At 46.2% G+C, this 71,701-nt stretch overlaps 1 protein-coding gene across 1 annotated transcript; it reads left to right on the forward strand.

Annotated features, from left to right (window-relative positions):
- Positions 1–3,669: 3,669 nt before the first annotated feature.
- CMTM7 (CKLF like MARVEL transmembrane domain containing 7) lies at positions 3,670–54,773 on the forward strand. Its single transcript, XM_047769448.1, has 5 exons — positions 3,670–3,899; positions 42,986–43,159; positions 48,296–48,394; positions 51,754–51,835; positions 54,176–54,773. The coding sequence occupies exons 1-5, from the start codon at positions 3,741–3,743 to the stop codon at positions 54,187–54,189; spliced, it is 528 nt and encodes a 175-aa protein (XP_047625404.1). The 5' UTR covers positions 3,670–3,740; the 3' UTR covers positions 54,190–54,773.
- Positions 54,774–71,701: the final 16,928 nt, after the last annotated feature.

Below are 71,701 nucleotides of genomic sequence, written 5' to 3' on the forward strand. Positions count from 1 at the left end.
CATGGGATCCAAAGGATTGGAAGCTCCTAGATGTGACTGGAGGGGTAGCAAGACAACATGGCAGAGGTGGGTGGGACCTTCATTCTTGTGAGTGCACCCCACCTAAGCCTTTACTCCCTGAGGGGCAGCCCTTCACACCAAGAAGGCATCACACCATGTAGACATCTTCATGTACTTGGCTGCAGGTCTGGTCAATGGAGCCTCTTATACTCCAAGGCAGCACCTAGCTCTTCCGCAGCCAAGCTTCTCATTCAAGCTTTTTTTTTTTCCTTCATCTTTTTGTTTTTTTAGGGCTGCACCCATGGCATATTGAGGTTTCCAGTCTAAGAGTCTAATTTGAGCTGAAGCCACCAGCCTATGCCACAGCCACGGCAACACCAGATCCAAGCCACGTCTGCGATCTACACCACAGCTCACAGCAACGCTGGATCCTCAACCCACTGAGTGAGGCCAGGGATCAAACCCCCAACCTCATGGTTCCCAGTCGGATTCATTTCCACTGGGCCATGACGGGAAATCCTCTTGCTCAAGCTTTTAAGTGATCATGATAAAGTGATTAACACAGAGTGGCCATCACCAGTGACTACTTCACATCTAGGCTGGGATTTTGGCCAACAGTGTTCAGAGAAAACCAGCAAAATCTCAACTCTAGTGGACTCAGGAGATGACAGTTGTTCTCAAACTCTGACCCGCATCAGAATCATACAGGAGGTGGAGGGCCAACTTGTTGAAACACAGATTGTTGAGCCTCACCTCTGGAGGTTCTTTTTTTTCCCCCATATATAGCTGTGTGTATGTGTGTGTACATAAATACACGCATATATATATATTAGTTGATTTACAGTTTTGTGTCAGTTTCCTCTGTGTTGCATCATGACCCAATCATACATATATATACATTCTTTTTCTCATACTCTCTTCTATCATGTTCTATCCCAAGAGATTGGATATAGTTCCCTATGCTGTAGGACCTCATTGCTTATCCATTCAAAATGTAATAGTTTGCACCTACTAATGCCGAACTCCCAGTCCATCCCACTCCCTCCCCCTCCCCCTTGGCAACCACAGGTCTGTTCTCTGTGAGTCTGTTTCTGTTTTGTAGATAGGTTCATTTGTGCCATATTTTAGATTCCACATATAAGTGATATCATATGGTATTTGTCTTTCTCATTCTGGCTTCCTTCACTCAGTATGAGACTCTCTAGTTGCATCCATATTGCTGCAAATGGCATTATTTTGTCTTTTTTTGTGGCTGAGTAGTATTCCATTGTATATGTGTACCATATCTTAATGCATTCATCTGTCAATGAACACTTAGCTTATTTCCAAGTCTTGGCTATTGTGAATAGTGCTGCAATAAACACAGGGTGCATGTATCTTTTTGAATTATAGTTTAGTCCAGATAGATGCCCAGGAGTGGGATTGCTAGATTATATGGTAGTTCTGTATTTAGTTTTCTGAGGAGGTTCTGATTCAGCAGGTCTGGTGTGGATGACAACGAGGGGGAGGAATATATGCTAAGAATTTGTATTTCTTGAGGTTCCCCTCGTGGCTCAGCGGTAACAAACCGACTAATATCCATGAGGACGCAGGTTCAATCCCTGGCCTAGCTCAGTGGGTTAAGGATCCAGCGTTGCCGTGAGCTGTGGTGTAGATTGCAGATGTGGCTTGGATCCTGCGTTGGCCGGCAGCTGCAGCTCCAATTTGACCCCTAGCTTGGGAACCTCCATATGCCATGGGTGTGGCCCTAAAAAGACAAAAAGAAAAAAGGAAAAAATCACCAGTTTGCTGGAGAATTAGATGAAGTCTCCCATAAAGAGGAGAAATTGTCCAGTGCTGGGTTTTTCTGCTTCCCTGAAGCCTTCACTTCAACAAAGACCCCCTATGATCTCCATGGTGGGTTCCAAAGCCTTGGAAAGGTCCAGAAGTGACGTAAGTTTACATGGAAAGTAATGTGCTATTCCAAAATCCATGCTTGTGGCATCTGAAACAGTCACAGACCTCCTGCTCTGCTCATTGTCACTGCAGCCCCGAGGTGCAATTATCTTTGTTTTACAGAGAAGGAAACTGAACTACCAGGCACTGTGACTGCTGTCTAAAGAGAACACAGATACTGGGAGCATTTTTTTTTTTTTTTGATCATAGAAATTTTCTTTCTTTCTTTCTTTTTTTTTTTTTTTTAGGGCCACACCCATGGCATATGGAGGTTCCCAGGCTAGGAGTCAAATTGGAGCTGCAGCTGCCAGCCTACACCACAGCTCACGGCAACACTGGATCCTTAACCCACTGAGCGAGGCCAGGGATGGAACCTGAAACCTCATGGTTCCTAGTCGGATTCATTTCTGCTGTGCCAAGATGGGAACTTCTTTCAAATGTACACAAAAGTGGAGAAAATAGTGTAGTGAAACCCCAACTGCCTCAACTTTGGCAATGACTGGTGCTCAAACTTGAGTTTTTATCAGAATCACCTGGGGAACTTATCAAAGCAGAGATTGCATGAGTATCTCCACTTTCTAGAATCATCAAGACAGTCTCCTGATGACAGCACAGCCCTGGCATCCAGTGATCTCTTAGAGATAGATTTTTGCATTATCTCCAAGTTTTTTGAGAAATAACAAGATTGGCCACAGGGACACTCTGCTCAAAGAGAACACCGATAACATCTCACTTCAGTAGTCCTGCTTGCACCTGTCTTCAATTTAAAAGTAACCCAGGGAGTTCCTGCTGTGGCTCAGCGGATTAAGAACCAGACCTAGTGTCCATGAGGATGCCAGTTTGATCCCTGGTCTCGCCCAGTGGGTTAAGGATCCAGTGTTGCCATGAGCTGTGGTGTAGGCCAGCAGCAACAGCTCCAATTAAACCTCTAGCCTGGGAACTTGATATGCCACGGGTGCAGCCCTAAAAAGACAAAAAATAAAATGAAAGTAACCCCAAAGGAGGGCAACATGGCTTGGATAACTGGCCGCTCCTATTAGAGGTAAACCTATGCTCTCCATGTGACTCAGCAAACCCACTCATAGGTATTTACCCAAAGAATTGAGAGCTTGTTTATGTCCACCAAAAAATCTCAGCAGAATATTCACCACAGTTTTATTGGGCACACAGAATTCATCTCAATGTGTTGTACTGAGTGAAAGAAGCCAGACACAAATGAGAATATTGCTGTATTATTTCAAGTATATCAAGTCTGAGAAGAGAGGATACGAATCTGTAGTGACACAAAGGGGAAAGCACAAGTATTGGCATGTTCTATTGGTTGCTGGGGCGGGGGGGTTACACAGGTGTACGTACACATACAGAACAATTAACGGAGGTGAACACGGAGGGTTTGGGCATTTCAGTGTATGCGAGTTACACTTCAATCAAGCGCTCTTAGCACACATTCGCAGCCGCGCCCACACCAAATCCCAGGAGGCCCAAACCCAGCTGTGCCCGGGCCTCGCCCACCTCGGAAAGGCCACGGCCCAGGGCGTTGGTTTCCCTCCTCCCTCCAGCCCGACTTCCGCGCCTCCCCGAGGGCTAGGGGGTGCAGCCACCTTTCCGGAGATCGCGAACCGGGCCCTCCCCGGCCAGGTCCCGCCAAGGCTGGGTGAGCGTCCCCGCGCGGGCCCGGGGCGCGAGCGCCTCTCCCGGACGCTAGGGTCCCGCCCCGCTGCCCCGCCCCGCGGCCCCACTCCGCCCCTTCGCAGCTGGCCTTCGGCCCCGGCCGGAGGAGGCGGCGGGCAGGCAGGGGCTGCGAGATGTCGCACGGAGCTGGGCTCGTTCGCACCACGTGCAGCAGCGGCAGCTCCTCGGGACCCGGTGCTGGCGCGGGGCAGCCGGCCGCGGGCTCGTCGGAAGGGCTGCTGGACCCCTTCTACCCCCGCACCCACGCGGCGCTGCTGAAAGTGGCGCAGATGGTGAGAGAGGCTCGGGAGCGGGCCGGGGGTCACACGGGGAGACCTGGAGGGCAGAGTCCGGGGAGGGATCGCGCCCGCCGCCGAAGCATCCCGCCCCCCCGGGCGGAGAGCGTACCGCCCAAGTCAAGTCGGAGGGGGCTTCCTCGGGCGAGTTGAGCGTGCAGCTCCCGCGCTGGAACTCCGCCCCACTTGGTCTGCTCCAGCAGCCCCCGCTCCGGGGTCCCAAGTGTTTCCAGCAGTTCTGAGGGGCCTGCCCGCTCGTGACCGAAGCCACCGCCAAAGTTCCTGTGCGTCTTCCTTCCTTTTCTCGGGCCGCGCAGCTTCGGACCCCAGCCGGGAGGGGAGAGTGCCCGGGCGGCGGCACTCAGGCCGCGGAACCCGACCTCTTCTCGGCCGCGGCCGCCTCTTTTCTGGAGCCGCGCGCCGCGGGGCTTCCTGCTCTGGGGCGCAGCTTCGCCCGAGTGCGGAGTCCGAAGGCCTGGCTTCCCCGAGCGGGGCGGGGAGAGAAAGCATCCATGCGGCAGCCGTTAAGCTTCAAAGGGGGTCTCGCGGCCGTTGGACGGCAGCGGTCACTGGGGAACGTCGATTTTGTGGAGTCGGGGTCGCCAGACTGGGGGTCATTTTGGAGACGGGCAGGACGAAAGCCCAGGCGCCGAGTGCGACCAGAGCTGCAGGAACCTCCACCAGGGCAGACCTTCCCGGCCTGAGCCCTTGTTCCGCACTGTTTTCTCCCTTCCCGTTTTTTTTCTTCCTTAAAATGTTTAAATCTTAAGGGAAACACCTTTCCCGTTTGTTGGATATGTTTTGAAACTGAGCTGGGCTGTTTTGTGACTCCACTCATTGTAATGTTTGCAGCCAGAATGGTGGACGGGGAAGTGGTAATTTTGAAAGGGGGTGTGAAGGAAGGGATGTGGGTTAGTCACCCGGTCACAGAGCCAGAGCCAGGGCCAGGGCAGCTGCATCTGCCCCAGGGATGGACGCGGGATGAGGTCTGTCGAAGTATCCATAGCGCTGTTGCTCTGGATGCTGAGTGTGTACAGAGGTCTCTGGTTTTCTGCTTGGCCAGATCTGAAAGGAAGGGGGATTGAGTTCCCTTTTCTCGAAGAGCATTGAAGTGGACCAAAAATTAGAAAGTAGGGGCATTTTAGCTATTAACAAAAAAAATTATGTTGAGCTGTGTTGGTTTTGAGCAAGGCTTTTTTTTTTTTCTTTCTTTTTTTTTTTTTGATTTAGGCTAAGTGGTCTGATCAGTCAAATTGAGGGGGCTAGCCTACCTCCGCATCCTTAAAAAAATGGGCGGGGGTGGGTCAGGCCCCAGCTGAGCTGTATGGTGAATTTGGTGGACAAAGATTGTAATCAGAGCCTCCATCTTGGTCCATGAGTTTAATGGACAAAGATTGTGAAGACAAACCTCCATTTCAATTTAAGCTCCTAAGCTAGCCTCTTAACTGTGATTCGTGTGCCAAGTTGCAGGTGATGATCTGGTTGTTTCAAAGAGAACAAAGACTTGGAGAATAGCTCCTCTGTGTGCCCAGAGGATTCTGACACCTTCTTCCTGCACAGGGGACCCCCCTATGACTGCAGGCTGGTTTGAGCAGACCCCTTGGGAGTGAAGTTGCCTTTGCAGGATGGTCGTATTACAACAGCGAGACCATTTAAGACTGTTCACTTGGGCCCCTTCTCTAGCTCCTCCCCATTCTCTTTTCTGGGAGTCTTCCCAAGCACCCTATTGGAATGTCCATCTGGAACCTCACAAGAGCCTGACCTAAAGAGCCAGGTCTCCTGGCATCACTTGGGTCCCTGAGGGACCTGAGGTGGAAGGGTGCCTCAGTTATTCAGGGGTCCAGGGACCCTTGCTCCTGTTCCACCAGCACTCCTGGTCAGTGTGTTCATGAGTGTGTTTGTGAGTGCCATATTCATCTCTGTTTCTGTTGACAAAGCCCTTGCCTTCAGGAAGCCTATGGTTCTGCTGAGGAGGCAGAGAAGTCCCCAAACTGCCTGGTCAGGGAGATGAAAGCCTGGTGATTGCCCACATAAGGGAGGAAGGATGGAAGGAAGACGAAGGTGACATTTGAGCTGAATCTTGCGAGTTGAGTGTAGATATGTCTGTTTGGGAGTGCCCCACTGGCCTCTCAGTGTCTTTAATCAATATGCCTAAGTCAAGAGGTAGGTGATGCTGGGTGGGGCGGGGAGGAAGGAAAGAGGGTGGAAAGGAAGGAGAGAGAGAACAACATGGGCCAGTACTGGGCAATTCAATATAATCTTCCCATCCTGACATTTAGAAGGAGGCTTCATCTCACTTACTGAACATCTACTCTGGTCTTACCTCTGTGCAAGTGAGGTGTGTGGAAATACAGCCCTTAACAAGATGGATCCTTTCACCAGAGACTATATATAACATTTATAGAACCATGATATGGAAGGAGAATCAAAATTAGTTTCTTTTTTTTTCAAGGTTTTTTTTTTTCTTTTTTTTTCTTGGCTGTGGCATGTAGTGGCTTTATGTGGGATATCAGTTCCCAGACCAAGGATTGAATTCAAGCCTTGGCAGTGAAATCACTGAATCCTAACTGCTAGACCACCAGGGAACCCCCCCCCCCCCAATGTAGTTTCCATAAGCAATAAAGGTTGAAATCTAAAAGTCTTTCAGAAGGTTCATTTGTTTACTCAGTAAATATTGAGTACCTACTGTTTTCTAGGCAAGTATGGAAACAGTAAACAAGACAGATTAGTCTCTGTCTTCTTGATACTCTAATAGGGAAAATAAACATTAATAAAATGATTATAAGTATAAAAAGCTATGAAAGGTCCTCAGTACACAGAAAATTAACTAGGGTTGGAGTTCCTCTTGTGGCTCAGCAGGTTAAGAACCCAACTAGGATCCATGAGAATGGGGGTTCAATCCCTGGCTTTGCTCAGTGGGTTAGAAATCCAGCATTGCTGCAAGCTGTAGCGTAGGTTGTACCTTTGGCTCCATTCTGGCATAGGCCGGCAGCTGCAGCTCTGATTTGACCCTTAGCCTGGGAACTTCCATATGCTGCAGGTGCCATTGTAAAAAAAAAAAAAAATTAACTGGGGGCCTGCACTGTCCAGAAGGTAAGGATGGGCATTTCTGAGGAAGGGATATTTAAAGGATGAGAGAACAGCTCTTACCAGAAGAGCGAGCACAGACGATGGCTCAGAGACTGGAGGAAGGAATATTGGTAATGATTGGAGGGGAGGGAGCGGGGCCAGGAGTAGTGTGAGTGAGTTAGGAGAAATATGCCCTGACTGTACCCTCCAAGGCTTGCTTAATCATGGTTGAGGGTATGGTCCTTTTTCTAGGACTATCCCAGAAGCATCCTGTAGTGTCAACCCACCATTGAAGTGGTGGTTCTCAGCCTGGGGCTGTACAGCCCCCTAGGGGTCATTTTGGAAACTTTGTGAAAACTTCTTTTGATTATCACAGGGATTCGTTTGGATCAAACTTGGTTACCATTTTATTCATTTCTGCATAGTAATGAGTGCATTGCAAATACTTAACTATCCTATAGAGATATGTTGTCTGAAACAGGATTGAAGGAGCCTGTCCAAGCTGAGTGGATCCTAAGTGGTTGTGAGTCTGGGGAAAGTGCCTGAGTTCTCCGGTGGGAGGGTGCGGCCCGAAGGCCTTGGAGCCAAGGGCAAGTTAGCACTTCACTCGGATATTCACAGCCCAGACCCCACAGGGAATTAGACCGTGGGAGATACAACCGTGGATGGACCTGTGAGTGGAGAATGAACCAGCAAAGCTCAGAATGGCCCACCCCAGTGTGTTCTCTTCCAGACCATTGTAGAGAAGGGAGCCCCAGTTTGGTTCCCAAATGCAGTCCGCATACCCATGTCCTATTTCCTTGAAGCTGGAGAGTTAAGGGCAGCCAAGAACCTCACTGTTAAGAGTCTCTGACCCCAGAGTTCCCGTCATGGCTCAGCAGTTAGCGAACCTGACTAGCATACATGAGATTGTGGGTTCGATCCCTGGCTTTGCTCAGTGGGTTAAGTATCCAGCATTGCCATGAGCTGTGGTTTAGGTTGCAGATGCGGCTTGGATCCCTTGTTGCTGTGGCTGTGGTGTAGGCCAGTGGCTACAGCTCCAGTTTGACCCCTAGCCTGGGAACCTCCATATGCCGCAGGTATGGCCCTGAAAAGACAAAAAAAAAAAAAAAAAAGACCAAAAAAAGAAAAAAGAGTCTCTGACCCCAACCTAATCCTGATCCAAGAATAAGAATCTGCTGTCCATCACTGGTCAAGTGGGGAGTTGCCTGGTGGCTCAGTGGGTTAAGGCTATGGCATTGTCACTGCTACAGCACAGGTTCAATGCCTGGCCCCAGAACTTCTGCATGCCGAGGGTGAGGCCAAAAAGAAAACAAAAGTTATGGATGTTATTCCTGATGACAGAGGTAATAGTTCACTGTAGAAACTTCAGGAGACACAAAGAAGACAACAGACTCTCCCACTCCCTCTTCCCCAGTTTTTTTTTTTTTTTTTTTTTGTTGTTGTTGTTTTGGCTATGCCCACAACATGAGGAAGTTCTCTAGCCAGGGATGGAACCCACACTACAGCCTCCACCCAAGCCACAGCAGTGACAACACCAGATCCTTAACCCCATGCGGCACAAAGGAACTCCCCCAAGATTACTATTTAGAGTAAGATTTTATACTGTTTCATAATGGACACATATAATTTTCGGTTATTGCTTTTGTTTTGTTTTTACCAAAGTAGGATGATACTATACAGTTTGTAAAATGCATATTTTGCTTAATATGCGATGAATGATTTCTTGTGTGGCTGACTGTTCCTGTGTAATTGGTTTTTGTAGCCAGTCACAGATGTACCATGGTCTTTGTGAGCAGCCCCCTCCCCCTTTTTGTGTCTCAAGAAGCTTCCGCTTCTGCCCTTTCACGAACAAGGCTGTGCTGAACGCCCGTGCAGAGAAGTTTTGGTGTACAAAGCTATAAATACTTCCCCAGGATAAATGGCTGTGACCTTTCCCTGAGAGAGCAATGGAGTGCCTCTTGCCCTTCTGAGCATGGTGGCATTAAACAATCTTCTAGACTTTTTAACCTCTGGAAATTAACGGATGCCCCTGTATCACCCAGAAACAATGTGATAGTAATGATATTTTAAGCCATAATAGTATTTTTTTGTGTCTGCTGGTTTGGAAAAGAAACAGTGACATTGGTGGGATGGAAGATTATTTTTATTTATTTATTATTTTTACTTATTTTTAAATTTTATTTTATTTTATTTTTGGCCCTGCCCATGGCATGTGGAAGTTCCAGGGCCAAGGACCAGACCTGCGCCACAGCAGTGATAGTGCTGGATCCTTAGCTGACCGAGCCACAAGGGAACTCCATTTTCGTGCTGTTTTGAATGCATTTGCAGTTAAGTGATGGCAACAGCCTGTGCAGATAATGGAAGGATGATAGGACTACACAGTTGTCGGGTCTTATTTATTCAGGCTGCAGAGTGTGTGGATTTCCTAACTACTAGCAAGAATCCCTCTCCAGAACACCCCAAATGACCGCCTTCAACCCAGATCCAGAGCCACTGGCCAGAGAAGCTTGTACTGATAAAAACAGGAGCTGAGGGATCCACAAGGCAGGGGGACCAGGGTGCAGCTGAGAGGGGGTATGGGTTGGTGCCCCATGAGTCTGAACAGAGTCCACAGGGTTTCTGGCATGACAGTGAGTCCTGGAGGCCCTCCAGCCAATCCCTGGGCCTCCGTGTATAGGTCAATGCATTTATTTCAGTTCTGTATCAGGGATGGCATCTTCTCTCCTCCCTTCCTCCTGCTCTCAGCGATGGAGCTTCCTGCTCTGGCCCCTGGCCGTCCATCTGTTTCCTCCCCCTGCCACCCGCCCGCTGTGCTGGCCCCGGCGTGCTGCCCAGCGTCCTCCCTCTGACCCGCCGCCTGCCACATGCTCTCCTTCTTTGTCACTCATTTGGCTCAGCAGTTCCCTTGCCTGCTGCATTCCTCTCTGGGGTCCTTAGCAACTCCTGGCATCGGTGGCCTGGCTCAGGGCCCAGCACTGGCTGCTGGTCCTCTAGCCCCGGGTCTTCGGGAGGGAGGAGGGCTCACAGGGAGCATGGGCTCTCTCTCCAGCCAGCCCATCTCGCTCCGTTCCCTGGCAGAAATCAGAACCAAGAAGCTTCTCAGCCCCCTTGCAGAGAATTTCTTTCACCTGATTTGTCTTAATCAGCAGAGGCAGTGACAAGGCTGTTCCTTTTACTTTAGATGGATAGAGGGATAGATGGATGGGTAAAGGGAAATATGGTTTCCACATATTACCCACAAAAAGAACTGCTGTGAAACTTAGAGTGTAACAGATAACGTCCTCATTTTTAGAGATGGAAAAAGTGAAATTCCTTCAGAAGGGAATGGGAAAAGGGAGAAATGGAAAAATTAATTAGGTGCTTTCAGGTGCTTATTTTTCAGAATAAGTTGGACCTTCTGAAAAGTGGAGAGTTACTAAATATAGCATGACCTCCATATCTTTTTACTTTTCTCTTAGGTTTTTTTTTATTATTATTCCTCTAAGGAGGAAGCAACAATGCTAAAATTGTTTATAAACAAGTATTTTTTTAAACTTTTCCTCTCAAATGTTGAAAGTGATACTTAACTAATATTATTATTATTGTCTATCATGTATTGAGTTCCCATTAGGTGACAGCAACTGGGCTAGGTGTTACACGTGTGTGACCTCATTTAATCCTCATGATAGGTAGGTAGGTCTTATCATTAGCTACATTTTACAGGTGAGGAAATGTAGAGAAATTAGATGACTTGTCCCAAAGTCACAAAGTTATAAGTAGTGAAACTGGCTTTTTGGCCAGGCCATTTGAGTCCAGATCTTGAGCTCATGAAAGGGCAGTTTGGAGTCTTTTTTTTTTTTTCCCCCCATTATCAATATGTCATGAGTATTTTCTCATGTCATTTGATTTTTTTCTTCAGGTCCACACCTGTGGCATATGGAAGTTCCCAGACTAGGGGTTGAATCAGTGTAGATGCCAGCCTACACCACAGTCACAGCGACACCAGATCCGAGCCGAATCTGTGACCTATACCACAGCTCACAGCGATGCTGGATTCTTAACCTACTGAGCAAGGCCAGGGATCGAACCTGTGTCCTCGTGGATGCTAGCAGGTTCATTTCCGCTGAGCCATGACAGGAACTCCTTAAACCTCATTCGAAAATGATGCTGTGGAGTTCCCGTCTTGGCTCAGGAAATGAACCTGACTAGTATGGATGAGTACGTAGGTTCGATCCCTGGCGTTGCTTAGTAGGTTAAGGATCCGGCATTGCTGTGTGCTTTGGTGTAGGTCAAAGACAAGGCTAGGATCTGGCATTGCTGTGGCTGTGGTGTAAGCAGCATCTGCAGCTCCAATTCAGTCCCTAGCTTGGGAACCTCCATATGCCACAGGAGCAGCCCTAAAAAGACAAAAAGAAAGAAAGAAAAGAAAAGAAAATGATGCTGTGATAATGACATATGAGTTTATTATTTGGTTGGTCCACAATTTATACATTTGGCTCCTCACTAGTGGGTAGGTAGCTAATCTAAAAGGAGGCGCTCTGAGATGTCACAGCAGGTGCAAATGGCAATTTCACTCTTTGCCAGAGACGAAAACCCTTTGCAGAGTGGGGAAAACCCCTCCTGGGTGTGTAGGCCAGACAGCATGTGTAGTATTTTAGAAAGCGTTTCACATGTTACTGACTGGGCTGCTGGAAGGCTTGAGACCATTAGTATCATTCTTCTGTTTAAGTGCTAAGTTCCTCCAGAGAGGAGAACTATGGTTTGAGTGTCTGGTCTCTTATATCAGGCCATTTTACATGCAGTTTCCTTAGAGTAACCCTTAATGACTCTGTTCGTTATTTATTTCCCCCTTCTTTTGGTTGAATGAAGACTGAGAGATCTTGTAACTTGCCCAAGGTCCAAACATTCCATTAAATTCTGGAGTTGGCCTTCAAACCCAGTTGTGGCCAAGGCCTGACCCTCCCACCCCCATGGTGTGCTGTCTCTCTGTGTATGACAAACTGGTTCCCAGGCTAGCCCACTGTGGCAGGCACACCCTAGGAACTGCCTAGGGGGACCCCCAGTGAGTCACAACCTTATGTAATTCCATCCTCTTGAGTGTGGGTGGGACGTGTGACTTGTTCTAACCAATAGAATGTAGCCAAGGTGATGGGATGTCATTCCTGTGGTTATGTTGTGTGTCAAGGTGAAGGGATGCTGCAGATGTCATTAACGTTCCAAATCAGTTGATTCTGGGTTGGTCAAAAGGACATCATCTCCAGATAGACCTGACCAAATCAGGTGACAGCACTTAAAAGAGGTACTGGCTTCTTCCCAAGAGGAGAGAGTCTCTTGCTGGCCCTGGAGAAGTAAACTCCTGCCTTGCTGAGAGAAGGCCTGGCATAGGGCTACGTGGCAGATACCTATGAATCATGTCTAGAAGCTGAGAGCAGCCCTCAGCTAAAAGCCAGCCAGAAAATAAAGACCTTGGTCCTACAGCTGCAACAAATGAGCTTGATCCAGGCCTCAGATTAAAGCCCCAGCTTGGCCAACATCTAGATTGTAGCCATGTGAGGCCGTGAGCAGGGATGTTTACTGGGGTTCCAGACCAGTGGGAACTGGGAGATGATAAATTAGTGTTGGTTTAAGCTACTGACTTGGGGTAATTTGTTATGTAGGTATCTAATACACCCACAGAAGCCTCTGCCTCCTGCATCAGATCTGGGGCTCTCATGGTTGCTTTTTAGCAAGAAAAGCTTGGGCAATACCAGTGCAGGAGGCAGGAAAAACCGTGTCTTTTTTTTTTTTTTTTTTTTTGGCTATGCCCACAGTATACAGAAGTTCCTGGGCCAGGGATCAAACCAATGCCACAGCAGCGACCTGAGCTGCTGCAGTGACAGCACCCAACCCACTGTGTCACAAGAGAACTCCTACAGTGCCATTTTTATTTTATTTTATTTCTGCTTTTTAGGGCCACACACACAGCATATAGAAGTTCCCAGGCTAGGGATCGAATTGGACCTACAGCTGCCAGCCTACACCACAGCCACAGCAATGCAAGATCTGAGCAGCATCTGTGACCTACACCACAGTTCGTGGCAACGCTGGATCCTTAACCCACTGAGTGAGGCCAGGGATCGAACCCACATCCTCATGGATACTAGTCAGATTCGTTTCCACTGCTTCACAACGGGAACTCCATTTTTATAAAAATTACACAATTTTTATCTGGGCTGTGGTCATAGGTCATCGAATTCCTCTGGAGTAAATCTGTTGGTTGAGTTCTTGCTCTGGGCATCATGCTGAATGCTTTGTATGTGAGAACTCACTCATCATTACATCTCCAAGAGGTGTCAGTATTTCCATTTTACAGATGGGGAAACTGTGTGGGAGTTTAAATACCTTCTGTGCAGCCGCCACTCGGCTTGTAAAACTGCCTCTAAGGCCCAGCAGTCTGGCTGCCCTCTGAGTCCCTCCCCAGAGCTATTTGAAAAAAATAAAAATCCATATGTAAACAATAACTGTGTTTGTACAGTTGTTAAACTGGTATTTACTTTTTTTGAATAGATAACATTCACATGATCAAGATTTTAAAAGTAGGAGTTCCTTTCGTGGCTCAGTGGTTAACGAACCCAACTAGGATCCATGAGGATGCGGGTTCAATCCCTGGCCTCACTCAGTGGGTTAAGGATCCAGCACTGCCGTGGGCTGTGGTGTAGGTCACAGACATGGCTTGGATCCCATGTTGCTGTGTCTCTGGTATAGGCCAGCAGCTGCAGCTCCAATTTGACCCCTAGCCTGGGAACTTCCATATGCTACTGTCTAAAAAGACAAAAAAAAAAGTCCTCCCAGTTCACCCTTTTCCCTTCCTGGAGGCCACCAGTAGTATCAGTTTCTTGTATATCCTTCAAGAGTAGTTTTATGTTTCTCTTTGTGTTTGTCTGCTTTCCATCTTAATCATTCCGTATGCATTCAGAGTGTTCTCATTCTCATTTTCCTTAACAGCTGCATATGTCCCAAAGAATGGATTTACCATGATTTATATGACCTGTCCCTGTTTACAGACATTTAGATTATTTCACATCTTTTGTTACCTCCTAATGCTGTTGTGGGCAGCTTTGTGTATATCATAGTTTTGTGTGTGTAAAAGATTATCAGAAAGAGAAATTCCTGAAAGTAGAATGGCTAGGCCAGATGTTGGCTGTTCTTAGAAATTTTTTCATCTGGCCTATAACTCAGATTCTCAAACATCACCTGTGGTTTCCTTACAGTTTCAGGGATCTTCTGCATCCACTGTCATTGAGAGGCTCTCCTTAGTGTTCAGAGCTCAGAGTTCCACTGCTTTGGTCTCCCACTTGACTTTATTTAAGATGTTAGGGAGTACCCTGGTGGTTCAGCCGGTAAAGGGTTCGAGGTTGTCACTGTTGTGGCTGCTGTGGTGCGGGTTCAGTCCCTGGTGGGAGATCTTTTGCAGGCTGTGGACATGACCAAAAAAAAAATTTTTTTTTTAATGTCAAGAACCAGAAAAGTCTAGGGAACAAGAAGACCTGCGTGACCAGAATTTTTCTTAGAATTTCCCAACACCTGGGGTTCCCGTTGTGCCTCTGCAGATTAAGAATCCACTGTAGTCTCCCTGAGGATGGGGGTTTGATCCCTGGCCCCTCTCCGTGGGTTGAGGAGCGGGAGTAGCAGCAGGCTACATATAGGTCACAGATGTGGCTCAGATCCGGTGTTTCCGTGGCTATGGGATAGGCCTCAGCTGCTACTCTGTTTAGACCCCTAGCCTGGGAATTTGCATATGCCACAGGAGTGGCCCTAAAAAGCAAAAAAAATTCCCAACATCCATCACAGGAAGTGTTGAAGTCAGCTTCCCGAAAAGCAGAGCTGGAGCTGGGGAGTCTCATGCGATGGTTTCTAGAGTGAGGGCAGCAGGCAAGGGCAGGAGGAAGACTAGACCAGACCCAGCGTTTGAGAAGGATCCTTCCGCCTAATCGTGTGGGTGCTCTGGCGGGTGAGGTGGACCACAGAGATGCCCCTGTTTTGGCAGTGTGCATTGATTTTTGTTCTGTGCATTGGCTACAGACCAGAGAGGGGACCCCTGAGCCGGACAGCTGTGCAAAGGACATTATTCAAAGAAGTTTGCAGGTGTGAGGAATTAGTAGCGCCTTCTGCAGTCACTGGGGTCTGGATACACTGCCTCCGTTAAAGGAGGCCGGATTGAACTAGGCGCTGAAGAGCGCCAGCCTGTGTCTCTCAGGAGCCTTTGGGATGACTTTCTCATTGATCTGACCTCTTCTCAGGCTTTCAGTGGGTTCACTTTGGGGGGAGTGGGAGGAGGCGGGCAGCAAACCGACTCTAGCCTCCTTCCACCTGTCAAACTGGTTTATCTGTCTTCTTACCCAGGCGCTCCCTGGATCTGTGGGGCCAGGCAGCTGCCTTATAGGCAGCGAAGGACTTCTGTTGTGACTTTTTGCGGTTTTGTTATTTTTTTCAACTTAAACAGTTTTGTTATTTTGTTCAACTCCTATTTGAAGCAAGGAGGGAAGAAAACAAATCAATGTTTGTTGAATGAAAAAAAATCAAATCAATAGAGAGCAAAATTATTTCTGTAACTTTTAAAAATTTATTTATTTTGGCCATGGCCTGCAGTAGCTTTCATTTTCCAGACCAGGGACTGAACCCAGGACACAGCAGTGAAAGTGATGAATACTAACCACTGGACCACTAGGGAACTCCCTCTATAACCTGTTAGGGAAGAATTATAAGCAATGTCAGCATGCTATAAATAACTTTTTTTTTCTTTTTACAAGTTGCGCCTGTGGCATATGGAGGTTCCCAGGCTAGGGATTGAATCGCAGCTGCATCTACCATCCTATGCCACAGCAACACAGGATCTCAGTTGAGTCTGTGACCTACACTGCAGCTTGCAGCAATGCCACATCCTTAACCCACTAAGCAAGGCCAGGGATCAAACCCACATCCTTATGGACACTATGTCAGGTTTTTACCACTGAGCCACAATGGGAACTTCAATAAATAACTTGACTATATCTGCTTTAACTCCTTGGAAGGATCTATTGATCAGAGATGGGGGCCTGATTGACACATACTCTAGTGAGTTTCACTTGGCAAAGGTAGGGGAGGCACCACTGACCCTTGTATTGATGACATGACATGGGTTTTACAAGGGCCCTTGAGTGTCATTATTGACAGTATGTCCTGACTACTGGCTGCCGCTTTGGGCAGAGGAAAAATGAGAGCATGTAGTTACCATGCATCCCATGAACCTGATGGGCGTCCCCTTGCTGAGTACAGTTCACGATGACAGCAGTCCTGTACAGGCATCTTCAGAGAGATCACTGATTCAGTTCCAGATCAACACAGTGAAGCAAATATCCGAATATCCCGGTAAAAATGAGACACAAATTTTTTTATTTCCTAGTGTATATAAAAGTTACATTTACACTATAGTCTATTAAGTGTGCAATAGCATTATGTCTAAAAAAAGAAAAATTTTTTTAAATACATACCTTAGTATAAAAAGACTTTCTCTTTTTTATTTTATTTTTTTGTCTATTTGCCTTTTCTAGGGCCACACTCGCAGCATATGGAGGTTCCCAGGCTAGGGGTCTAATCGGAGCTGTAGTCACCGGCCTACACCAGAGCCACAGCAACTCGGGATCTGAGCCTCGTCTGCGACCTACGCCACAGCTCACGGCAACACCAGATCCTTAACCCACTGAGCGAAGCCAGGGATCAAACCCGCAACCTCATGGTTCCTAGTTGGATTTGTTAACCACCGAGCCATGACGGAAACTCCTAAAAATACTTTCTCTTTTTTAAAGTGTAGTTGATTTACAATGTTGTGCTAATTTCTGTTGTACAGCAAAGGACTTAGTTACACATGTATATATATATGTGTGTGTGTGTGTGTGTGTATATGTGTGTGTGTGTGTGTATACATTCTTTTTTTTTTTTTCCTTCTTTTTACAGAAGTGTATGGAAGTTCCTAGGCTAGGGGTTGAATCAGAGCTGCAGCTGCCCGCCTACACCAATCCACAGCAACACCACTTCTGAGCTGCATCTGTGACCTACACTACAGCTTGCAGCAATGCTGGATCCTTAACCCACTGAGCAGGACCTAGGATCAAGCTCACATCCTCATGGAAACCGTGTCAGGTTCTTAACCCACTGAGCCACAATGGAAACTCCCTATTTCATCATTTTTTAATTGATATACATGTTGTTACTGTTTTCTCTGAGTCATCTGAGAGGAAGTTGCAGTTCCTCCAGCAGTACTTCAGTGTGTATTTCCTAAGAAGAACTTTCTCTTACAAATTGAGGTACAGTTCTCTCCATCAGGAGGTGAATAACACCAGTCTTACCGTCTAATGTAGCAGCCTTACTCACATTTCACCAAGTGACCCACTAGTGTCCTTTCTCTGGTCTAGAGCCCCATCCCAGGTCAGTGTTGCCTTCTGTAGTCATGTGTCTTTAATCTCTTCAATCTTTTTAATTTAATTTTTAATTTTATTGGAGTACAGTTGATTTACAATATTGTGTTAGTTTCAGGTGTACACAAAAATGATTCAATTATACATACATGTAAATCTATTCTTTTCCATAGAGGTTATTACAGAATATTGAGTAGATTTCCTTGTGTTATACACTAGGTCCTTGTTGATTATCTGTTTTATATATATTAGTGTGTAAATGTTAATCCCAAACTCCTGATTTATCTCTTCCCCCCACATTTACCCTTTGATAACCATAAGTTTGTTTTTTTGTTTTTTTTGGGGTTTTTTTGGTTTTTTTTTTTTTGTCTTTTTGCTATTTCTTGGGCCGCTCCCGCGGCATATGGAGGTTCTCAGGCTAGGGGTCCAATCGGAGCTGTAGTCGCCGGCCTATGCCAGAGCCACAGCAACGCGGGATCCGAGCCGCGTCTGCAACCTACACCACAGCTCACTGGCAACGCCGGATCGTTAACCCACTGAGCAAGTGCAGGGACCGAACCAGCAACCTCATGGTTCCTAGTCGGATTCGTTAACCACTGCGCCATGACGGGAACTCCAAGTTTGTTTTTTGAAGTCTGTGAGTCCGTTTCTGTTTAGTAAGTTATTCGCATTACTTTTTAAATTATATTCCACATATAAGTGATATCATATGATATTTGTCTTTCTCTGACTTACTTCACTTAGTATAATCATCTCTAGGTCCATCCATATTCCTGCACATGGCATTATTTCATTCTTTTTTATGGCTGTGTAGTATTCTATTGTATATATGTATCTTGTCTTCTTTCTCTCTCTCTCTTTTTTTTTTCTTGGCCATGCCCATGGCATGTGGAAATTCCCAGGCCAGGGACCAATCCCACGCAGCTCCCAAACTGCTGCAGTGACAACACTGGATCCTTAACCTGCTGGGCCGCAGGAGAACTCTTGGATCACATCCTTATCCATTCCTCTGTTAGTTGACATTTAGGTTGCTTTCATATCTTGGCTCTTGTGAATAGTGCTGCAGTGAATACTGAGGTATGTATATCTTTTCAAATTATAGTTTTGTCTGGATATATGCCAGGAGCAAGATTGCTGGATCATAAATGGTAGCTCTATTTTTAGTTTTTTAAGAAACCTTCATACTGTTCGCCATAGTGGTGCACCAATTTACATGAATCAGTCTTACTTATCTTTCCTGACCTTGATGTTTGTGAAGAGTCCAGGACAGCAGGCCCCATCACTGGAGTTTAAAGTCAGTTTGGAGAGACCCTCTGATTCTCAATATTTTGTAACTACAGTAGAGGCAAAGGGAAAGGAAAAAAAAAGAAAAGAAAATGTTTTTGGACCATTGTGACCTTATCTCAATTTTAATGCTTTTGTTTTCACAAATGTCCTTTTTGCAAACTTCCTATCTGAAGGTAACTGTTCTAGCTGAGCTTTAACTACCCTGTTCTGTTAAGAAAACCAAAAAAACATCTCAAAGTTCCCATGCTTGGGACAAAGGCTGAAATTGATTGAGGGGTTCTTATCTACCAAGTCCTGTTCTGTGAACGTGCATGAATTACCTCGCTTAATCCTCACAACAGCCTCACATTTAGGTGCTATTAGCTTTCATATTTTTTGCCCGGCATCTGAGTACACTGTCGGATACAGAGTTCAGCAGAGGTCTTAGCTATTCTCCAGAAGGCGTGCTCCATCTCCCAGGGTGAAGGCTTGTTTCCAGTTGACACCTATACAACCCCAGCCTTTGTATTTGAGTGGCCATGCGTCTAGTTGTCACCAGAGCAGTGAGCGTAGAAGTGCCATCATCACTTCCTGTTTGAGGCTTTAAAGAGGCAGAATTCTCTCGTCATTGTCTGCTGTATGAAGAGGACTCTAAGACCCTATTGTTCATATTTAAAAATAAGGAAACAGGGAGTTCTCTGGTGACTCAGTGGGTTGAAGATCTGGTGTTACTGCTGTGGCATGGGTTCAATCCCTGGCCCAGGAACTTTGGCATGGGGTGGGCACGACCAAAAAAAATAAATAAATAAGGAAACAGAAACCATCTTAGGGCTAGCGACAGCCTGCTTCTCCTGGTCCTGCCTCTGAAGAGCCTTCTCTAGCTCCCCCATCTAAAGTGTTTCCCCCAACTCCACCCTAACCACCCCATCACCCTGTTCCATTCTGCTTTCTTCCCAGAACTTCTTTAGCTGAAACCCCCTTGCTCATGTCATCATTACCCGCTGATGGTGAGTCTTTTCTGCCAGGACCTGAACTGTGAAAGGGCAGTGGCCATCCTGTCGAGGTCACTGCAGGGTGCCTGAAATTTAGAAAGCACTCCCAACCTTTTTTTTTTTTTTAACCACTTTAAAAAAATTAAAGAGTAGTTGGAGTTCCCATTGTGGCTCAGTGGGTTAAGAACCTGACTAATATCCATAAGGATGCAGGTTTGATCCCTGGCTTTGCTCAGTGGTTAAGGATCTGACGTTGCTGCAAGCTGTGGCATAGGTCACTGATGCTGCTCAAATCCAGTGTTGCTGCTGTGGCTATTGCGTAGGCTGGCAGCTGCAACTCCAGTTGCATCTCTAGTCCAGGAACTTCCATATGCTGCAGGCTTGTCTGTAAAAAGAAAAAAAAATTAAAAGTATAGTTGATTTACAAATGTTGTGCCAATTTCTGCTATACAGCAAAGTGACTCGGTTATACATATATATACGTTCTTTTTTTATATTCTTTTCCATCATGTTCTATCCCAGGAGACTGGATATAGTACCCTGTGCTAGTCAGTTTCTCTTTTGTGGATAGGTTCATTTGTGCCATTTTTTTAGCTTCCAAATATTAGTGATACCATATGCTTGTCTTTCTCTTTCTGACTTACTTCACTTAGTAGGATCGTCTCTAGGTTCATCCATGTTGCTACAAATGGCATTATCTCATTCTTCTTTATGGCTGAGTAATATTCCATTGTATATATGTATGACATATTCTTTATCCATTCCTCTCTTGGTGGGCATTTAGGTTGCGTCCATGTCTTGGCTGTTTGAATAAATAAATGGCCCTCCTCTTCTAAATTCCTTTTTTTTTTTTTAAGTATCTTTGCCCACTTTCCTCCACTGTGTCATCAAGAGCATGAGCAATGCATCATTCCGTAGAAGAACCCATGAAAGAACTAAAAGTGAGTGCTGGCTGCTGGGCTCATAAGCTGGCCTTTGGCTCCTCCGTCTAGGAATGATGCTAAATGTGCCTGTTTCACTTTCTTACCACCTTAGCCCCACAATCTCAGGTTCCCAGGGCTTCAAAGACTTATCTCCTGTAGTCTCTGAGATTTTCTTCTGTGTGTAGACACCCATTCCCAAGTTTGGATGCTGACATGTCGCAGGCACTAGTAATTGCTCCACAACTGCTGTCTTGTCTGGCCGGCATCCATTGCATATCTGGCCCTGGCTTGAGGGAAGTGAAAATGTGAAAAAGGGAGCATCTTTGAATCAGTGAAGTGTGGTTAGTATGAGGGTGATAAGTATGATGCAGACAGAGGATGCTGTGAGCACAGCAAATGGATCCTCCCCAGCCTAAGTTTCAGACCTTCCTGGGAAAGGAATCTCCAGGCTGAGACCTGATCTTGGGAAGGGGAGGCAGGGATAAAGGTAGGAAGAGCATTCTGGAGGAGGAAACAGCCTGTGCAAAGGCCCAGAGTTGAGAGAGAAGGTAGGATTTGAAAATATTCTTGATCCAGTTTGCAAAATGGGCTTTTTGGTCATGGTGCAATATGGAAGCAGCTGTTAGCCACAGAAATAAGTTAGTCATGGTTCTGTTAGGTTTCACCATCATCAGTTTCATGGAAACTGAGGGTGTTAATTTACCTGTTTCATCTAGATCTTCCACTGAAAACATTTTATAGGCCTAGTCTTTTATTTTTGTGGTTTTATGTTATTACACAAATATGATTGTTGCAATGTTAATATAATTAGGTCCAAAAATTATTAAAAAAACAAAATTTACAAGGGACAGGAGGAATTAAGTTGGGAATAACATATTCATGCTACTGTATAAAATAAATAACAAGAGCCTACTGTAGAGCACAGGGAAATTTACTCAGTATTCTGTAATAACCTATATGGGAAAAGAATCTAAAAAGGAATGGATAGGAGTTCCCGTTGTGGCGCAGTGGTTAACGAATCCCACTAGGAACCATGAGGTTGTGGGTTCGATCCCTGCCCTTGCTCAGTAGGTTAACGATCCGGCGTTGCCGTGAGCTGTGGTGTATGTTGCAGACGCGGCTCGGATCCCGCGTTGCTGTGGCTCTGGCGTAGGCCAGTGGCTGCAGCTCCGATTCGACCCCTAGCCTGGAAACCTCCATATGCCGCGGGAGCGGCCCAAGAAATAGCAACAACAACAAAAAAGCAATTTTGACTTATTTTGTTATTAGTACTTGTTTATGCAAGTGTACTAATTTATATCACCATTGTAATGGGCTAGTAGCACCCAGTTCATTCACGGAATTTCTCACAGTTCTTAATTGTATTAGTGTAGCACTGGCAGCTGTAACAAATAAACCCTCAAATTTCTGTGGTTTAACACTGTAGCCTTTCCCCTGCCATGTTCCCTGGTTGAGTAACACTTCTCAGCTACAGTGCTGTACCTTGGGAAGGTGGAGCACAGGTTTTCATATGGCTCTGTTAGCTCTGCTATAATTACTGTTTTTTAATTTTAAATTATTTTTTAAATGCATAATATATATAACATTTTCAAATATAATATTTATAAATATGTATTATATATAATACATATTTATGTAGTTCAGTTCAAAAAACCACAAAGTCTAAAAGGGATAAACTAAGAAAAGTTTCTCCACACCTCCGTTCAGCTTTCCCTGATGGCAACATTATTTCCATGGTTTGGATCTGCTCACAGTTCTATAACTTACTTTTTAAAGTTTTTATTATGGGAAATTTTCAACATAAACATACTGAGAGTATTATAATAATCCCACACCCATCACCCAGATAAAACAATTATCAACACATGGCCAAACTTATTTCATCTGCGTCTCCCACACAACCCCATGGATTATTACTGTTAATTTTTTGGCCACGCCCACTGCATTCACAGTTCCTGAGTCAGGAATTGAACCTGTATCACAGCAGTGACAACGCCAGATCCTTAACTTCTAGGCCACCAGGGAACTCGTACAATTTATTTCTCCAATAAAGCTGATCATTCATTCCTATGGTTCACTCCTGTGGAGATGTGTCTGACTGCATCCCTGTGCTGTCCTTAACAAGTTCTCCAGTCCCAGGAGTTCCTGTTGTGGCACAGTGGTTAACGAATCCGACTAGGAACCATGAGGTTGCGGGTTCAATCCCTGCCCTTGCTCAGTGGGTTAACGATCCGGCATTGCCGTGAGCTGTGGTGTAGGTTGCAGATGCGGCTCAGATCCCGAGTTGCTGTGGCTCTAGCGTACGCCGGTGGCTACAGCTCCTATTAGACCCATAGCCTGGGAACCTCCATATGCCGCGGCAGCGGCCCAAGAAATGGCAAAAAAGACAAAAAACAAAAAACAAAAAAAAACACAAGTTCTCCAGTCCCAGAACTTCCTACCAATTGGCAGTTGGATCTAGAGGTTCATTAGACTCAGATTTATCTGTTTGTTGCAAGACCACTTCACAGATGGTGATGTGTATTCCTACCAGGGGATACATGATGTCTGGTTATCTCTCTTTCATGGTGTTACAGTTGATCAGTGGGCTCAGGTGTTATTAGCCTCTTCCCTCCATTATAAAGTGGATATCTTAGAATTCCCTGGTGGCTCAGCAGGTTAAGGATCCAGCATTGTCACTGTTGTGGCTCGGGTTCAATCCCTGGCTCGGGAACTTCTGCATGCTGCAGGTACAGCCAAAAAAATAAAGTTAGCATCTTGCTTTTTTGATGGTTTTCATCTTGCTATTTTCATTTATAGTATATATCTGAAGTCATAGCTTGGATTTCTTTTTCCTTACTTGTGTGTCCCTTGACTGCCATGGGGTTGGGAATGTGTTCAGAGTCTATTTCTAGGGACCTCCCTCTTCCCCTCCATCCTAATGGCCAACCCACGCTTTCTTGGTTCAGTTTTCATTCTTTTTGCTTTTTAGGGCTGCACCTGTGGCATATGGAAGTTCCCAGGTCAGGAGTCAAATCAGAGCTGCGGCTGCTGGCCTACGACACAGCCGCAACAATGCAGAATCCGAGTCAAGCCTGTGAAGTACACCACAGCTTGCAGCAATGCCAATTCCTTAACCCATTTACTGAGGCCAGGAATCAAACCCACATCATGCATACTAGTCAGGTTGTTTCCGCTGAGCCATAGCAGGACCTCCTGGTTTTCATTATTTGCATTGACTTTGACAGTTCACACCTTCTGTGTAGTTCTTCATGGTGATCCTTGAACACTGCATTTATAGCTCCTACTGGGTGCAAATCTCTGCTCTGTCCTTCATCTTTGACATTTCTTACAGAGGCCCCTTTTATTGACTTCTTACTTTAGGAGGAGGTACTTCCAAAGTACTAAAATAATGAATATTCACATTGTGCAGGCCATCTGCCCTGAACAGATGTCCACTTTAAGTCAACAGTTTCCGTTCCTCGGGGCCAAGCGGGGCAAGGAAGAAAACTCAAGGCTATGCAGTGCAGGAAGGGAGGGACCAGGAGGCTGATGAAGTGACTGCTTCTATCTAGTTTCTGACTCACTTGCAGAAAGAGGCTCCTTTCAGAAAATTGAGTTAAGGAAGAGGAAATGGTAACTCAAGAATGTTCAGATATGGGGCCTGCCGGTTGCTTACCATAGTAGATGGTTGCATGGACCCAATGAAGGTTTTATTCTGCATTTAATGCATGTAGAGCCATGTAACACATCCTGGGCACCGGCTTAGTGCCTTTCCATTATTTCAGATAGGAGAACCCTCCAAAGGGGGATATTGTGTATCATCTCTACTTTCCAGATTGGAAAACTGAGACTCTGGGAAGTTAAGTAGCTTTTCCAGGTCACACTGCTAGGAAGAAACAGTGGGGCTCCCTAGGTTACAGTGTGATCTTAGAAAAGCCACCTAACGTCTCTGTGCCTGTTTCCTCATCTGTGAAGGGGGGATGACAACGTGACCTGGTCACGGCGGTTACTGAGCGGACAGATCCTGTGTGAAGTCCTCTGAGGAAGTGTGGCTGTTACTCTGTTAGCTCCTTTCAGTGATTAGTGAGAGCATTCATCTTTAAACCTCTGCCCAGAAATCAACTGGCTCTGTTCGTAGTATTCACAGTAGTCATAGTTCCTACAAAGTCCCAGTCTTATTTCCAAGAGTCTGTTTGGTCCAGTGAGGAGAATGGAGGTTGGCACAGCTCAGTGTCTGAAGGAGGAGAGAGCCTGCCTTTGCTCAAGGTGCTGCACAGGCTTTATTTTGCATGTAGCTTCCAGGTATGGGGCATGCACTTGCGCCAGGAAGAGGAGAGGCATTGAGGTGACGAAAGGACATCAGGTTGACTCTCAGCTCTGCTGCCCCTCAGCTGTGAGAGCCTGGGAAAACCACATCCCTTCTCTTTGTCTCAGGTTTCTACCCTGTGAACTAGGGGAGAAAACTTCTCAAAATCACACTTGTTCTAGTCGTTATGCATGAATGCACAGGACCAGAAAATAAACTGCTGGGCAAGCTGAGAAAAGCCTGGGTGCTGGTGTAGGTGTGCTGTGCCTATGCGAGAGCTGGGCCATTCCTGCATCGGGAGCTTTGGGGAAATGTTTTTCTGTTCAAGAAATTCTAGGGTTGGAGTTCCTGTCATGGCTCCGTGGTTAATGAACCCGACTAGTATCCATAAGAATGCAGGTTCAATCCCTGGCCTCAATCAGTGGGTTAAGGATCCGGGTTGCTGTGAGCTGCTATGTCAGGTCACAGGCATGGCTTGGATCTGGCATTGTTGTGGTTGTGGTGTAGGCTGGCAGCTGCAGCTCCAATTCGACCCCTAGCCTGGGAACCTCCATATGCCATAGGTGCAGCCCTAAAAAGCAAAAAAAAAGAAAAAAGAAATTCCAGGACAAGTTGTTCCCTGATGGCCTAGTGGTTAAGGGTCCAGTGTTGTCACTGCTGTGGCTCGGGTTCGATCCCTGGCCAGGGAACTTGTGCATGCTGCCAGTGCCACCAAAAAAGAGACATTCCAGGGCAGAGAAAGTCACTGGAAAAAACCCAGTGGAAGTGCTGCAGGGAAGTTTTTACCGAGTATAGTGAGGGCTGGGGCCTCACGTTGTCTTTGCAACTCCTCACTCCATAATTCAGTATCATCAAACCATCTCTCTGCAGATGGCTTTTTAAAAAGTTTTTAATTTTTTTTTTTTTGGTGAGCTATATAATTTGCATACCATACAGTTCATCCATTTAAACTGCCCTGTTGAGTGTTTTGTTTGTTTGTTTTGGCTGCACCCATGGCATGCAGAAGTTCCTGGGTCAGGAACTGAATCCAAGCCACGGCAGTAACAATGCCAGATCCTTAACTGCTAGGCCACCAGGGAACTCGTGATCATAGTTCACTGAAAGTTTTTATCTTGAGTGGATATTGAATTTTGTCAGATGCCTTTTCTGTATCTCTTGATAGGAGTATTTGAGTTTTCTTCTTCAGTCTCTTACTATGATGCATTCATTGATTTTCAAATGTTGAAGCCAGCTGTGCATTCCTGGGATAAACTAGTTAGTTGTTGAGCATGTACATTTTTTATACATTGTTAGATTCCACATGCCAATACCTTTTTTGGCCATGCCTTTGGCACGTAGCAGTTCCCAGGCATGGGATCAAACCTGAACCACAGCAGTGGCAAATGCCAGATCCTTAACCCACTGAGCCACCTGGGAACTCCTTGATAGGCCAATATTTTGTTGAGGGTTTTGATAGCCTGAAGAGAGTTTATCCAGAAGCTTGCTGTCGACTCAGCCCACTTTCAGTTCTTCTCTTTGAGACATTCACATGCTAATAGCCTAGCACAGGCTGTTCTGAATGCTTCTCCACTAGACTTGTTTTCCAATCCTGCAATTCTGCTTGTGGGTCTTCTCTGCTCAGTAACCTTCACTGGCTCCCCACTGCCCACTCATAATGTCTGCTTCCTCAGCCTGGAATAGGATGCCCCTCCACCCCCCACCAGTTTTGTTCCCATTGTGCACGTGTAGGGCTTGCCTAAAGTGGACGACTCACCTGTCCCCAAACATGCCCTGTGTTTTCCCTCTCTGTGCCTCCCTGCCAGGTACCCTCAGCTGGAAGCCTCTTTCCTTCTCTGCGTGTTCAGATCCCACCTCCTGTGAATCCACGCAGGGCCACACCCCCACTTCACAGGGGACGTGCCTGGCCTTCCCCCTCTGCCAGCATCCTTCCTCACAGATGGTACCTCTCTGACAGCATTTGTCCCTTTTTTTTCCTTTCATTTTTTAAAGTGTATTGAAGTACAGTTGACTTACAGTGTTGTGTTAGTTTTCAGATGTACAGCGGAGTGATTCAGTTACACATATATACTTATAGGTTATCACAGAATATTGAACAGAGTTCTCTGTGCTCTATAGCAGGTCCACATTGCCCATCCATTCCATATGCCATAATATGCCAAGCCCAAACCCCCAACTCATCCCTTCCACCCCTGTCCACTGTCTTCTTTTAAGGTACCTGTGTCTGGGTCTGAAGCTCCTTGCCCTTGGGGACAGGGCCTGGGTGTAAGTTGTCCTTACATTGTACTCATCACCTGGTGACAACTCCCTGCACTAAGAAGAAGCACCGTTTAAGTGCCGCTCTGTGCTGCGAGCTTCTCAAACATCATCCCATGTTACTCTTCCCAAAATAACCTCTGCCAGGACTTTTAATACCTAACATTTGTTGAATGTTTAGGAAGAACCACCAGCTGTTCTAAATATTTTGTCTGAATCAGCTCATTTAATCTTCGTATCAACTCTTTGTAGTTTTATTCTTATCCGCCTTTTAAAGATGAAGAATAAAAGGAGGCCCTGGGGGTTCGCTTAGTAATTAGTAATTGTATTTGTTAAGTGACTGTTCGACCTACGCGGGTTGCTGGTTGTGCTCTACTGTTCCCTTTCAGCCTCACTTACTCTGACTGGAGGTCACCCTTTGGCCCACAATCCGGCTTCCCTCTCCTCTCCTCTCCTCACTGGGTACCATACAACGATCTTGACCGCTGTGGTTTTCCATCAGTGACACAGGCTTACAATCCTTTAATAGTTCTTGTGTACTTGCTTTGTCTCTCTTTATCCCAGACTAATTTCTTTTTCCCCAGGCTGGCACTGATTTGGCATCATGCTGCCTGGGTTTTTAATCGAGGCATCCCACACCCACATTCTCACATTCAACAGGCGCTTCCTTCTGGCAGGTGCCCAGGGCTGGATGCCAGGCCTCCTGCTGGGGCCGGCCCCACAGCTTCTTCAAATATTTACTTCCCCAGGATCTGGCCAGAGTACCCAGTGGCATAGCTTTTTCTCCTGCATCAAGGTTTCCTTTGTATTGTCTTGGGCAATGTGGAAACCAGCGTAGCCTTGGGTCCCTAAGCAAGGCTAGGAAATCAGCGTAGCCTTGGGTCCCTAAGCAAGGCTAGGAATGAATAATAATTTTATTCTTCTTTCCACTTTAAAAACTGGGGTTGGGAGTTCCCTGTGGACCATGACTTAGGAATCTGACATTGTTGCTGCTGAGGCTCAGCACACTGCTGTGGCATAGGTTTGATCCCTAGCCCTAGAACTTCCTCATTCCATGGGTGTGGCCGAAAAAAAGCAAACAAACAAAATGAAAAGCCAGGGTTGCTTGAATGGGAAATCAGGGAAGTTCTGCCAACAGATGCATCAGTTAGATTGTGCTGCATGACAAACAATCACAAGACCTTGGTAGCGTAAACAATAAGTGTTTGTTTCTCACATGACCGAGGTTGGCTGGGGCTGACTCTGCTCATGGTGAACTGGGCTTGTTTGCACGTCTGGAGGGTGGTTTCTTGTGTGATCTAGGCTGGGTTCAGCTGGAGTCACCAGGTTCAGCACTGCCTATGTGTCTGTCACCCCTGGGACCAGCAGCCTCACAGCTTGTGTTGTGTGAAGTAGTGGGAGGGTTGCATGGTCACAAAGTGTACATGGGGTGGTAGGTACACCTCCCCAGACTCGAGGCCCTGCCTGTGCTCCACACCATGGAGACAGTCACCACACTGAATTTATAGAGAATCAATACAGGGAGTCCCTTTTTGGCCTAGCAGGTTAAGGATCTGGCATTGTCACTGCTGTGGCTTGGGTTTCGATCCCTAACCCAGGAAGATCTACATGCCCTGGGTGCAGCAAAAAAAAAAAAAACAAAAAACAAAAAACACGCCATCCCCACAGCAGCAGCTTTGGTACTACAGTATTAATACATAATGACATTATGTAATATTCAGTGACCAGGTTCTCTGAGGCGACAGCTGCCTTTCAGCCGAGCCTGCTCTGAGAGTGTCTCTGTAGAAGAGACATTTCTAGGCCAGAATCCCAGGTGTAGGATGCAGATGTGATCTCTCACCTGGGCCCACCACTGCCCTCAGCAGATCTCAGCTTCTCTTTGCAAAGAATCAAAACATGAAACCCAGAACAACTCATATGCAACTTTCAAAACAGCCCAAGCAGGACCTTTTTTAAAAGCGCTTGCGCCAGCTACTGTGGCTGCCTAGCAGATCACTCCTAAATTTAGTGGGTATGAAACAGCAACTCAGTGGGCTCACAAATTCTGTGGGCCAGGAGTTTGGGCAGGACGTGGTGAAGAGGGCTTTTGTTTGACAGGGCCACAGCAGAGCAAATTTGAGAGCTGGGGCTGGAATGGACTGAGGGCTGGCTTTCTCACATGTCACAGTTGATGTTGCCTGGTGACCAACCCTCAGCAGGCGCTTTGGCCAGGCACCCACCCATGGTCTCCCCAGTGATCTCCAGGGGGAGAGTTCCAAGTGTGAGCATCTGCGGAGGTGGGGCGGGGGGGGGAACAGAGGAAAGTTATGTCTGTGTTGGGGTCCCTGACCCACCATTGGAAGCCCGCAGTGTCATTTCCATTAGATGCTAGCCAGCCGCCAAGGCTGCCCATGTTCAAGGGAGAGGGAGGGAGATAGAGTCTGCTTCTTGGGGAGGAACCTGAAGGTTCTGGAAGAGCACTGGACACTGGAAGTGTGGCTGCACCCAATTTAGGAAAACAGTCATAGTGGACTAATGGAGTGTCGGATGTCCCTTTGGCCCCTCCCTGCTGAGGCTGAGGGTATCAGAGAAGCTGGCTGCTGAGGTTTGTTTAAGCCTTATGTGCCTTGCAGTCCCATCCCAACCCCTCCCCTAAACCACTGAGTCCTCGGGGAATGTTCTACAGTTAAAGCTTTGGTGATGGAGTCACCTGCCCAATCACACAGCTGGGGCGGGGGACACAAGAGAGGCAGGAAGCGGGGTACTGTGGGAACCCATGGAAAAGACTGAATCCTGCCACTGCACACACAGCTCTATGTGCAGGCACCTCCCCACCTCTGGGTTTCCTCACCCACAGGAGGAGAGTAATAAGAGCACAACGTGTTATCTGGCACGTGGAAGTGCCTGATGGATATTAGCTGTACTGGAAAATAATGATTGTCATAAGCATTGTTTCAGCACTTTGTAGAATGCTCATCTCCCAGGAGTTCCCTGGTGGCCTAGTGGTTAAGGATCTGGCATTGTCACTGCTGTGGGGCAGTTTCCATCTCTGGCCTGGGAACTTGCATATGCTGTGGGTATGGACCAAAAAAAAAAGTGGGGGGGGGGCTTCATGTTCCAGCAAGGGTTGAAGACCCTGCCCCTGTCCCTACCAGTCCTGGGGAAGAATCCTTAGCAGTCACTCTTTTATTTTATTTTTATTATTCATCAGGGAACCTCTGAGAAACACTAGCTCCTACTCCTATTCAGAGACCCTGGCTGCATACAGGAGTTCTTATCTGTCTGATTTTTTCCCCATTCTCTAGGTCTTAGAAATTTCAAAAAGGATGTTTAATGTATTTTCTATGTTTTCTCCCTTTCTAAATTAATAGGCTGTATTTCCAACATTCTAAGATCCTACTGGCTGTAAAACCCACCACTGGTTTTATGAAATGGGGAATGGGGTGGGGACAGGTAAAGAGCAATAATCTATAACCTGTAAATTAAATTCAAATCTCAACAACATTAAATGTGTGGGGGGAAGTACAAGTTAGATTTAAGGAAACACATTATGTGTTGCATTCGAATCTAGAAATATAGAAATACACACATGGGAAAATTAGTCTCTACAGCCAAAATTGACACAACATTGTAAATCAACTGGTACTTTAATTAAAAAAAAAAAATAGTTCCCATTGTGGCTCAGGGGTAACAAATCCAACTAGTATCCATGAGGACGCGGGATCAATCCCTGGCCTCGCATAGTGGGTTTCTGTGGCTATGGCATAGGCTGGCAGCTGTAGCTACAATTTGACCCCTAGCCTGGAAACTTCCGTAGGCCATGGGTGCAGCCCTAAAAAGCAAAAACACATTTAAAAAAAAGAACCTCCTATAGTTAGGTTGAGTGTTTAATTTAGCAGGACAAATTTTTTCAGGCCATGCCTATGGCTTGTAGAAGTTCCCAGGCCAGGGATCAAACTCACACCACAGGCCATTGCAAAGACAACACCAGATCCATAATTCACAGCACCATCAGGGAACTCCTTAGCAGGACACTTTTGACAGTGAGGGGGGTCGCCAATTGGCCAGCTGGTCTGGAGCATGAACTGGGATCATTCTGAACCAGCTAGAACATCTGATCCCCTACCTAAAACCCCGAGTTAAAATGAGCACTAATGTGTTAACAATCTGGGAGCTTGGCTTCCATTTTTTCTCTCAGCTTACACAGAGGTATGTTTTCACATTGTGCATCTTTCTGGAGACCTTTTTCATATTTATTACTATGTCGTGAATATTTTCCTATATTATTGAAGCAAGATTGTTTAAAACTGCCTTTGCCATAATTTCAAAAGTAGTAATATTTGCAATATAGATGTTACAAAATATGAAAAGCACAAAAGGGAAAAAACTCACCCATTATGTCACCAATCTCTCTGGTTACATAGAAAGGCCATTCTAGCAGCCTGATGCTTGATCCAGGAAGGAACAGGTTCTGATCCAACTGAATGGGACAAGCCCTGGGTGCCTTCTTTCACTAAGTGCTGGCTCTGTGAGACTGAAGAGACCCAGGGCCTGCCTGGATCTGCAAGGAGGTCTCATCTTATGAGGGGCTTGAGGGGAGCGAACATGCCAGACACTAGACAGGGTGGCATGGCCTGCTTTAGGCGGGGGAGGCCCCTCAGTCTGGGGAGCAGAAGGGCAGGACTGCTTCATGGACAGCCTGGGACTGGATGGTACAGTGGCCACCAGCCACATGTGGCTATTTAAATTAATTGAGATTAGATTAATTTGTGGCTATTTAAATTAATTGAGATTAGATTGAATTCAGTTCCTTAATGGTACCAGCCACATGTCTAGGGTGCTCACTGGCCACGTGTTGGCTACCATATTGCACAGCCCAGGTGGAGAACATCTCTGTCATCACAGAAGGTTCTGTTGGACCTGGCTGGTCTAGAAGCAGGAGTTTGGCAGAGGGAGTGAAAGTAGAGGATGGAGGAGTTCCCTGGTGGCTCAGCAGGTTAAGGATCTAGCATTCTCACTGCTGCGGCTCAGGTTACTGTTGTGGCACAGGTTTGCTCCCTGGCCTGGGAACTTCCATACCTTGGGTGCAGCCAAAAAAATAAAAGATGGAGAAGGGTTTCCTGGTGTGGACATGGGATGTGCCCAGGAAAGTGGAAGTCCCCGTGGGAAAGGCACCTGAACTTGCAAGCCCCATCTGTGCTAGACCTCCCTAGGGTTTGAAACCAGCACCTGAGGTGATGGTACGAAGGTGTCCTCATCAGACCAGGGACCTCCAAGTGTCTGTGGTGCCCAGGGCCTCATGGTCCAAGGATGCCCATGTGTGGCATCATCTGGCCCTGGATCAAGCTGGCTGGATCAGAGTCTGTAGCATTCATAAGATTATCCTTGGGGGTGGTGTCCACGGCACAAGGCAGCCTGCCCCCTTCAGGTGACTGATTGCAGTGCTCCCTGTGGAGAGCGTGACAGAAGAGGGGCTTAGTCCCAAACCACATGGGCTGGAGAGAAAAATGCCCACTTGTGGGCTGTGTCCTGGGCCATGGGGAGTGCCCCTCAGCTCTTTCTTCCCAAGGCCTGCTGGAGCCCCTTTCAAGGTGACCTGAGTGGGTGGCCTCCTGTGGCCTCTGAGTCAGGCTGCCTGGAGAACCTTGCCTCCAGCCTCCTCTTCATGTATTCATCTATAGGGGAGGCAGGAGCTCAGAGGACTGCCCATTAGGAAGAGGCTTGAGGGGCTGCTTCCTCCAGGCAGCAGGAAGTCAAAGGTGTCTGAGGTTCAGGCAGAGAGGGAAGGCTTAAAAGGAATTAAGCTGAGGTGTGAGTGCAGCTGGCTGACTGGGTTTGGCGGGAAGGAGTCAATCTCACCTAGTGTAAAGCTTGTCACTCCTTTTTCTGCTACGTAGAATCTTGGTCTGGCTCATCAAATTACACCCTTCATTTCTAGACCTTCTCAGGGTCTTAGACACGCTCCTCACATCCTTTGCCAAGGTGGTCAGAGTAGCTTGGATATCGTTCTAGGCAATCTTGGGAAACATTGCTCTGGGACGTTCCTTCTGTTCTTTGCAGAGAATCAGACAAGTTGCGTTTGGTCCACCTTGCACCAAGAATTGTAGGCAGCTGCAGGCACTGGCCCCATTCAGACACACTCTCCCAGGTCTCTGTGATGGTGCTTGCTCTGTGAATGTAGAAAGTAACTGCTGGGTCTGGCTGTGGTCAGGATGTGAACTGTTGAACTTTCATTCACTTTATCGGAAGGAACTAAAAATCATTGCCTACTCTTAGATGAAGCCCCATGTCATCGCACTAACTGAATTGGTTTTTTCTTTTTTTCTTTTTTCTTTTCTTTTTTTTTTTTTTTTGCAGCTTGTAGCAGCTTGATGTGAGATCTCAGTTTCCTGACTAGGGATTAAACCTGGTGATTCAGGGATTGGGCCATGATGGTGAAGGCACCAAATCATAACCACTAGACCACCAGGGAACTCCCCTGAATTGTTTATTAAATGGAGAATCAGAGAATCAGATTTATGGTTTATGGTTTGACCAAAAAAAATGAAAGACAATTTCCCAACTTCCGCTTGTGCCCCCAAATCTCAGTCCATTGCCCCCTCCCCTCTCCTCTCCTCTCTTTATGGCATTAATTATGTTTTATTAAGGAAATTTCCAAACATATACAGAAGTGAAGAGAATAGCCCAAGGAACCCTTGTGTACCCTTCTCCCAGCTACAGCAATCACCAGTTCATGCCCAATCCTCCTTGAAATACATCCTTGCCCCTTTGTCCCCCTGTACTAACAGCTTTATTGAGGTATAATGTACATACCTTAAAAGCTACTAGTTTTAAGAGTATAATTCAGTGATTGTCAGTAAACTGACAAAGTTGTGCAGCCATCACCATAACCAATTATAGGAAATTTCCATCACTTCCCAAAGGTCCCTTAGGCCGATTTACTCCCAGATTATTGCGAAGCATCTCCTGTACTGTGTTTTGTTTCATCCATAGTATTTTGGGCTGTGTCTTGGTTGCCGAGCATTCTCTGTGCTCATTGTGGTGGTCCCTGCTAAGGCAGCCCCCCTGCTCTGTCCCCAAAGCAAACCTCTGACTCCAGGGCCACCTACCCATCACCCAGAGCCGAGGGAAGCAGTTGCAGAGCAGAGGCTGTAATCCTCCTGGCAAGCCATTTGAACACTGGGGTGCTTCTGAGAATCCAGTCTGTGCAGGCCCTGAGGGTATAATGGGGAATTCATCACGGGCCCCGCCATTTTACAACATTTTACAATTAGGAAATGCACTGGGCAGCGGCGGCCTTGACCTAGGGTGTAAGCATAAGGACCAGCTTGTCAGGGCCTCACTCAGGCCTGATCTACACCTGGACACATGCTTGTGTATTTTGTAAGCTTTCCTGATGACCTCTTGCATCTGGGGTTAAAGCCCACACTTGTTTCAGATGCTCAGAAGTGGGGCCGTACTGATCTCGTCTCATGTGTTAAGGTAGGACCTGTCCAAGGTGATGCATTTTCCTTTCTCTACTCACCCTCGCTCCCCTCTAACCACCCGTCAGCAAGAGCGTGACCCTGCTCAGTGCCTGGAACGTTGGTGGCCTCAAGAGTGGGCTGTAGAACTGTATTCATTCATTCCAATGATACTTATGGAGAACCTACGTACCACTCAGGGTTCTGGGCTCTGGGGAAACAATAGTGTGCAAAATAGATCAAAGCCCCCCTCATCCTGGGGCTTATGTTTGGGGATGACAGACAATAAAAATTAAATAGGTGAGTTCCCTGGTGGCTCGGTGGGTTAAGGATCTGGTATTGTCACTGCTGTGCTTTGGGTCGGTGCTGAGGTGTGGGTTTGATCTCTGGCCTGGGAACTTCCACATGCCACAAAAATAAACAAACAAACAAACAGATGGAATACACAGCTTGCTGGGCTCTGAAGAAGAATAATTGAGAGACTGCAAATGATAAAACTATGTATAGCATGTAATTCAATCTTCGAAAAGGAAAAATAATTCATAAGTGCTCAAAACATCTATATATGGGAAGAAATACCCCCAAATACCAGGGGTGGTAGTTATCTCTGAGAAGTGGGGTTATGGGTGATTTTTGTTTTCTTCGACACTTGCATGAATCAGTCTTCTCTATTGAATAAGTGTTGATTATCTAATTAGAGTACCCCTGTTATTTAAGTAGAACCCTCAACACTTCTCCTGTTTTTAACGGGCCTGCCTTTCTGAGTTGGATCTCCAGAGCCCTGCCTGCCAGTGTGAGGGAGTCATGGCATGATTCCTTCCTTTCATCCAGAGTTTCATGGGCTGTTCCATGCTCACTTTGAGTGGGAACTGGACAGAGGATGAAAACAGAGGCCAGGAACCAGGAGAGGGGCCTGGAGACAAACATGCAGGTCCTATAGACAGGGTAGCAATCATGATGGGGAGCAGGGATGCACAGCCAGCTGCCAGGGGCCCAGCTGGCTCTGCTGCCCTGCTGTGTGACTTTGAGCAAGTTGCTTAACCTCTCTGTGCCTCATTTTCTTTTTCCTTTCTTTTTTGTCTTTTTCTTTATTTCCTTTTTTTTTTTTGGTCTTTTTAGGGCCACACCCACAGCATATGGTGCTTCCCAGGCTGGGGGTTGAACTGGAGCTGCAGCTGCTGGCCTACACCACAGCCACAGCAGTGCGGAAGCCGAGCTGTGTCTACCACCTACACCACAGCTCACAGCAACACCAGATGCTTTAACCCACTGAGCGAAGCCAGGGATTGAATCCACATCCTCATGGATTCTAGTTGGATTAATTTCTGCTGCACCACAGCAGGAACTCCCTGTGCCTCATTTTCCTTCTAAAAGGATGACAATAGTATTTACCTCCTAGAACTGTTGTGAGGATGAACTTGATTAAAAATCGTAGAGTAGTTCCCGTCATGGTTCAGTGGTTAACGAGCCCGACTAGCATCCATGAGGACGCAGGTTTGATCCCTGGCCTCGCTCAGTGCGTTAAGGATCTGGTGTTGCCGTGAGCTGTGGTGTAGGTCACAGATGTGGCTCGGATCCAGCATTGCTGTGGCTGTGGTGTAGGCTGGCGGCTACAGTTCCAATTAAACCCCTAGTATGGGAACCTCCAGATACCGCAGGTGTGGCCCTACAAAGACAAAAAAAGACACACAAAAAAATCGTAGAGCACTTAGCATTTAGCACTTACTATAGTAAGTGCTCACATTGGGCTGTCTTTTGTGGAGCATCACATTAAGGAGGACCAGTGCGACAGAAAGGAATCCACACGTGAAAGAAGAGACAGGATGGCTGTTAAACGCCCTGCAGGACAGCCCCCCACCGCAGTGTACCACCCAGTCCAAACTGTCATTGGTACCGAGGTTAAGGAGCCCTGGGTCAAATGAAGCTGCAGCCAATTAAAAGGAAAGGGTAGATTTATATATATGCCGTTAAAGATCTCCAAGATAATCAAGTGCTTTTATTAACTTAATATGTGATCTCTATAATACAAGAAAACAAAATAAGAGAATTTTTTTTGTCTTTTTGTCTTTTTTTGTTGTTGTTGTTGTTGCTATTTTTTGGGCCGCTCCCGCGGCATATGGAGGTTCCCAGGCTAGGGGTTGAATCGGAGCTGGAGCCACCGGCCTACGCCAGAGCCACAGCAACACGGGATTCGAGCCGCATCTGCAACCTACACCACAGCTCACGGCAACGCCGGATCGTTAACCCACTGAGCAAGGGCAGGGACCGAACCCGCAACCTCATGGTTCCTAGTCAGATTCGTCAACCACTGCTCCACGACGGGAATTCCAAGAGAATTTTTGAAATTGAAGTATAGTTGATTTACAATGTTGTGTTAGTATCAGGTGTACAGCAAACTGATTCAGTTATACATGTCTGTATCTATCTATCTATCTATCTATATATATATATATATATATATATATATATTCTTTCTCAATTCTTTTCCCATATAGGTTATTACAGAATACTGAGTAGAATTCCTTGTGCTATATAGTAGGTCCTTGTTAGTTGTCTATTTTATATATAGTAGTGTGTATGTGTTAATCCCAAACTCCTAGTTTATCCCTGCTAACCTTTCTCCTTTGGTAATCCTAAGTCTGTTTTCAAAGGCTGTGAGTCTGTTTCTATTTTGTAGATAAGTTCAGTTATATTACTTTTTTAGATTCCACATATGATACTTGTCTTCTTTTTTTTTTTTTTTTCTTTTTTGAGGGCTGCACCCATAGCATATGGATGTTCCCAGCCTAGGGGTCGAATTGGAGCTGCAGCTGCTGGCCTACGCCACAGCCAGAGCAATGCTAGATCCACACCTCCTCTGCAACAGACCACAGTTCATGGCAATGCCAGACCTTTAACCCACTGAGCAGGGCCAGGGATCAAATCTGCATCCTCATGGATACTAGTTGGGTTCATTACTGCTGAGCCACAGTGGGAACTCTGATATTTGTCTTTCTTTATCTGACTGACTTCACTTGGTTTGGTCATCCCTAGGTCCATCCATGTTGTTACAAATGGCATTATTTCATTTTTTTGGCTGAATAGTATTCCATTGTGTATATGTACCACCTCTTCTTTATTCAGTCCTCTGTGGATGGACTTTTGGGGGGCTCCCATGTCTTGGCTATTGTAAGTAGTGCTGCAATGATATTGGGGGTACACGTATCTTTTTGAATTCTGGTTTTCTCTGTATATATGCCCAAGAGTAGGATTACCAGATCATATGGTAGCTCTGTTTTTAGTTTTTTAAGGAACCACATACTGTTCTCCATAGTGGCTTCACCAATTTACATTCCCAGCAACAGCGTAGGAGGGTTCCTTTTTCTCCAAACCCTCTGTAGCATTTATTATTTGTGGATTTTTTGATGTCAGCCATTCTGGTCAGTGTGAAGTTATACCTTATTGTAGTTTTAATTTGCATTCCTCTAATAATTAGTGATACTGAATATCTTTGCATGTACTTAATAGCCATCTGTATGTCTTCTTTGGAGAAATATCGTTTTAGATCTAATGCTCATTTTATGATTGGGTCGTTTGTTTTTTTGGTGTCGAGCTGTTTATGTATTTTGGAAATTAATCCCCTGTCAGTTGCATTGTTTGCAGTATTTTCTCCCATTCTGGAGGGTGTCTTTTTGTTTTGTTTATGGTTTCCTTCTCTGTGGAGAAGTTTTAAGTTTAATTAGGTCCCATTGGTTTATTTTTGTTTTTATTTCCATCGCTCTAGGAGATGGATCTAAAAAGATATTGCTGCAATTTATGTCAAAGTGTCCTCCCTATGCTTTCCTCTAGGAGCTTTATAATATTCAGTCTTACATTTAGGTCCTTAATCCATTTTGAGTTAAAGAAGTGAATTTTGGAGTTCCCGTCGTGGCTCAGCAGTAATGAACCCAACAAGGATCCATGAGGATGTGGGTTTGATCCCTGGCCTTGCTCAGTGGGTTAAGGATCCAGCATTGCCCTGAGGTATGGTGTAGGTCAAAGACATGGCTCAGATCCTGTGTTGCTGTGGCTATGGTGTCGGCTGGTAGCTGCAGCTCAGATTCAACCCCTAGCCTGGGAACTTCCATGTGCCACAGGTGTGGCCCTTAAAAAAAAAAGCAAAATAAATAAATAAGTAAATAAGTGAATTTTAAAAACCACTGAATAACCCGTTGGCACGTGGGTGTCCGTGAGATCACACAGGGCTGCTTCCTGGTGATGAATAGCTGGGGCTTGTCCAGTAGTCAGGCCTCCCTCCACCCCAGGGCCGACTCCGCAACAGCAGGAACACTGCAGATTCTTCAGCCTGCCGGCCTGCTGCCAAGCAAAGTCATTGATAGGCCTGCCTGCATCTACAAAGGCAGTTTGCAGTCACTGAGTCATCATCTGCATCTCTGACTTTTTTAACAAGCCTAGCTTTCATCTCCTGGGCTTTTCCAGAAAAAAACCTCTTAGAGCTGGTCTGAGGCTTTTTGATGTTGCCTTTCATCAATTACTTGCCCTTCTCGTGCCTGTCTCCCTCACTGAAACATTATTCCAAGGTCAGAATAAAAACTCTGGGAGAAGATGGGATGGGTACCCTGCCGGCATCCAGCCCTGGGCTCTCAACAAAAGGTGTCTGGTGCCATCTTCAGCCAGACGCAGGCACGCTCAGCACCCAGACGTGGCAGGGCATCTGGGGACAGGCCTGCTTCGGGGATGTCCCCAGGCCCCCTGAGACCACTAGAGGTTGTCTGAGCACCGCCTCTTGAGTCCTTCTCCAGAAACTGTCTGTCTTAGACTTCAAAATTCCATCCTCCCCTTGAGGGAGGCCCACCCAGGCTGAGAACCTGGGCCCGCTCCTGGCACCTGGCTGTGAACTTAACCACCAGTCTGCTTCAGTTCCAAAGGTCTCAGGGGACAATTATGTCTCTCAGGTCATGTAAGGTTTGCTTCATCTCCTGTGAAACTGAAACCCAAGGCTGCTTTTGCAAACGTCATCACTTCTTGGAGTTCCCACTGGGGTGCAGTGGGTTAAGGATCCGGTGTTCCCATATCCGCACATCTGCAGCTCAGATTCAATCCCTGGGCCTAGGACCTTCGATAATGGGTGTGGCCATTAAAAGAAAAATCATCTCTTCTTTTATAGTCAGAATTCTGATAGAATGGAGTCAGAAAGACACGGTTTGAGGAAGAGGAGGTGGTTTCTAATCTGGGGTGAAGCCAGTGACTCTAAACAGTGCCTTATTTAACTTTCTTAAAGTTAAATGGTACCTTATTTTCAACTTTCTCGACAGTTCATTTTAAAACAACAAAGCTTTCAGAGCTAGGAGGCACCTAGAGAAGCAAGTTAGTCCTAACTGGAAGCAAGAAGAGGTCCTAACAGATAAACAGCAAGGATTTAAACAGCAAGAATTTAAACACAGGCAATTATACTCACTGTTTTGTAATAACCCATAACAGAAAAGAATCTGGAAAACAATTGGTATATATGTATACAATTGAATCATTTCTCTGTACACTTGAAACTAACACAACATTGTTAATCAAGTATACTTCAGTTTTTTTAAAAGGGAGGAAGAGGAACAAAAGAAGACGTCCTGAGAGAACTGTTTGGGGGGAGGGGTGCCCACACCCCAGGCCTTTTCTCTCCATTTTTTGTCCTTTCTCCTGCTTCACCTTCCTGGCTGCCCCCTGAATAGTGATCTAGAGGACTCAGGGGGTCTCCAGCATGTGCAGAGGTTAACTTACTGGCCCTGGAAGAATTCCTGAAAAGTTTAGCATTAATCAAATCTCTCTCTCTCTCCTTTTGAAAGTGCACTAGCTAATGATGTTCCCATTGTGGCTCAGGGGGTTAAGAACCTGAATAGTACCTGTGAGGATGTAGATTCAGTCCCTGGCCTCTCTCACTGGGTTAAGGGTCCGGCTATGGCATATGCCAGCGGCTGCAGCTCCAATTTGACCCCTAGCCTGGGAACTTCCATATGCCACAGGTGTAGCCCTTAAAAAAAAGAAAGAAAAGAAAAAGTGTACTAGCTAACATACTGGCTACAGTGGGAATGAATGACTCTTCAGGCCAAAGGAAACTTGCAGTAGTGTGTGCAAGTACATGCCGCCCACTGTCTAAATGAGATTGGCCAAAACTGGGCTTTCCTGAAGAAGAGCTCAGAGTAGGTGGCCTCAGGCCCAGGGGTCAGAATTCGGGAAGTCTTATTGCACAGTCAGGTTGTCCAGAGAGGGGTGAGATGGTTCGAGGTAGAGCGGTGGTATACTTCCTGCTGCACAGTCTCAGCCCCGAGGGCTCAGAGGGGAAGGCCTGCTGGGGGCCCCTTTTGCTAGTAGGGGAAAATCCCACGTGTAGTGTCTGCAGACTCTGTCACACATGAGGACTTGTAAAAATTATTCTAATCTTTACATTAAATTAGGTGCAAAATTGCTTTGCCTAGGAATCACACTGCATAATCCTGAGTTATTTGCATCTTAAGGCAGGCCTTGAATAAAAAAACCCACCCCAGCATGCGTGAGAGGGGCAGTGCAAGACTGGGAAGACCCCTGGGCTCCCCAGATAGACAAGGCCTGAAAGTGGGGGCTGATGAGGCAGCAGAACCCTGACCATCAGCTGCACTCCAGGGTGAACGGAGCCTCCCTCTGGAGCTTTACGACACCCACAAGGTGTGAATCACTGTATCACCAGTGGCCTGCTGGCCAGAAAGGAACTGAAAAAATGAAAATCCTCCGGTCACTCATTAGCAAAGGGAAATACGCAAATGTCGAGGGTCCCTTTGTGTCAGAGCCGGGCTCTTCTGCTTTGGGCCTGCCTAGGGCCTCAAACTGAGCCTTCTTTTCTCGCTGTTGCGCCTATTGCGGCAGACCTTGGTAGAATGCTCACAATGAGGGGCTTTGAGGGGCTTTAGGAAATAGAGCCATTTTTAGCACTGACCACTTTAAGCGGCATTAGATCCATTTTGTGATCTATTTCTCATTGCAGACTCACGTTTTGCAGCACAGTAGTTTGAGGGCCACCCTTGAGGCCAGGTCATTCTTTGTTCCCTGGGCTATTCTGTGCATTGGCCGGGGAGAGGTCTGCATCCTCCTGCAGCTGAGACAACCAGGAATGTCTCCAGACATAGCCAGATGTCCCCCGGACACAAAGTCACACACACATCCTTGGAGAATCTCTTTCCATAGGATAGAGACTGTGTCAAATATTTAACCTCTGTCTTAAGTTAGTTGTGCTTTTAAAATAGACCCTAAGACTTTACATATGTTTAACATCCACATATTACTGGTTTACATATACCCTGTGCAGGATGAACAAGACTTTATTCTCTGTGAGGGGCCTTCCTAAAACTCAGACTCTTCTCTCCGCTCTTCCCATAGTATTCCTATGTTACTGATAATTTACCTGATCTGTTTATTTATTAGTTGGTCATTTATGAATTCTCACACTCATTCAGTATATGTAGCAATATACATACTTAGCAAGTTCACACTGCAGGCCCAGTAGTGAGCAAGCACCACCTTTTGGCCAGGATTCCCTCACATTTGATGACATATCCACCTTCCTCAGCTTGTCGATGGTGAGGGCTTACACTTCTGGAGGGCAAAACTGCGTCAGTCATGGAGGAACATGGTCCCTGGAATCAGACGGACTTCAGGTCAAATCCCACCCCGGCTGCTTACAAGCAGGTAGCCTGGGACTAATCACTGAGACTATGTGCCTATTTCCCCAGGTGAGCATGGGATGGAGGGGATTTCATCTACCTGGCAGAGTTCTGGGAAGCCTCCATGAGATCACGTACATCAGGCAGCAGTAGATGCTAAATTACTGTCTGCCAGTTGGTAGGTCATATGTATGACTTGCCATCTTTGTGGATCAGAAACAGTACAAGCAAACAAAAAAACCCAGGGAGTTCCTTGATGATCTAGTGGTTAAGATTCAGCACTTTCAGCATTGCGGCCCAGGTTTTATCCCTGGTCTGGGAGACAAAATCCCACATCAGGATGCTGCATGCCTTTAACACACATACACACACACACACACACACACACACACACACACACGTCAAATATTGGCATGTTTCCTCCAGTTTACCCTACCAAGTAAAGCTGGGATGCTGAGTCTATGGAGAGCCAGCAAAGAGGGATGGTCCTATCTGGTTATTTCGAGTATTCTGCCCTCTGTCTGGGAAGGCATCACAGACCCCAGGGAGGACAGACCACCCCCGCCATGCTCAGCATCCACAACCACTTGCGTTTCAAAAGCTTACATTCTGAGAGGTTGCGCTCTTCCAGCCAATCTGGGAGGAAACAATCTGGGTGATGGCAGCTCCTCACTTCCCTGTGGCGGTTTGTGTTCCTGTTGCTTTGCCATCGTCCTCTCTCTGGAGACCATCTTGGGTGAGCCTGTCTCTGATATCCCTGTGTTTCCGTCCCAGATCACACTGCTGATTGCCTTCATCTGTGTGAGGAGCTCTCTGAAGATCACCTACAGTGCCTACAGCTACTTTGAAGTGGTCACCATTTGCAACTTGATCATGATCCTGGCCTTTTACCTGGTCCACCTCTTCCGTCTCTACCGTGTGCTCACCTGTATCAGCTGGCCCCTGTCGGTAAGGGATGGCCTGGCCTGCCCTCCGCTCGCACACGTCGGATGCTGGTGTGGTGAGGGCCCTCCCAGAACAAAGGGAAGTCAATGTGGCAAAATCAGCATCTGTGTGTGCACACGTAACTCTGTGGCAACATGAGCTATCAGTACCTATGTGCACATGCGTAATTTTATAACACAGACCATCCAGTCAGAATGTACAGAATGTATGTTACCTTATAAGGGGGACAAAGGAACCAAAATGTACAGAGGAAACTAACAGAGGGTACATAAGGCAATGCCCTGCTGCCTTTGGGGCTCTGCCTTTGGATATGAATCCGCTGAGCCAGTGCAGGCACGAATAAATGCTGCTTCCTGGCAATGAGCCTTGGTGTCCCGTCTCTCTGTACATGAGTCCTGCAACACTGGCAGGGCGCTGAGTCTGACGGTGCCCTTCCCGTCTGTCCACCCCACCTCCTTCACTGTCCTTTACGGCTTCAGCTCTGAATTTCCCACTGTTCGTCGGACATCTATGTCTCATGTTCCACTTGTTTCTAAAACTCACCTTCCAGCTGCAAGAAGGCTGTGCCTCTCACTTCGATGCTTATTTTCTCAAGTGACAGAAACTGGGCTGTGTGTGTGAGAGTTGGCTGAGGAATATGGAAGGAAGAAGCGGATGGAGGTGGTGGGTATTTATACTATTGTGAGTATTGATAAGATTTCTCAGTGAAAGTGGACTGGTGGAGTCTGAGGAAAGATTTCAGGAGTTGCTAGGTTTCTTTTTTCTTTTTTAAAGGCCATACCTGTGGCATATGGAAGTTCCCAGGCTAGGGGTTGAATTGGAGCTGCAGCTGCTGGCCTCCGCCACAGCCACAGCAACGAGGGATCCAAGCTTTGTCTGTGACCTACACCATGGCTCGAAGCAGCACTGGATCCTTAACCCACAGCCAGACATTGAACCCAAATCCTCCTAGATATTAGTCACGTTTGTTTCCACTGTGCCACAACGGGAACTTCAGGAGTTGCTAGGGTCTCTTCTTCCCACTATATTCTCTTTAAAACAGCTGTATTGATATGTAATTCACATGTCATACAATTACCCATTGAAGTGGACAATTCAGTGCATATTAGTATATTCCCAGGGCTGTGCAGCCATCACCTCAGTCTTTTTTAGAGCATTTGCATCACCTCACAAAGAAACCCTGGACCCTTTAAACCTGACCTCCTTCCTACCCCTCATCCCTTCCAGCCCTGAGCAACTACTAATCTACTTTCTGTCTCCATAGCTTTTCATATTCTGGACATTTCATGTAAATGGAATTACACATGTGGTCCTCTATGACTAGCTTCTTTCACTTAGTAAAGTGTTTTCATGGTTTATCTATGTTGTAAGGTATCAGTTCTTCATTTCTTTTTATAGCTGAGGGTATTCCATTGAAAAGATATATCACATTTTTCTTTATTCATTCATCATTGATGGTCATTTAGCTTGTTTCCACCTTTTCGCAATTAGGAATCATTCTGTGGTGAACATTCTTTTTTTTTTTTTTTTTTTTACTTTTATGGCCACATCTGTGACGTATGGAATTTCCTGCTCCAGGGATTGAATCGAAGCTGCAGCTATGACATCAGCAGATCCTCTAACCCACTACTCCAGGCTGGGGATTGAATCCACACCTCCTCAGCAACCTGAGCCACTGCAGTCAGGTTCTTAATCCACCTCACCACAGCAGGAACTCCTACGATGAACATTCTTGTACAAGTGTTTTGTTTTATTTTGATTTTTTGTTTTTTCGGCCGCATTTGCTGCATATGAAGTTCCCAGGTTAGGGGTCAAATTGGAGCTGCAGCTGTAGACCTATGCCACAACCACAGCAGTGTGGGATCCAAGCCACATCTGGCCCTACACTGCAGCTTGCGGCAGTGCCAGATCCTTAACTAAGTGAGGCCCGGGATCAAACCCGTATCCTCACAGGCACTATGTTGGGTCACAAGGGGAATTCCTTTGTACAAGTTTTTTGTGTGGGCATATTTTTGTTTTGCTTGAGAATATACCTAAGAGTGGAATTACTGGGTCACATGGTAACTGTGTTTAATTGAGGAACTGCTAGCCTGTTTTCCAAAATGGATGTACCACTTGCCACTATACATTCTAGGAGCAGTGTATAAGGGTTCCAATATTTCCACATCCTTGCCAACAATTATTTCTGACTTTCAGATTTTCATTCTAGAGAGTGTGAAGTTGTATCTATGGTTTCTGTATTTTGTTGATTTTTTTCAAAGAACCAGCTACTGATTTTCTCTACTGCTGTCTTCTCTATATCATTAATTTATGCTCCAATCTTTTTTTTGGCCACACCTGCAGCAAATGGAAGTTCCTGGGCCAGAGATTGAACCTGTGTCCCAGCAGTTATGACACCAAATCCTTAACCCACTGAGCCACCAGGGAACTCTTGTGCTCCATTCTTTATTCCCGTCTTTCTGCTTGCTTTAAGTTTCGTTTGCTCTGCCTTTTCCAGTGTTTAAGGTAAAGGTTAGATTATTAATTGGAAATCTTTCTTATGTTTTTTATTTATTTATTTTATAATGATCATAACTATCTGGATTTCACAGGATTTCCATCCTTTCTTATGTTTTTTAAATGATTTTTATTTTTTCCATTATAGTTGGTTTACTGTGTTCTGTCAATTTTCTACTGTACAACAAAACGACCCAGTCACACACGTGTATACACACACACACACACACGCACACACACATTCTTTTTCTCACATTATCTGCTATCATGCTCCATCACAAGTGTCTAGATATAGTTCCCAGTGCTATGCAGCAGGATCTCATTGCTTATGCATTCCAAAGGCAATAGTTTGCACATTTTAATATAGGCATTTACAGGTATAAATTTCTGTCTGAGAACAGCTTTAGTTACATCCCGTAATTTTTGTATACTGTATCTTCATTTTCATTCATCTCCATATATTTCCTAATTTCCTTTGTGATTTCTTCTTTGACCCACTAGTTAGTTAGGAATATATTGCTTAATTTCTCCATGTTTATGAATTCCCCAAATCTGCTTTTGCTGTTGATTTCTAATTTCATTCTATTGTGGTTGGAGAACATACTTCATATTACTTCAGTCCTTTTACGTTTATTGAGGTTCATTTTATAGTTTAGCATATAGTCTCTCCTGGACAGTGTTTTATGCACATTGGGGAAGAATATGTATTCTACTGCTGTTGGGTAGAATGTTTTATAGATGTCTGTTAGGTTGCATTGTTTTATAGTATTATTTGTTTGAGTCTTTTGTTTTCTTGTTGGTCTTTTCTCTAGTTGCTCTGTATACATTATTGAAAGTGGGGTATTGAAGCCTCTAATTATTGTTTTTGAATTATCTATTTCTCCCTTAATTTGAGTTTTTTGCTTCATGTATTCTGTTGCTCTGTTATTACGTGCATGTGTTTGTAATTTTTATGTCTTCCTGATGAATTAACATTTTCATTGTTATAAAATGTTCCTCTTGGAGTTCCCATTGTGGCTTAGCAGTTTAGAACCTGACATAGAGTCTATGAGGGTGTGGGTTCGATCCCTGGCCTCACTCAGTGGGTTAAGGATCTAGAGCTGCTACAAACTGTGCAGTTGCAGATGTAGCTCGGATTTGACCCCTAGCCTGGGAACTTCCATTTGCCTCAGGAGGGCCCTAAAAAGGGGAAAAAAGCAGGGGGGTCATCTCCTGTAGAGAACATATCCTCGGATTAAAACAACAACAACGAAAAAATCCAGTCTGACAACCTTTGCTTCTTGATTGGATTGTTTAATTCATAGTCAACATTATTACTATGTTATTTTGAGAGACATTTCTTTTGTGTTCCTATGTTATAAGGCCCCTTTCTGCTGCTTTTGAGAACAAACGCCTCTGGGCTTCTCTGATGCTGATAATGAACAAGCTAAGGAGAACAAAAGCTGGGGACGGGAATGAAGGAGGATGGGCTGAAAGGGGAATGAGTGGGGGAAGCGGAGGCTCACACACATCCTGGCTGAGTCCTATTAGGTGCCTTCCATTTAAGCCTCTCAAGCCAGTTTTCCGTACCCCGTGTCATATCCCTCTTTCCTTGTGGATGAGAATCTTGGAGGTAGGGAATGTCCAATTTGTAATCTGCTCTTTAGTCAAAATCTCTGTGGTCTAGCTGGTGGTTTTCCTTTCTCACCACTCAGGGAGAAACCAGGGTCCCTGATTTTGGACAGCTTTGAGAGGAGCTGCATCTTTAAAAGTGGACCACTTTTCCAAAATGGAACAGCTGCCTGCCCTGATGGGCAGAACTTCCCGAAGAAATGACTAAATTCTCATTGAAGACAACCCCAGGTTCAGAGTGAGCACTGTCAATAGCCCAGAGCCGCAGTTCTCCTCTGATCTGGGTTTATGGGGCGGAGGAAGGATGAGGTGAAGCATTACCTTGTTGCTGAAGGACAGAGGCCCCGCCTCCTCCAGGGCCTGCAGTGATCCCATATTAGCCAGAGAGTGAATGGGCCAGAAATGGATGGCCCTGCCAGGGGAGCAAAGGCTGGATCAGCCTGAGGGGACACTTCCAATAGAAGAGAAGAGGGGAGACAAAATGAGGGCAACACCAGGAGGACTTGTGTCCACAGAATGAGCAGATCCTCTGGGCAGCCACCAAAGCCAACACATTTGCTAGCCCGGAACTTTGTCTGAAGCAGAAGTGAGGACACACATCTCGGTAAGGGGCTTTGCTTCTCTCAGGGCTAGAGCTTCATTTAAATTCTCCAGCCTGGGAGTTGAGAGCACCTTGTTTGCTTCTTAGTAGCTTTGGCTAGAGGTCAAAGTACCGTGGACAGGTGGACCTCCGGAGTGGAGCTGTCCTTCGTGGCTCTCTCTCCTCATCCAAGAAGCAGCCTTTCTCTTTGACCCCTCTCTTCCTGCCTACCTGCGTCCTTTCTCTTTTGCTTGGCCTCCTCCTGCCCAGCCTTCCTCCGTTGTTGCTGTGGGCTTCGCTGCTCCTGTCGGGGTGTTGCCACAAGGGGAGGAAGTGTCCCTCCCTCCCTCCCTCCCTCCCTCCCTCCGTTCATCTCTCCTGATGCCTGGGGAACCTCTGAGAACCAGGAATAGAGCTCCCCACCCACTGCTTTGCTTTGTTTTTGCCCCCAGGAGCTCCTGCACTATTTAATCGGTACCCTGCTCCTCCTAATCGCATCCATCGTGGCGGCCTCCAAGAGTTACGGCCAGAGTGGACTGGTGGCTGGAGCGGTGAGGACCTTCCCAGGAGGCGTCAGGAATGAATTCACATTCCGAATGCTCATTTTCTTCCTCACAGGGCAGCAAAGGAATTGTTCCCAAGGGTCTTTCTTTGTTGGAATCAGTCTCTGCCTTGATCCACCAGGCATCAAAGAGCCTTAAACTTGAGCCCACACTGGAGGGTGTCAGAAGGTGGATCAGCAGGACCGTCACAAAGTCAAACGGCCTCAGCAGCCCAGGCCTCTCTGTCTTAACAGCCACTGTTTAAACCAGGGAGCAGATCGGTTTTAATTCTCATGTTTTAATTCTCATGCCAACTCTGGTCATTTGCTCATGGCTGCCTCCGCCCTGTGCAGGGGAAGATTCTGAGGCCTCTTTTGGGCCCAGGGGAACAGTACTATAATCAGCTAGTGATACCTGCTGTGAGTCCCAGCTCTGCCATTCCTGATTTTTAACCACGTTCAGGTTGGGAAACACTCCTCCAAATTTCAGAGGTGAAAATGGATCCCATCTACTAGTCTGAACAGAAGTAGCAGGGACGTATACCAAAATATAGTGCTGTGGGAACAATGTATGTTTATCACATATTCATACAGATAGGCATATGTGTATATGCATTACCTTTTTTTTTTTTTTTTTGCTTTTTAGGGCTGCACCCACGGCATATGGATACTCCCAGGTTAGGGGTCAAATCGGAGCTACAGCCTCTGGCCTATGCCACAGCCACAGCAATGCAGGATTCAAGCCAAGTTTGCAACCTACACCACAGCTCACAGCAACGCCAGATCCTTAACCCACTGAGCAAGGCCAAGGATCGAACCCATGTCCTCATGTATACTAGTTGGGTTAATTACCACTGAGCCACAGCAGGAACTCCTATATGCATTACTTTTTAAAGATTTATAGTTTCCTATCATCTGATTTCTCATTCAGCTCATTATTTACAATTTGGTATCCTGTGGACCAGAACTGATTTGCCTCACTTTTAAAATGAGTTTTAAGAAAAACTCTGTGTGTGTGTATGTGTATAGTCACTCACTTCCACATGGTACCAAAATTCTCTTGACTTAGGGCTTAGAGTGGGTGAGAGCCTGGATTTCCCCTGAGGGATGGAGGCTGCCCAGGGCAGAAGGTCATTGCAGAGGGGCAGCCAAACCCCTGAGCACTTATGCCCTTAGTCACATCCCACAGCCCACTGTCCCATCCCACTCCCGGGCAGTTTCCGAGAGGAAGGAAGCTGCCCACCTGCCCACCTGCAGGCAGGCTGGTAGAGGAGCCACAGAGGAGATGTGTGCCCGGTGTGTTTCAGGACCACCAGGGGAGATTCCCACTGGGTTTTCCAATGCAGGTTGCACATCCCAGTGTTAGCCTTGGAATCCCAATAAACCCCATTTGTCATACACTATCTCTCTGCCTAGGACCAAGCATGGGCCCAGGGTAGGGAGGGGCCAGAAGAAATAAAAAGATATGGTCTCTGCTTATGAGAAAGTGGTCATCTAGCTTAGGAGTCAAGGCCAAGGCACGTGAAACAATTAGCACACAAGGCACTGTCATCCAGAATAGCATTGTGTTGCCCTATAATAAACTGTTCAATTATGTAGTGGGGACAGTTGGAGACCGGGATGGTGTATAATGTGCTAATTGTGCAGAACAGACAATGAGAGGCCGGGACAGGCTCTAATAGGCAGATTATGTGGTGCAGACAATTGGTACAAAAGGAGCCAAGGAAACAGACAAGGGGGATGGGGAGGCGGGTGCAGGCCGATGGGGCAGCCATGTGTGTAAACCAGCAGCCAGGCTGAAGAAGGAACCAATCTCGGAAAATCCGGCTGCTCCTGGGCAGTTCCTACTGAATGTTAGAGGGCTTCTGGCTGTGCAGTTGGCAAGCCCAAGGACACCTGTGCAACAAGCAAACAGAGGTGGATTCTGGGCTCAAATCCCAGATCTGGCCCTTGCTGTCTCTGTGGTCCTGAGCTAAACAGTTGGCCTCCTGTTCCTCATTTCTTGAGCTGGAAAACGAGAAGGGAGGGGTGAAGCAGCGCCCACCCAGCAGAGCTGTGAGGATTAAAGGAACCTGCACACCTAAAGGGCTTAGAACACTTCCTTGTATGAAATAAGTGCCCAATTTTAGCTATCACAGCTGCCAGTAATATTGACAAGTCAGGAAGGACTACAGGCTTCCAATGTTCCAAAGGTAAAGGCCCCTGAGTCTGTGCCTACTTCTCTTTCCATCATTTAATGAGCTTCCTGTGAGCCCCTTTCCTCATCTACAGATGAGGCAGCTGCTCTGGGCTAGGGCCTCATAGTTTAGCATGGGGAGGACTCAGAAAGGAAAGGAGCACTGCCTGTATTTATGTCAGCCTAATATTGCTTAAATGTGTGCATACCTAAGACTGGATATCGAGGCCTCAGCTTTGATATCAGCTGTAGAACAGAACAGAAGACCTTTATGGATGAAGTGAAACAGTGGTACCACACCAAGAAAATCCATTTGAACATAAAAATGTTAAAAACCCGGAGTTCCCGTTGTGGCTCAGTGGTTAATGAATCCAACTAGGAACCATGAGGTTGCAGGTTCAGTCCCTGGCCTTGCTCAGTGGGTTAAGGATCCAGGATTGCCATGAGCTGTGGTGCAGGTCTCATATGTGGCTCGGATCCTGTGTTGCTGTGGCTCTGGCATAGGCTGGTGGCTACAGCTCCAATTGGACCCCCTAGCCTGGGAACCTAGGTGTGCCACGGGAGCAGCCATAGAAAAGGAAAAAAGACCAAAAAAAAAAAAAAGTTAAAAACCCAAATTAAGGGAGTTCCCATTGTGGCTCAGTGGCTTAAGAACCCGACTAGTATCCACGAGCATGCAGGTTCAATCCCTGGCCTCGCTCAGTGGGTTAAGGATCCAGTGTTGCCCTGAGCTGTGGTGTAGGTCATGGATCTGGCCTGGACCTAGCGTTGCTGTGGCTGTGGTGTAGGCTGGCAGCTGCAGCTCTGATTTGACCCCTAGCCTGGGAGCTTCCTTCCATGTGCCGTGAATGGAGCCCTAAAAAGAAAATACCTAATTCCTCCTTTTTCTTCCTTATTGGCCAGGATAATTAAAGTCCAGTGGCTTGGCCCTAGCTCGGTAGTAAAGGTAAACCCAAGAGTGGCACAAACTTGCCTAGAGGAGGGCTGAGGGCTGGGAGCCTGGCTGTGTCCCCGCTGAGGGTCAAAGCCTCACCTCCCTGCCTGAATAAGGACAGGTGGCTGGGCCCAGTGAGTCCCTGAGCTCCCTCCTGCTCACAGCTGGTACTTGGGATGAACAGGCACAGGGATGAACAGCAGAAAGCAGCCTGACTGGCCCTTGGCTTGGGCATTTCCTGTCCTCTGTCTCCCTGCAGATCTTCGGTTTCCTGGCCACCTTCCTCTGCCTGGCGAGCGTGTGGTTGTCTTACAAGATCTCGTGTGTGACCCAGTCAACAGGTGAGTTCTGGTCTGAACACAGATGACCCTGAAGGTTCCTTCTGCACAGGAACGGGGAGGGGATGAGCTCTGAAGCTTGGCAGTAGGGAATTACCCTGGCACACAGGACCCTTCGCTGCTAGCCTGTCACCACCTCGCCCCAGCCACCTGACATCTCAGTCCCTGATGGAGAAGCGTTTTCTTTAAGTTTCCTAATGACAAAAATAAAATGTAGTATATTTAGAAAATAGAAATAAAAAAAAAATTTAAATAAAAACTTATCACACTACTACCCAGACGTAGCACCTCCTAGGTATCATCAGTCCAGTATTTTGTCTCTCTGAATATGTAGAGCAGTATAGATATGTTTTTGTTTGTTTGTTTTGCTGCACTCATAGCATGTGGAAGTTCTCAGGCCAAGGATCAAACCCACACCACAGAAGCAACCCAAGCTGCTGCAGAGACAATGCTGGCTCTTTAACCAGCTGTGCTACAAGGGAACTCCCCAGATGGGCTTTTATTGAAGGATCTGACTTCATGTATTATTTTGTAACCTGCTCTTCTGTTCCTACCCAAACTGCTATCAGGCACTTCCCCTAGAGTCATTAAATAGCCTTGGCTGTCATTCTTCATGGCTCCATGGTGTTGCACTGACTCCTTTGCATGTTGGTGCCAAAGTTTACTTGTCTCCTATTTATGGGCATTATGTTTGGTTTTTGATTTGTTTTAAATTCTTTCCAAAAAAAAAATCTTTCCTACTTAACAGTGCTGTAATGGTCATCCTTGTCAATATATCCCTGTATACACAACTAATATTACTTTTTATCTTTAGACTAACTTCCTAGAAATGAAACTGCTGAAAGCTGAACAAGCTGGTTTGGTTAATTTTCTTCTTTCTTTGATCCAGCACCTTCTTCTTTATTCTTTTTCTTTGTTTTAAAAATATGTCTTAAAAATAACAAAGCACCAAAATAAATAAATAAATAATAAAGGAGTTCCCTTCATGGCTCAGCAGTTAATGAACCCAGCTAGGATCCATGAGGATGCAGGTTCGATCCTTGGCCTTGCTCAGTGAGTTAAGGAGCCTACACTGCAGTGAGCTGTGATGTAGGTCGAAGACTCAGCTTGGATCCTGTGTGTCTACAGCTGTGGCATAAGCGGCAGCTACAGTTCCCATTCAACCCCTAGCCTGGGAACTTCCATATGCTGCGGCTGTGGCCCTAAAAAGAAAAAAAAAAAAGAGGGACATTCTTTCACATGCTACACCATAGATGAACTCTGGGGACTTTCATATGCCTCTGGTGCTGCCCTTAAAAAGAAAAAAAAAAAAAAAAAAAAAAGGGAGTTCCCGTCGTGGCGCAGTGGTTAACGAATCCGACTAGGAACCATGAGGTTGCGGGTTCGATCCCTGCCCTTGCTCAGTGGGTTAACGATCCGGCGTTGCCGTGAGCTGTGGTGTAGGTTGCAGACGCGGCTCGGATCCCGTGTTGCTGTGGCTCTGGCGTAGGCCGGTGGCTACAGCTCCGATTCGACCCCTAGCCTGGGAACCTCCATATGCCGCGGGAGCGGCCCAAGAAATAGCAACAACAACAACAACAAAAGACAAAAGACAAAAAAAAAAAGACAAAAAATAAAAATACCAAAACACCTTATGTGGCCCAGCAGAGAGGTTACCATAGCAGAGCTTCAGTCTCCTTCCCACTGACAAAAAGCTAACAGAAAGCCAGATGAAAGAAGCCAGTCACCAAGGACATCTTGTAGGATTCCCTTTAAGAGAAATGTCCGGAACAGACAAATCCATAGAGGCAGAGAGTAAGGGGTGGTTGCTTAGGACTGGAGTTGGGAGGAGGATACAGGGGTGAGTTTGCATGCGTATAGGGCTTCTTTCCGAAGTGATGAAAATGTACTAAAATTGTGGGTATAGTTGCGCAATTCTGTGAATATAGTGAAAACCACAGAAGTCCACACTTTAAACAGATAAACTGTGTAGTATATGAATTATAGCTCTGTAAAGATGTTTAAGAAAAAGGGGGAAATGATGAAAAAGAATGTGCGAAAAAGTTTAACAGGTGATGTCCCAAGTTGACAAATACATAAATATTGGTGTAAATATTTTAGTTAAAATTAGGAGGAAGAGCCAAAAGAAACAGCCAAAGGGTTTCAGGTACCTCTGAGGAGGAAGCCTGGGGTGGGGAGGAGTGGGGAAAGGAATCCCCTCAGCACTATTTCATTTATTTCATGTTTTAGAAATGTAGTAGAAAGGCGCGGCATGGTTCCTATAGGAGTGGGTGCAGGCACGGAGGCAGCACATGCGCAGCCCTGCCTGCCAAGCCCTCCAGACTCTGCCCCTTTTTTCCACAGATGCAGACGTCTGATGACGCTCCAGCACCACACTGCTCCCCCTGGCTCTGCAGGAGGCCCTGCAGGACCGATGGCCCAGCCCACGGGAGGGTCATGGGCAGCGGCCCCAGGAGAGACCAGGGTCTGTGTCCCGTGCCAGATCCCCTGCCGGTGGTCAAGGGAGGGGCTTTTCCTCTGGCTCCTAAGCTGCTCCAGCCTCTCTCTCCAGCTTTCCTCATTTCTTCCCTGTCTGGAAAAGAAAAGCAGCCTCCAGGGAAATCTGGTCTCTCCCTCCTGCTTTAGAACTGCCTCAGGGACTTGATGACCCCGCTCAAGGTGAAGGAGGGGTTTCTGAATTCTCCTGCGGAAACCTGCCTTTCTCCCCAGCCTTTAGGGGTAGGGACACTGCCTTAAGTCCTCTTATAAAAACACAGCCACCTCTTAATTTATCTAGCTTGGAAATCTGGTTTTGAAGGTACCCTCTTTCTTAAAGGGAGGCCTGTGGAAGCTCCATGGGGTCAGACTGGCCCCAAACAGGAGATCTCACTGCTCCTTTCCTGTTCTTACCATTGTGAACATGTTTTTTATGTGTTTTTTAATAAAATGTTGACTTGGCCAATTGTAGGAGGATTTCTTATTAAACTAGAAGAAGGCTGTAGAACCAGAGTGAAGGGCAGGGGGACCCCAAAACTCATGGGGAAAGCCTTTGATGCTACCTGGGAGCCCACTGGGTTTGTGGGCCCCACTGAAGGTGAGAAGAGGAAAGGATGCAGGTGATACTGGCTTCCCAAGTTACGTGTGTTTTCCAAGTAAACTGATATTAAGGGTGGACCCCAGTACTATTTCCATGACTCAAAAGCAATGCAGGCATTCTTTCAAAAAAGGGACATTCTCAGGAGTTTCCACTGTGGCTCAGTGGGTTACGAACCCAGCTAGTATCCGTGAGGATGCCAGTTTAATCCCTGGCCTTGCTTGGTGGGTTAAGGATCCAGTGTTGCCGTGAGCTGTGGTGTAGGTTGAAGATGCAGTTCGGATCTAGCGTGGCTGTGGCTGTGGTGTAGGTTGGCAGCTACAGCTCCATTTGGACTCCTAGCCAGGGAACCTCCATATGCTGCAGGTGCAACCCTAAAAAAAGGCAAAGAAAAAAGAGAAGAATTCAGGCTGCAGGGTGTATGTCTTGTGCACACTAGGTCTGGGACTGCTCTTCCCTGGGCAGTGCCCACGTGTAAGCCAAACTCCATCCCCACCACCCTAGCTCCCAACACAGTGAGGCAACCCACCGAGCAGTCCCAGCCCCACAGGACCAAGCGAAACTATGAGAGGAGGGAAGATGGGACCCGTGGGGGTGTTGGGCCAAGGATGCAGAGCCAGCCTTGGCTTATGGAAAGGATCTTGGCTCCTGTGGCAACAGGAACACAGGGAGGTGAGACACAGTGGGTCTGCAGACATACTCTCTCATGAGCAGGCAGCCCCTGGCCAGCAGAGCCCTGGGGAGGAGGCTAGAGGGGGGAGGGTGGTTCCTCCCTGGGACAGGCCTCTGCACAGATGTTTTCTCACCACCCATGAGAAAGGCTGCTGCTTGGAGGGGCTCTCAAAGACAGCTTGGTGTGGTTCTCTCTACAGAGGGTGACAGGAAGCAATAAAACTGTCACTTTCTTTGAGGCCTGCACACCTGCCCTGAAGGTAAGGCCGTGGAGAAGGGAGACCCAAGGAGAAAGCTGAGGAGAAATGAGGTTAGGGATGGAGCTGGGATTTGAGTCCAGGGCTCCCGGCCTGTGACCACCACTCCAACCAGGGCCTCTGGGCAAGGCAGGGCCAGAATCAGCCTGTGCCAGCTGGTTCCCTCCACAGACAGTTGGCCCGGATGTCTGCGGACAGACCCAGAGAAGGAAACAAGTGTTCCCAAAGGAGGCCCTGACACAGCCCTTGGGCCTCAGTGGGGCTGGAGGCTTCTTTTCCAGACACAGTGACCTGCTCAGCCCTCAGCCTGGGCCTCTAGCCAGGACGCTGAAGTGACCAGAGCTGTCTCACTCCCTGTGCCACCACCTCCCAGCCCTCTTCCTCAGCAGGGAAAGCTGAATTCTGTTGCCATGGAAACACAGCAGGCCTTGGGGCCCCTCCTCAGCCCTACCTCTTCCCCACTGGGTGACGGTTTCTGAAATGCATCCTGTGAACGGTCACAGGTGCTTCAAGAGGCTCACAGCTGTCTGGTTTTATGTGCAAAATGCTAACACTTTAACATGCACACTCTCCTGTTAGCATTGGCAAACACTGACAGTGGGAGGCCCTGGGCTGGCCGATATCCAGCACAGACTCCCTAATATGCAGCACCCCCAGGGAAGCTGGCCTTGCACCTCAGCTGGTCCAGGGAGGTGATCTGCTGAGAACCTTCTATGAAGTCCTGGGCAAGCCAGGCTTCTTCATCTCCTACCACCAAGACCAAGCAGCGGAATGAATCTAAGATGAGGCCACAGGCCCAATTAGCACCTTCCTCTAAATTGTGCCCTTTTCAAACTAATCCCATTACTCCTATAGACAGACTTCATAATAGGTCAATGTTATAAATGTAAATGAATAATTTCTATGAATACACTATTTCTTGTTTTATTTTTTATTTATTTATTTATTTTTGGTCTTTTTGCCATTTCTTGGGCTGCTCCCGCGGCATATGGAGGTTCCCAGGCTAGGGGTCGAATCGGAGCTGTAGCCACCAGCCTACGCCAGAGCCACAGCAACGCGGGATCTGAGCCACGTCTACAACCTACACCACAGCTCACGGCAACGCCAGATCGTTAACCCACTGAGCAATGGCAGGGATCGAACCCGCAACCTCATGGTTCCTAGTCGGATTCGTTAACCACTGCGCCACGACGGGAACTCCTTTTGTTTTAGATCATGGAATTTCATGTGTGATTTAGATTGAAAAGGGGTGTTTCTGTTTTTAAAAGTTAAGGGGAGTTCCCTGGTGGTCTAGTGGCTACGATTCGGCACTTTTACCTCTGCAGGCCAAGTTCAGTCCCTGCCCTGGGAACTGAGGTCCTATATCCACCTGCTGCATTCTGTGGCAATAAAAATAAAAAAAAATAAAAAAAAAAGGCTGAAAGGAATTACCAGGCTACCCACTAGGCACCAGACAAATGGAAAGGGGCTTGGAGGTTGGAGGAGGTGGGACACTGGGAGAAACTTCCTCAGAAGACCACGGTGACTACACTTGGTGCCTCTGGACCCTGCAAGGAGAGTGGGGCAACTGGTGGCTTGTTGGGGATTTACTGTAATTTTCTGCATAGATGAAAAATTATGCAAAGAGAAAACCCTACATCATGATTAACTCTATATAGAGTTTGTACAAAAAAGGAAATGCTATGGTATGAAGTGTTCCACTTGACTCAGTTCTGAATAGTGGTTAACAGCAAGAAAAATGGGCAGGCTGCTATTGATCTGACCAAAACTCTATTTAAAAAAAAAAAAAAAAAAGGAAAAAGAGAAGCCCTCATTTCCCGGGTAGGGGAATGCACATGGAGAGGCAGTCACAAATGCTGCCCGGTGTCGTCAGAAGCTTCAAGTGACTGAGAGAAGTGGGAATCTGGATTTTTAAGGCAAAGAAAACTTTCATCTGGGGAGGTTTTCAACCCCACCAGGTGGCAGCTCTCCGCTTCCTGCGGAGCGCAGGAAGTCAATTGCCTCCTCCCGACAGTCCGCGCGGGGCCCTCCCGGGGGAGCCTAGTCCCCTGTCACTGTTCCCTGTGGGCCCCGCTTTCCTCTAGCAGAAACGCCCGGATCCTCGCAGGTGGCCGCCCGAGTCCGCGCCGCCCGCGCCCGCAGCGCCGCCCTCTGGTGGTCGCAGGGAGTGCCGCCGCACGGCCCAGAGAGCTCAGTTCTTCCCAATCCAGCGTTGGGGTTAGAAGCGCAGGTTGCATGTTTGGTTTGGCCCTCGGGCACTCGGATGAATCATAATCCTCTTTGTTCTTAACTCTCACACCGCTGGTCACTGGTCCCTGACGACAGCCTCCATTTAACTGTAACTCCACGCTTCCCATCCTATCCTCCTCCTGGCTCTCCTCCCTTCCAAATCTCTCATTCATCACAGCTTGCTTTTTCTTTTATTTTCTTTCGTCTTTTTAGGGCCCCACCCACAGCATATGGAGGTTCCCAGGCTAGGGGTCCAATCGGAGCTGTAGCCACCGGGCTACGCCACAGCCCCAGCAACACCAGGTCTGAGCCGGGACTGTGACCTACACCACAGCTCACAGCAATGCTGGATCCCCAACCCACTGAGCGAGGCCAGGAATCGAACCTGCAACCTCATGGTTTCTAGGCGGGTTCATTTCCGCTGCGCCACACCGGGAACTCCTGTTTTTCTTTCTACATAATTCTTGGTGTATTGCCTAAAAAGCGCCCATAAGTATGGCAGTTATATATAATTAAAGGACAAGGATACCATGCTGTATATAATCCTGTCGTGTTGCTGTAACAGACACCGGCTTTCAGGCAACACTTGACCTCTTGGCCAGTACCTCTTAATCCAGCTGGCACTGTGGGCCTGCCCTGCAAAGGCAGGGACCAATTTCATCCCAGAGCAACCACAGAGTAAGGCTGCAGGCCTCAGTGACAGCTCTTAACAGTAACATCAGGCATTCCTGTGGTCACCATCAGGGGTGTTCGGCCTGTAGGTGCAGGAGAGTTCCTGGCCTGAGTGGTGGTGCTGGCTAAGGGGACATAGGAGTCAGTGGATATATTTATCCTCCTTCTCTGTCTCTGTCCTGAGGCAGGTTTTATATGAGGTATCCAAGGACAGTCCCACAAAGATCACACAGGGTAGCCCACTGGCAACCCATCCTCACACTGGCTAGCTCTCTCTCCTTCCAGTCTTCACTGCCCTCAAAGATGGTTCATCTGAATATGTGGGTATAAGCCAAAAAAAAGCCTTACTCGGGAGTGGCCTCAGAAGACAGCAGTGAAGTTTCGTTTCCCCAGTGGTCAGAGCTCTGGTTTCTGGAAAGAAAATATGCAGCCTCGGGGGAGCAGTGAACCTCCAGGGGCCTGGAAGGAGAAAGACCCATGAGCCCCAAGAAATGGGTGTGCAGAAAGCTACTGAGATCCTCAAATGAGCAAGTTGTTTGAACAAGAGGTTAATTATCTACCTAATAAAAATCCTGGGTAACGCAGCTACTGAAAGCCAGGAAGAAGGAAATCCAGGAAAACCCTGCACAGATGCACCTAATTTATGACTGCAAATCAGGTGAATGAGAGCATTAAAGGGGCCGTGGACGAGCGAGCCTGGGAGGATGCCTGGGAGCAGCAGACCAGAAACCTGGAGTGATTCCATGGCTCCTGGGAGGCAAAGACCTACTAAGTGTGAGCTGATGCTGCTCAGATTGGACCAGTGACAGCCAGGGGACAAGCAGGGATAAGACTCAGGTATGGGATGGGGTCCCTGGATTCACCTCCACACAGGAGGAAGCTGTAAACCTTCCAAAACTTCCTAGATACTGGCTGTAGTTTTGTGGGTATTGTTTGGTTTTGGTCTGGACTATACTTGCTGCTCTTTTCTAAGAACCTGCTCACAGATCATTGCATCCACTGGTGGCTCAGATAATGTGAGTCAGATGCAGAACCAAGGAGAGAGTTTGCTCATAGAGCTGACCAAGCAAACCATTTGAAACAGTGCTTCTTCCTGGGAGGAGAAAAGGCACAAGGCCTTTTCACCCAAGGTTTTATAAGGCCAGGGGTGCTACTCAGAGCTTCCAAGTTTCCTTGGAAATGTCATCCCACTGTCAGACCCATGGAAGCCCAGAGCTTTACTGTGGACTCTGGGCACTTAAATAAGAAGATGCCCACATTCCTTTTTGCAGCTCCCTGCTTCTCCAAAGTGGGTACATGCGTGTGCCACCACCATCATACCAGATTCTGAGTTTGCAGAATCTGAGTACCAGATTCTGTTAGAGTATTGCTAACACTTCATTTTTTAAATGAGGGCTGGGGGTGGGTGGTGAGTGACAAACAGAATTAGTTTACCTTCATCTGACACACCACATAGGACACTTGTGTCCCTGAATTCTCCAGTGAGAGAACAAAAGTATCTTGGCCACACCCCGTTTAGCGGGAACTGCCCATAGTTATGCTGGCATTTCCTAAAGGCCCCACAGAGAAAAATGCTTTTGCTGGATCACGTGCCACCCAAGCACAGCTGATGAAAGACAGGTCCTGATTGAGGATAAAATCCAAGCGGCCTGCCTTCCAAGTAACTATCTTAGGAGTTGTGTCTCAGCTCAAATTAAGGATAAACTTTGTCATAGCCACCAGCTACAATGAAAGCTGCCCCACACCAAAACTGACCATTTTGCATATTGGTTATTGGAGGCAGTACACCCCAAACCTGGGAATGTTTTTTTTTATTATTATTATTTTTAATAGTTATTTCCCCATACAATTTTTTTTTTTTACTGTGCAGCATGGTGACCCAGTTACACATATATGTACACATTATCATGCTCCATCATAAGTGACTAGAAATAATTCCCAATGCTACACAGCAGGATCTCATTGCTAATACATTCCAAAGGCAATAGTTTTCATCCAATAACCCCAAGCTCCTGATCCCTTCCACTCCCTCCCTCTCCCCCTGGGCAGCCACTTGGACTTCTCCAAGTCCATGATTTTCTTTTCTGTGGAAAGATTCATTTGTGCTGTATATTAGATTCCAGATATAAGTGATATGATATTTGTCTTTCTCTTTCTGACTTACTTCACTCAGTATGAGAGTCTCTAGTTCCATCCCTGTGGCTGCAAATGGCATTATGTCATTCTTTTTTATGTCTGAGGAGTATTCCATTGTGTATATATACCACATCTTCCTAATCCAATTGTCTGTCGATAGACATTTGGGTTGTTTCCATGTCTTGGCTATTGTGAACAGTGCTGCAAAGAAAAGGCGAAAAGGCAAAAAGACAAAAATAAATTAATAAATTAATTAATTAAATTAAATAAACCAATGGGACCTAATCAAACGGACAAGCTTTTGCACAAAAAAGGAAACCAAAAAGAAAACAAAAAGACAACTTACAGAATGGGAGAAAATAGTTTCAAAGGATGCAAAGGACAAGAGCTTCATCTCTAAAATATGCAAACTACTTATACAACGCAACAGCAAAAAAGCCAACCACCCAATAGAAAAATGGGCAAAAGACCTGAATAGACTGTTCTCCAAGGAAGATATACAGATGGCCAACAAACACATGAAAAAATGCTCAACATCACTGATTATTAGAGAAATGCAAATCAAAACTACCATGAGATACCACCTCATACCTATCAGAATGGCCATCATTAATAAGTCCACAAATAACAGATGCTGGAGGGGGTGTGAAGATAAGGCAACCCTCCTGCACTGTTGGTGGGACTGTAAACTGGTTCAACCACTATGGAGAACAGTATGGATATACCTTAGAAATCTATACATAGAACTTCCGTATGACCCCGCAATCCCACTCTTGGGCATATATCCGAACAAAACTTTCCTTAAAAAAGACGCATGCACCCGCATGTTCATTGAAGCACTATTCACAATAGCCAAGACATGGAAACAGCCTAAATGTCCATCAACAGATGAATGGATTAAGAATATGTGGTACATATACACAATGGAATACTCCTCAGCCATAAAAAAGAACAACATAATGCCATTTGCAGCCACATGGATGGAACTAGAGACTCTCATACTGAGTGAAGTCAGAAAAAGACAAATATCATATCACTTATATCTGGAATCTAATATACAGCACAAATGAATCTTTCCACAGAAAAGAAAATCATGGACTTGGAGAAGTCCAAGTGGCTGCCCAGGGGGAGAGGGAGGGAGTGGAAGGGATCAGGAGCTTGGGGTTATTGGATGAAAACTATTGCTATTGGAATGTATTAGCAATGAGATCCTGCTGTGTAGCATTGAAAACTATGTCTAGATACTTACATTACAATAGAACAATGGGAGGAAAAAGAATGTATAAAAAAAAGAAGAATCAGAACCTTCGAACCTCCAAGGTGACCAAGACCTCTGCAATGCCAGAGTTATCCAGTGAGGACAAGTGGCTGATGACCTACAGCAGTGGATGCCCTGTGTGATGGGCTGAACTTCACGTGGGACTCCCAACCACAGAGGGTAGCACCCTAGCATTTAATGAACAGTATCTGTATATAAGCTCATGGGGTGTCACTGATGACCTATCTGTAATGGTCAGGTCTTGGGACTACCCAGGCCTGGACTCGTAAAGACATACCATATATTGGGTGTGCCCTCCATGGAAACAACTGATTACAGATTCAGTATTTACATTATAGATATGGTTATATGAAGCAACCATTTCTAGAGAAAAGGGTTGAGACCCATACGAGGGAAAAGCCAATGTGTGTGGCCATCATTTCTTCTGAAGACCAATGGACTGTGCTCACATCCACCATGGGTAGTGGAACCACCATAAGGCTTGAGATGCCAAGGAGAAGTCATGGAAGCAACTCTTCACTGCAATGGCTTGTATTATTTGCCAAATATACTGGAGTCCTTAACAATGACTTCTACGGGAATAGCTGCTCTGTCTTCATCTATTTACAACCTGCATGAGGCGATTGATTACCCCTTCTGCTGACCTGAGCTCCCAGGTGCTCAAGGGCTTTTGTACCTGCTTTGACCTCAACAGATGAATGGATGTTCAGATCTATGGACACAACTTTGGACACTTTGTCCCAGTTATTCTCCTCTGTCCTCTCTCTACTTACCAGAGCAGAGTGGCAAGTCCTGGGTCTAGAAAGGAGAATGAGCTGGCTCATCCCTGAGGAGGTAATGACAGACCACAACTTATCAGGAATGAACATGTCTGACCCCAGAAGTACAAAGAGGCCAAGAAAAAGTAACTCTAGTTCCCCTTTTACAAATATGAACAAACAGTCTCAAATGTCCTTCCACTAATCTTCCCATTCTCATGACGTCAAGTATGTTACAGTTAGCACATAGGAAAAACCTATTGATTTCAGCCCCAGAGCTCTTGAGGGTCTTCTTTTCCAGTGAGGCCACTCCTCCATAGAGCTTCCATTCCTAGAGCTACCTGATTACTCCAGTGGCCCATCTAACCTTCCATACAGACCCATGAAGCGCAGTGGGGTGTGGTCCCTCTCCCCATGCATGTAGCCCATTTAGGTCCAGCACAAACTCTAGACTAATGAGAGCTTGGGGAGCTGCACACACTCAACTTCTAATCTGCTTGATTTCTCCCTATGTCCTACATTATATCAGTACCAAGAGGCACTATGTCAAATGAAACTGAACATCTTTTGGTATCTGTAGAGAATTTCTACATTCCATTCAGTGAATTTTTTCACCTGTAGATTCACAGTGGATGAAAGCTTTTGGGGTGGGGGGGGGCTGCACCCGTGGCATATAAAACTCACAGGCCAGGGATTGAACTTGGGCTACCATGGCAGTAACCAGAGCCACAGCAATGACAATGCCAGGTCCTTAAGCCACTGAGCCACCAGGGAACTCTTTTTCAAATAGTCTTTAATCAGAGCACACTCATCCTTGGTGGGAGCTACCACTTGTCATTGTGAGGGCATGTGCTCAAGGAAGTAGAGGCAGGGTGGGAGGTTAAAACAGGATAAAACAGGGACCTGACAATCATTTAGGGCTTGAGCATGAGCTTCTAGTCAACAGCAAGTCAATGACCATACTGCAAGCAAGCCCAAAACAGGAAGCCATACCGCTAAGTGACCCCCAAATTCAATGACTCAACACTATTTAGCTCATGAGTCTCTTGTCATGGTTTAGGTTGTGTGGCTTTCTGTCACTTTGTATGCTCATTATTTGTGGTAATAGATACGGAAGGCACCAAGAGTGGCTTAAAACTTCAGGATCTCAGAGTTCCCACTGTGGCTCAGTGGAAACAAATCTGACTAGTGTCCATGAGGATGCAGGTTCGATCCCTGGCCTCACTCAGTGGATTAAGGATCTGGCATTGCCATGAGCTGTGGTGTAGGTCACAGATGAGGCTCAGATCCTACGTTGCTGTGGCTGTGGTGTAGGCCGGCAGCTATGGCTCTGATTCAACCCTTAATATGGGAACCTCCATATGCCACAGGTGCAGTCCTAAAAAGCAAAAAAAAAAAAAAAAAAGCCCAAAAAACAAAAAAAACAAAAAAATGGGAACTCAGAGTTCCCATTGTGGTGCAACAGGATCAGTGGTGTTTTGGGTGTACTAGGATGCAGGTTCAATCCCCAGCCTGTCAAAGTGGGTTAAGGATCCTGCATTGCCACAGCTGTGGCTTAGGTGGCAGCTGCAACTTGGATCTTATCCTTGGCCTGGGTGCTCAATTTGCTGAAGGGTGGCCAAAAAAGAAACAAAACAAAACAAAACTGCAGGGTCTCCAACTATACCTCCTGTCCCACAGAGACTGGTTTTATTAAAAACTAGCTTCAAAATTCAAAAAAAAAAAAAAAAAAAAAGCCCACACATTATGGGAGTTCCCATCATGATGCAGCAGAAACAAATCCAACTAGGAACAATGAGGTTACGGGTTTGATCCCTGGCCTCGTTCAGTGGGTTAAGGATCCAGCGTTGCATGGGCTGCGGAGTAGGTCACAGACGCGGCTAGGATCTGATGTTGCTGTGTCTGTGGTGTAGGCAATAGCTCCTATTAGACCCCTAGCCTGGGACCCTCCATATGCTGCAAGTGTGGACCTAAAAAAAAGAAAAAAAAAGACAAAAACAAAAAAATAAGTTCCTTGGTGGCCTAGCAGTTAAGGATTTGGCATTGTCACCTCTGGGAATTTTTGCATGCCACAGCCATGGCCAAATATAGCTTTTTGGTTTTTTTTTTTTCTTTTTTTGCCAAAAACCCACCTAGATTTCTTCCATTGAAACTCAATACCAAATACAAAGATAAAACTCTTAAAAGATCAATGAGTACCTAACTTGAATATAAACTGATAGCAGATTTTTTGCAATGTTAGAGCCCACATGACAATGGAATAATATCTTTGAAGTATTGAAGAAAAAGAACTCTCAACCTAGAATTCTACATCCAACCTAGCTATTTTAAGAGTAAGGGGGAGTTCCCGTCGTGGCGCAGTGGTTAATGAATCCGACTAGGAACCATGAGGTTTCGGGTTCGGTCCCTACCCTTGCTCAGTGGGTTAACGATCCGGCGTTGCCGTGTGCTGTGGTGTACGTTGCAGACGCGGCTCGGATCCTGAGTTGCTGTGGCTCTGGCGTAGGCTGGCAGCTACAGCTCTGATTCGACCCCTAGCCTGGGAACCTCCATATGCCACGGGAGCAGCCCAAGAAATGGCAAAAAGACAAAAAAAAAAAAAATTAAGAGTAAGGGCCCTCGGAGTTTCCATTGTGGCTCAACAGGTTAAGAAGCTGACATAGTGTCCATGAGGAGGTGAGTTCCATCCCTGGCCTCTCCCAGTGGGTTAAGTCTCCGGTGTTGCCATGAGCTGTGGTGTAGGTCAAAGATGCTGCTCAGATCTCGAGTTGCTGTGGCCACGGTGTAGGCTGGCAGCTGTAACTCCAATTCGACCCCTAGCCTGGGAACTTCCATATGTCACTGGTGTGGCCCTAAAAAGACGAAAATAAGAAGAAAATAATGGCAGAGTAGAAGGACGTGGAGCTCACCTCTTCCTGCAAATATATAAAAAATATACCCACATATGGAACAATTCTCACAGAACACATACTGAATGCTAGCAGGTGACTTCAAACACCTGAAAGGACAAGAATTCTCTCACGTAACCTGGTGGGATGAAAGGAAAAAAAAAAAAAAAGAGGAAACAGGACGGGACCTGCACCCCTGGGAAGGAGCTGAAAAATGAGTAAAAGAGGTGGATTTGGGTCAAAAAATTTCTAGTCAGAATAAAAGTGATGGTGCTGATTTTTGGCTTGCTGATAAATATAAGTATGGTAAGAGGTGGTGCATGTTAGTTGGAAAATATCTTAGGTTAGAGAATTTGAAGAGATTTGAAGGATAAATTTAATTTTAATTTTTTATTAAAGTATAGTTGATTTACAATGTTGTGCCAATTTTTTTTTTGTCTTTTTGTCCTTTTAGGGCTGCACTCGCAGCACATGGAGGTTCCCAGACTAACGGAATCAGAGCTGTAGCTGCTGGCCTACATCACAGCCACAGCTGCGCAGGATGGGAGCCACATCTGCAACCTACACCACAGCTCATAGCCACGCTGGATCCTTAACTCACTGAGTGAGGCCAGGGATCGAACATGTGTCCTCATGGATGCTGGTTGGATTCGCTAACCGCTGAGCCATGGCAGGAACTCCCAATTTCTACTGTATAGCAAAGTGACTCAGTTATATATGTATGTGTGTGTGTGTGTGTGTGTGTGTAGGTATATATTCTTTTTTAATATTCTTTTCCATAATGCTCTATCTCAGGAGATTGGATACAGTTCCCTGTGCTATACAGTAGGAACTTATTTATTAGATAAATAATTTTAGATTATGTGTAGTAAGTTTGGTTTCAAGTGTGAGAATAAAACCTGAAATAGTCACGGTCAGGGCAGTGAATTTCAAATAATAAGGCATAGGCATTTGTGGAATATTGTTGGAGATACGGAAAGCTGCAAGAGGGTTTCTGGCTCATGGTTGAATGGAATTGATTAGGAGTGGTTTATTTTCATTGATTAGAATTAATGGAGAAGCAAGGTTGTCCTAGGAGAGTGAAGAAAATCATTCAAGTGCTATAGGCAGCTGTGAGGGTGCAGCAATGAGAGTAGTTAATAGGGCTCAGGCATTGGATGCATGTTAGCAGTTTCTGTCATTAAGTCTTTGGAATAAAAACCTGTGAGCAGTGGTAGTCCTGTTCATTAACTTGAGGCTTCCGAAAATGAGGGATGTTGCGGGAAAAGGTACTTCTTGAAATAAACCTCTTCTTTTTCTTATGTCTTGTTCATCTTGGAAATTGTGGATAATTTGGGAGTTCCTGCGGTTATCGAACCCAACTAGTATTCATGAGGACATGGGATCAGTCCCTGGCCTCGCTCAGTGGATTAAGGATCTGGCATTGCCATGAGCTGTGGTGTAGGTCGCAGGCGCGGCTCAGATCCATTGCTGCTGTGGCTGTGGTGTAGGCCGGCGGCCGTAGCTCCAATTTGACCCCCAGCCTGAGAACCTCCATATGCCGCAGGTGAGACCCTAAAAAAAAAGACCAAAAAAAAAAAAAAGAAATAGTGGATGATAGGTCCAGAGCATATAGACAATATGACTTTGAAGATGGTGTGTGTGCGTGCCAGTGTGTAAGAATGCTAAATAAGGTTGATTAATGCTGATTGTTACCCTGAAAAGGCCTAGTTGGCCTGAAATAGAGAAAGCAACAATATTTGGATGCTGTTTTGTGGGTGAGCCTATATTGCTGTAAATAGTGCGGTAATTGCTTCTAAACACAAAGTTGTTGCCTAAATGAATTTAGTATTTTCCAGTAGGGGGTGAAATTGAATAAGTAGAAAAATGTGTGCTGCAATGCCTGTGCTTATGTTGGGTAGGGCCTTCCATTGCTGAAGGAAGTCAAATGTAGAGGCCAAATTGGTAGATTTTCCAGTTGCGGTTAGTAAAAGTCCTATGAAGGGTAAGCTGGGGTAGTTGAGGTTAAGTATAAAAACTTGTCATAAAGCCCCTGTGTCTAAATTGAGAAAGAATCATGCTATTGATGTAATGAATCCAGTATCTCCCATGTGGTTATATAAGTTTACTTGGGAGTTCCCTGGTGGCCTAGCAGGTTAAGGACCAGCATTGTCATTGCTGTGGCTTGATCCCTGGCCTAGGAACTTGTGCATGCTCCAGGTGAGGGAAAAAAAAAATTTTTTTTGAAGAGCAGCTGTATTTGTGTCTGCCATGTGCCTATCCAATAAGTGAAAGATACATCATTTCATCTCCTCATCCTAGGAAAAGTTGGAAAAGACTGTTGGCAGTGACAAGAATTAGTATTGTAATTAGAGGAGTTTCCATCATGGCTCAGTGGAAACGAATCCAACTAGTGTCCATGAGGACGCAGGTTCGATCCCTGGCCTCACTCAGTGGGTTAAGGATCTGGCGTTGCCCTGAGCAGTGGTGTAGGTCACAGATCCGACTCAGATCTGGCATTGCTGTGGCTATGGCATAGGGCAGCAGCTACAGCTCTGATTCCCTTAGTCTGGGAACCTCCGTATGCTGCAGGTATGGCCCTAAAAAGATTAAAAAAAAAAAAAAAAGGAATTGTAATTGTAATTAGAAAGGGGAGTAAGTATTTGAAAAATTGGTTCACATTAGGGTCTGAATGTATATATCATATTGAGAATTTTATGATAGAACTTGTAACAAAATAGTGCTCCTTGTACAAATATGATGGAGAAGTCATCTATTTCTTGAAGCTAAGTGATCATTTGAGGGTTTGGACAGTGATTCAATGTCAGTTTGAAATAATTATTTCTTGGCCTGATTGAATGAATGTTATGGGGATTAGACTGGTAATAACAGCACGTGAGAGAGTGGTTTTTCAGTTTTTTTGTTTTGTCTTTTTGTCTTTTCTACGGCTGTTCCCGTGGCATATGGGGGTTCCCAGGCTAGGGGGTCGAATTGGAGCTGTAGCTGCCCGCCTCCACCAGAGCCACAGCAATGTGGGATCTGAGCCACGTCTACAACCTACACCACAGCTCACGGCAATGCCGGATCCTTAACCCACTGAGTGAGGGCGGGGATCGAACCCACAACCTCATGGTTCCTAGTCGGATTCGATAATGACTGAGCCACGACGGGAACTCCAAGAGAGCAGTTTTTATGCAGAATGGGTATATGTTACTTTTGTAGATGTTAGTGTTTGTTATTATAATTGGTAGTGTTGATATAAATAGTGTACCTAGTGTGAAAGAGGCTAATAAGCTTATCACTTTTATTTGGAATTGCACCTATTTTTGACTCCTTAGATCAATGGATGACTTCTATCCTTTAAAAATCTAAAAAAGTGGGAGTTTCCATTGTGGCACAGCAGAAACGAATCCTACTAGCATCCATGAGGATGAAGGTTTGATCCCTGGCCTCACTCAGTGGGTTAAAGGATCTGAGTTTCCTTGAGCTGTGGTGTAGGTCACAGACGTGGCTCCAATCCCGCTTTGCTGTGGCCGGCAGCCAAAGCTCCAATTTGACCCCTAGCCTGGGGATTTCCATGTGATGTGGGTATGGCCCTAATAAGACCAAAAAAAAAAAAAAGTCTAAAAATCCATACTGTTGGGTATGAATGAGTGGTTGTTGCATACTTTTTTGGTAAATGAGAAGGTTTGAGGGAATTCCCCGGTGATCTAGGAATTAAGGTTTCAGTACTATCACTGCTGTGGCTCAGGTTCAATCCCTGGACCAGGAATTTCCACATGCTGTGGGTGTGGCCAGAAAAACTGGGTTTGAACTTATTACCAGATTTATAATCGAGTGGGTTTTTTATAAACTACATTTATAGTAGAGGGGCCCTCAAATAATTTTGGAATTGAGTGATAAGGGAAAGAGATAATTGGTGAGAGTTAAAAGGGCATTTTTCTCTTGTAGCTGATGGTGTGATGTTATTCATGTGATATGTGTGTTTGCCTGGTTGTGTTACGATTAACATCTATAGGAAGTACAAAGCAGTTATTACTATATTAATTCCTATTAGGATAATAGTAATGTTTGTTCATGAGAAAGATGCTATCGGTACAAGTAATTCTCCAATTCAATTGACAGTTGGGGCTAGGGTTGCATTTATAAGGCTTGCTGGTAATCATCAGGTTGCTATTCACGGGAGGAACATTTGTAGACCTCCCGTTAGGATATAGGATGATTGTGAGTGCGTTCATAGTTTGGGTTTGCTGGGCAGTGTACTGTGGATGATGTGAGGCCATGGGCAGTGGATAGGGCAATAGCTCCTCTGTAGCTTCAAGGTGTTTGGATAGGAATGGCCATGACTGGAGTTTCCTGGTGGCTTAATGGGTTAAGGATCTGGTGTTGTCACTACAGTGGCTTGGGTCACTGCTGTAGTGTGGGTTCAATCCCTGGCTCAGGAACTTCTGCATGTTGTGGATGTGGCCAAATAATAACAATAATAATGCCACAATGATTAGTGTCCTGTGACTGACTGAGGAGTATGTGGTGAGTGATTCTAAATCTGTTTGGGGTCAGTAATTTGAGCTTATTATGGTTATTCCTCATAGGATAAGTTGGAGAAAGGGGTATGCTATATAGTCTGTTAGTGGGTTTAGAATCTATTAGATTTAGATCTGTAGCACCTGTAGCGCCCAAGTTTTAGTGGTTCAGCTGCAGAGACTATGCATCCTGCAAGGGGACCTCCTACGTGTGCTTTGGGGAACCAGAGGTGAAGGCCATCCAGGGGCATTTTCCTATGAAGGTTACTATGCCTGCTAGTCCTATGAAAATGCTACATCAGGATTTTCTGCTGTGGCTCAGTGGTTAACGAATCCGACTAGGAACCATGAGGTTGCAGGTTCAATTCCTGGCCTTGCTCAGTGGGTTAAAGATCCAGCGTTGCCATGAACTGTGGTGTAGGTCGCAGACATGGCTCGGATCCCACCTTGCTGTGGCTCTGGCGTAGACTGGCAGCTACAGCTCTGATTAGACTCCTAGCCTGGGAACCTCCATATGCCACGAGAAGCAGCCCTAGAAATGGCAAAAAGGCAAAAAAAAAAAAAAAAAAAGACTCCAACTGCAGTGGCTCAGGTTGCCATGGAGGTTCAGGTTCAATCCCCAGCCCATCACAATGGATTAAGGATCTGATATTGACACAGCTGCGGCTGGGTTCCATCCCTAACCTGGGAACTTCCATATGCCTTGGGTGTGGCCATAAAAATAAAATTAAATAAATAAACTTTTTTTTTTTTTGGTCTTTTTAGGGCCACACCTGTGGCATATGAAGATTCCTAGGGGTCAGATCTGAGCTGTAGCTGCCAACCTATGCCACAGCCACAGCAACTCAGGATCCGAACCACTTCTGTGACCTCCACCACAGCTCACGACGATGCCAGATCCTTAACCCACTAAGCAAGACCAGGGATTGAACCTGTGTCCTCATGGATACTAGTTGGGTTCATTAACCACTGAGCCACGATGAGAACTCCAATAAACTTGTATTCTTAAAGCAAAAAAAGAACTATTAGGGTTGCTCTCATGAATAGTGGTAATATTATTCCCTCTAGACATAATAGCGAGGATATGAAGTAAGACTAGTATATTACTAATCCTACGAGATACTGTAAATGCTATAATATTTATATATACTGAAGGCACTTGATAATTATGAACTGAATCATAATCTAATGAGTTTAAGTCAATTATTTTAGCTTAAATTCATGATCATGTTCTGTTCATTCTAGTCCTTTTTTGGTTCATTCATAGGCCAGGCTTGTTGGGAGTAAGATTGGAAACAGGGCTCTAAGAAGCGTTGTTTTCAGGTTGTTTGGGCTGCTCAGAATAAAGGTAAAAGGAGAATAATCTCAAAGTCAAAGAGCAGAAATAATAGTCACTAAGAAAA

The sequence above is a fragment of the Phacochoerus africanus genome, chromosome 1, assembly GCF_016906955.1.
Source record: "Phacochoerus africanus isolate WHEZ1 chromosome 1, ROS_Pafr_v1, whole genome shotgun sequence".
In the NCBI taxonomy this organism is placed as follows: Eukaryota; Metazoa; Chordata; class Mammalia; order Artiodactyla; family Suidae; genus Phacochoerus; species Phacochoerus africanus.

Coding starts and splice junctions, on each gene's coding strand:
- CMTM7 (XM_047769448.1), top strand. CDS start 3,741: ATGTCGCACGGAGCTGGGCTCGTTCGCACCACGTGCAGCAGCGGCAGC. Junction 3,900..42,985: donor TGCTGAAAGTGGCGCAGATG/GTGAGAGAGGCT, acceptor TTTCCGTCCCAG/ATCACACTGCTGATTGCCTT. Junction 43,160..48,295: donor GTATCAGCTGGCCCCTGTCG/GTAAGGGATGGC, acceptor TTTTGCCCCCAG/GAGCTCCTGCACTATTTAAT.